This window comes from Patella vulgata, chromosome 1 (assembly GCF_932274485.2).
Source record: "Patella vulgata chromosome 1, xgPatVulg1.2, whole genome shotgun sequence".
NCBI lineage: Eukaryota > Metazoa > Mollusca > Gastropoda > Patellidae > Patella > Patella vulgata.
The window spans coordinates 34942707-35003654 of NC_065879.2; the positions used below are offsets into that span (position 1 = coordinate 34942707).

General features: G+C 35.2%; 2 protein-coding genes across 2 annotated transcripts; one reads left to right on the forward strand and one right to left on the reverse strand.

Annotated features, from left to right (window-relative positions):
• Window positions 1-29766: 29766 nt before the first annotated feature.
• Window positions 29767-41780, forward strand: LOC126810156 (amine oxidase [flavin-containing]; the record flags this gene model as incomplete). The annotated part of the gene is made up of 10 exons (XM_050535150.1): window positions 29767-29910; window positions 31795-31858; window positions 32185-32273; window positions 33061-33220; window positions 33662-33758; window positions 34282-34393; window positions 37214-37311; window positions 38495-38606; window positions 38820-38882; window positions 39214-41780. Coding segments are annotated over 10 exons (1083 nt in total), but the record flags the coding sequence as incomplete, so codon positions are not given.
• A 1925-nt stretch (window positions 41781-43705) lies between these two features.
• LOC126823946 (mannose-P-dolichol utilization defect 1 protein homolog) lies at window positions 43706-54288 on the reverse strand. Its single transcript, XM_050553037.1, has 5 exons — window positions 54216-54288; window positions 47050-47115; window positions 45344-45476; window positions 44394-44598; window positions 43706-43934 (listed from the first exon to the last, which is right to left on the reverse strand). The coding sequence occupies exons 1-5, from the start codon at window positions 54271-54273 to the stop codon at window positions 43710-43712; spliced, it is 687 nt and encodes a 228-aa protein (XP_050408994.1). The 5' UTR covers window positions 54274-54288; the 3' UTR covers window positions 43706-43709.
• Window positions 54289-60948: the final 6660 nt, after the last annotated feature.

Consider the following 60948-nt stretch of genomic DNA (forward strand, 5'->3'; position numbering starts at 1 on the left):
CAGAGTAAAAACAAAAATGTTCCTGGCTTGTTTTGAAGGGATATTGTTGTTAGTCTTATTTAACCAGGATAAATGTTGCTATTGATGTGTACTATCAGATGTTTTGTTAAAGCGTGTAAGACTCTGGCTCGTTAACCAGGGGGTTTCGGGTTCACTCCCAGCATTGGCCTAGAAAATTCATTGGTATTTTTTCGGCATGTTTTCCCCCCCCTCCTTGTCATTTGAGCAGGACGGAAGGCCTGACAAGGACAATGTCTAGTCGCTTGGATGGCATGAAAAACTCAGGACCTGTGTAAACATTGGTGTACACGTAAAAGAGCCTTTGGCAGTTGGAATTCAAAATAAGAGTAGGGTGTAGCACAGCTGTCTGGACAACATTTCTCTAATAGCGCACTGTTGCTCTATGTTGTCTTCATTAACCCGTTCTGTGCAGGGTGATCATATTAGTAGTCAGATTGTAAGGCATTTGATGGCAACTGAACTGTTTAAAGATAGGCGACCCTACTCCTTTTCACGTACAACCAGGGAGGCAAAAATAAAAAAAATGCTAAGAATGGGTTCTGAAGTTTTGGATCAAACTTATGCCATGACACCCCCTAGGGACCAGAAGTGACAAGCTGAAGTGGTTCCAGCTTGATGTCACTATATAAAGGACTGAACAGGAAAAATTCATTTTAAGGTTAAAATTTTGATTTTCATGTATGTCTTTTATCACACTTTTTCTAAAATTCTGGATTTGACACGTCTGATGAAGCTGGTGGTTGTCTTCTAGCCCAGCACTGATTTGAAAAAAAAAATAAATTGGTACATGTATGTACTATGATATTTGTTGCCGTAAGTAGAATTGCTTCGGATGGTTTTATAGTGTTAAGCAAATATATTCTTCAAAAAAATGTTGGGGATATTCAGAAACAATACAAAACTGCAGAAATGTTTATTAGAGGTAACCAATGTATGTTAATAACAGGCCAATTGCCTACATTTGAACATAAACAGTTCATATCGGCGGCTTATCTGATGGCCCCATTTCACGCGCAAAGAGATACACTGTCAAAAGTGAAAATGGGCGTTTTTGATTTTTTTCTTAATAATGAGTAATTGCTCCACCAATCCTCAGACATTCAGCAATTCGCCGTGGCATGCTCATAATCAACCGTCCAATCGCGATTTGGGACCCACTCCTCTTGCTGCACTAGGGTCAGTTCTTGTCGGTTGACATTGACGTCTCCTGATCAAATTAAATGTAACACACTAAAGCAAAGATACGTTAAACAAAAAATCTTATGCAAGAACCGATAGGAAAGCAAACATGGATAGGATAAACCAGCAAGTGGCAGTTTTCATCAAACCTTCCTTGAAGTGTCAAATTTGACAATGAACCCCTCCCACGTGTATGGCGCTATTGCGTGTCGCACATTCAGCTCAGTGGTTCTGTTGCTGCGATAAGTTCTTCATCTGAGAACATACTGTCAAAGCATGTCAAGTGTCCATGACTATTTATCATATCACAACCTGCATAGGTATTTGCATTTCAATATCCCTACTTTTTTTGAAGAGAATATATTTATTTAGTTGGTATATGGTATATGCAGACATTCTTTTCGGCAGGTTTTGGTCTATTTCTAATTAGAATAAGAATAATTTTACCATTGAAGTTATTGCTTGACTGGAATGCAACAAACTTAAAATATAAAGCTTATAGAAAAGTGCTCAAAATCGGCCTTTTTGGTACATTTTTGTCTTCTTGAATAATTAGAGAAATAAAACTTTCTGACAACCATTGTGGTAGTTTTATTCGTGTATACAGTGGACTCTGTCACATCCGACCTTTGAATACTCCGGCACTCTGTGAAATCCGACATCATTTTCATGTCCCGATTTATTTCCTTATTATGTCAGCCAAAAAATCTTTTAGTAATCCGTACTCTGAATATTCCGAATTTCCATTGAATCAACACTGTATAATCTGACCTTCAATCAGTGGGTGTGAAGCCACAAAAGATTAACAAGCAATCACCAATCAATTATCGGTGAGATTAAAACTCGCTCGCGTAGGTCTTTGTTGATTACTTTGATAATTTTATAATCTTTTGTAAGACAGTTGTGACAAATACTCAAGAATACCCACAAATTTTCCCACAAATTATTCACAGTCCTAAAAATATTCCTAGCACCTGTTGGAAACATTCTTTGTGCATGCTGATTGAACCTGAATACCTAAGTTTGTTCACCCTACGAATCTATCCGAACTGTGTGACGACGACTTGGACATAGAAAGACAGATTATCAATGAACACGTGACACCAAAGACGATGAAGAAGATAAATTAACGACAGACTTGACCTATTCAAAATTCCTACGCATGTTAAATGAAATAAAAATTAATGTAATAAAATTTTGAATGTACAGAAAGATTTATCATTTTTAAAGGGAATAACGTTCTGGGGATTCGAAGCTTCATTATAATAATACTTCCGGTTTTCAAAGTTACAATAATACTTCCGGTTTTGAGAAAACTGAGTATTCCGACACTCTGCATAATTCGACATATTGTAACGATCCCATACGATGTCGGATTTGACAGAGTCCACTGTATTTGTATTTATTGTATATTTGGTATTTGTCGTTTTGTCCCATTAATATATTTGTTGTATTGTCCCTTTAAGGTTTCATTTTTAAGCAGATCACCAAAAATACCTACAGAATGCTCCATTTCAGAGCATGTTTCCACTATTTATTTAGGGAATTATCTTTCTAATTTTGTGCTCCACTGTTTTCATGTACAGAACCACTCCAGTACCTCGAAATACTTTAAGGACTTTATCTTGAAGATATATCTATGATATCTCTGTGTGTATCCTTGTTGGGCAGAGGTCTGTGAGAGCAATATTTCATCCAATTCCACTTTGGTAACTAGACCAAGACATAGTTCTCAGATTTTTCTCTTGCAAATATGTTGTACAATTATCTGTAACCCACTTTATGCTCTAGTCAATTCTGTATAGTATCCATCTGTATAATATCTCCCATTCCCTGCCACTCTCTAGGGGTGATGATTTTCTGTTTCAGAAAATAGCAAATTCCGTTTTAAGTATTTTTAATTCCATTATTTTCCGTTTCAGAGCTTACCATATTCCGTTTTTTCGAGATAAAATGTTATTTTATGAATAAATGAATAAAACATCTTAAAATGCCTTTTATTACAAAACGGATCATTTTAAACCATGGAGGTGTATATATTGACTAGAGTGTATGGTGGTGACGTGATTTGCTGACTATGGAGGTTGGCAGCCATTTTACAACCGGGAAGATTTAGCCTACGTTGGCATATATCAACATGCCGGAGAGTTGTTGTTGTTTTGGTTAATTCAATGTCAGGCGAAAAGGGAGTGAATTATCATTCCATAAGTAGGTAAGATATATTATAAGTGAAATAGTGATCTAATAGATATAGTATAATCATGATAATTGTTTAAAATAATTTAATAAACACGGCGAGAAGACGTCGAACACTGGAGGTTTGAGGCCGGAAACCGGGTGGTTCTATATTATTAGTACTGATACTTTTATTATGTAATAATTACAAGGTCCGTGCGTTTAGTGAACTTCCAAATTAATGTATATTTAATTATTATGGAAATTGCGCATATTATATATATACACACATTTGGGATTGTACGAAAAATATCGCGGGGAGTAAGTCTGCTTATTGGAGTGGAGTGTTTAGTCATAGACATGCACACACTGGCCAGTAGTTGCTTTGCTATCGGTTAGTTTTACTCCCTCGGATTTTATTAATTAGGCCGACATTCATTGTGTACACAGATGTACAGAATAAAGTGAAAGTTTCTTACAATATTTATGTTTCTTTTTTTTTCTTCTTCTGAAAACCTGCTTAAAAACCCTGAACTAGTTAATGGTTAATAATAGGCCTAATAAAAGTAGTCTTGATAACTTCATTCCCAGAGTCCAGACCCAGTCACATTTTGTAAAAAAAAAAAAAAAATAGGCCTCATATTTTTTTTTAATCGCTGCTACTATGAAAATCTAATTAAGTATGATTAAGTTAGTCTTATTTTTTTGTAAAATTTAATATACCGCCGTATTTTTCAACAAAAAAAATCAGACACCAGATCATGGAAATTGAACGAAAACCATATAGACCTACTAAGGCCTTGCTAGGTGTGTTTATGTTTTCCTTTTGTTTAAAAAAAATATTTCCAATCGGCATCAGATATTATTCTACTGGTAAATGATAGAAGTCATACATAATTTTTAAAAATCGATTTTTATTTCTTTACATAGATAGTTTAGTTATCATCTGTCAATCAAGCAGTCCTTTCATTTCAAATCGTCCAACAAATTATTTAGATCTATCCAAAATAAAGTTTTATGTGAACTACCGAGGAGCAATGTTCAAAATTTTGCTGAACACTTTATAGATCTGGACATTCGAGGACGTTCACTTTGCTCAATTAATAAAATAAACATGATTTCGTCAGTTCTGCATTACAATTTACACCATGGATGGTGACCATGCCAACTGTATTCATCATGATGATGATTATGATAAGAGTTATTCTTAATAATAAAGCCCCAAAAATATGCCAGTTGACCAAAACGATTTTGTTTTTAGGACAGTAAGGTAAAACCTTTCAATCATCATTTTTTTGGTTGATATTGTTGAATTAGAACTGCTTTTTTAATGGGCTAGTCCGCCCTCCGTCAGTCTATTTCCCTTTGTTTACATAACGTTCATCCGGGCACTTCCGTGATTCTTTCCCGGTTGAAACATGGCGGCCAGTCTCCAGTGACGGCCCACGGCATTAACGTTACGTCAATGGGGATCACGTGACCACAATACACTCTAGTCAATATATACACCTCTATGTTTTAAACCAATGATAACAAATGTTGAATTGTGAATGACTTGTAATGTTCAATGACTAGTTATTCTTTAAACCTGTTTCCCGAATTAAATAACAGAAAATTACATCTTGTGAGCTCGTTTCATCTTTTTAGCAGACAAAGCCATTTTTCTCAGCTGCTAGTTGTATTCGCGATTTATCCAGACATCTTCGTAGTTACTACCGTTTCTTTGAGAATAAGGGCTGGATTCACAAGGCTACGGTATATTAGTGATGTCACGTGCTTAATGCGGATAAACACGAGTCATGAGCCCGGCAGTAAAATAAGAAGTAAATGAAACGATTTTTACTTTTATGAAGTGACAGAAGTTGCAATTTCATATTTTTAAGTTGTATTTTTAAAATTTATTAAAATAAAGCCTTAAAATAGATGGTATCTATAAACAGTCCTACCTTGTTAAAGAATAATCCTATTAATCCTATAATTCACTATTGCCAGTTGAGAAATTGGCAAAAATATCATTTTCCTCTTCAAATTCAAACGTTTGAAAAAAGCTACTCCATGGTGGAGAATAGAAAACAAGGTAGGTAATTGTGAGGTAATTGTGTTAGTATTTCGGGTGTAAATGAGTTTTAAGTGTGAGAATGACACCTATGATCGTATAATAGTGAGTTGACAACCTATTGAGCAAAAGACATAGAAATAATTATGTTTTGACTTTCTTAGAAAATATGAAATTGTAACTTTAAGACATATATATACATTACAATGTTTTAATTGAAGTTCAACTACAGAGTAATTGTATACAGGGATAATAGACGGGTTTTCGTTTCGATTAAAATTATGATTCCTACATGATGAAATGAAAGTAGCTAAATACTAAAATAGACAGTAACAAAACCACGCGATATCATTCAATATTTCCGATTTTTATGGATAAAAAGATGAAATACTTGGATAACTGCAAAATTGTTTTGAGTTTGTGTTTAGTATCAGCAAATATCGGCTTTTCCGTCTTTTTCCATGTGAGATTTCAAATTCTGTTTTGAGTGGACAATTCCGCGATTTCCGTGTTTTTTCCGCGATCACGGAAAATCATCACCCCTATCTAACCAAATGATATGAATAAACATGCTGCCTAAATTCAATGTCAAATGGGTCCCAAGCCAGTACATTGCTGTTGCCATATTGTTATATCTGCAACTTGACTATATTACTATAGATATTACTCATTGTTTTGGTTCTCTGGTGTAGAATTTATTATTAAATTATATATTACATTAATCTAAACAACTCGTTTGTTCAGAAGTTTTAGAAGATTTCTTTACAAATAACCAAAAGCATCGGACTTTCAACTGCAAAGTATAGCAATTTAACAGTTGATCATACGGTTGGTGGTTTGGATCTCACATTTAGGGGAATTTTTGTTTAGATTATTTTATTTAAGATAATGTCTATTTGAGAGTTTTTGATATCGTTTAAGATCATTTCGTTAAGCAAGGCGATAATCGAATGGAAGCTTGTGGATGCATGCGGAAGCCAATTCCTGTCTGCACCAGGTGAACCATGAACAATTACAGGCTGTATAAAGTATTTATTTAAAGACATTTTGATGAAACAGATACTAATGTATTTTAGAACAGGTAGTGAACAGATATGAAAAGATAAAAAAGATGATAGTTTTTTGTGATCTGCTACGGTTAATTATGCCCAAACTAGCTGAATTTCAGGTTGATTTCATGGGTTATTGTTTCCTTTACCCAGTTTTTGTCTAGTCAATTCCAGTCATTTTTATACGCCCACATTTTCATGTGGACATACATGTATATTGTCGTCGCCCCTGTCCGTCCGTGTGTGTGTCCATTCACATTTGTTTGTGGACACTCTACTGGTCACAATTTTTATCCAATTTTGACAAAACTTGAAATATAGGTCTATCTTCCAAAGCTCTCGGTTCCTTTCGAAATACATGTATCGGACCGTAACTTTATGGATTATGGCCCCTGATTGTACAAAAAATCATGTTTTTAGCTTGTGGACAGACTAGAGGTCTCAATTTTGATCCGATTTTGATGAAAATTGAAATGCATGTTTATAACCCAAAGATCTTGGCTCCTTTCAATATTCGCGTTTATAGGATTGTAACTTCCTGAATTATGGCCCCTGATTGTACGAAAAATCCTTATCTGATTTAAAAAAACAAAAAACATTCAATTATATCACCGTTACATCATAATGTCGGTTCATTTCGAATTTTGTGAAAATCATACCAAAACTGACAGACAAAATGACCGCCCCTCGCAAGCCAATAGTGCAAAAATATGGTATATCAAGGTTATTGCCCTCTAGAGGTCACAATTTTCAGCTGATTTTGATGAAACTTGAAATACATGTTTAAAACCCACAGGTCTTGGTTCCTTTCGATATTCGCACATAACGGATTGTAACTTCCTGAATTATGACCCCAGATCGTGGTCCTTAACTAGAAGTCACAATTTTTATCCAATTTAAAAAAAACATTCAAATATATCACTGTTATACCACAATGTTGGTTGAGTTCGAATTTCATGGGGGATCACGTGGCTAAGTGGGTAAGACGCTGGCTCACTAGCCTGGAGGTTGGGTGTTCGATCCCTGCATTTACCGAGAAAGTTCATCCAGATTTTCCGGCATGGTTTCCCCTTGTCAGTGATGCAGGACGGAGGGCCTGACAAGGACAGCTGTCTTGTCGTTCGGATGGTACGAAAAACCGAGGATACGTGTACAAATTGGCGTGCATGTAAAAGATCCCTTGGCAGTTGGAATTCGATATAAGAGTACCGGGCAAAATTTCCCTCATAGCACACTGTATGGCGTATGCCCGTCTTCATTAACCCAGTTTAGGAGCAAAACAGTAGGACGTTAAACCCCATTTCATTTCATTTCATTTTGAATTTCATGAAAATTGGATCAAAACTGGCAGACAAAATGGCCGCCCCTCGCATGCAAAGAGTGTAAAAGTATGTAATACCAAGGTTGTGTCCCCTCTATACTTTATACTTTTAATGCTTTATTTAAATCAACTTATATGTAAAAATTTTATGTTTATTTCCCCCATCAACCCTCCATTTGATCAAAAAACCCTATTTCTTGAAAAAATCTTAATTTAATTCTACCCTCTTTATTTGCTGAAATATGAACTGGTTTCCTCAGGTTTATGTTGAGAGTTACCACACAGTGATCTGGGTTACAAAACCCAGTGGCAACATCAACTCTTGAGTTGAGAAGATAATAATTATTTTATTTACTTAACCATTTTAGGATGTCAATATTACGATTTACAACCTTCAAGATAAACTGATTCATGGATCTTACAACTAATGTCTACAATACTGAGAAAAAAAGCTTCATTATAATAGATTTTGTGCCAAATGTTTTATAAAAATCTGTCTTGGCCATTGTGATGTTAAACTATGGACGATCACTAAATACCAGCATGTTATCAGGCTGTGACTCGCTCTGGCTAAAGGATCCGCATGTCACAAGGCATCGTATTTCAGTACAGAAGTGCTGTGGGACGAAAATTTTGAATTTGAGATTTCAGCAAAATACATCACTTAATTTCTCCAGGTTCATGCCCCAAAAGCTCAAAATAAATTTTCATCCCAGTGCACTTCTATACACTGTACTGAAATACGATGATGTGCAACATTCGGACCCTTCGTTGGTATTTAGTGGGGATTAAGCTATAAGAAATTTTGATATTTTATGGTAAATACAAATAGCTAATCGACCTTTAATTTGTTGTTTATAGTGGGGATTAAGCTATAAGAAATTTTGATATTTTATGGTAAATACAAATAGCTAATCGTACCTTTAATGACTGTTGTTATGGACAGTAATATAAATAGGTGAACAAGACAACTTTTCAAGTCACACAGATTCTCCAAAGGGCATAGTTTTTTAACACTGTTGTAGGCACATGTACATATATGACCAGCCTATTTACAGGCATAGTGTCCATTACACAGGGGCTGATCCAGGGATTTTTGCAGGAGAGGGTTTGCCAGGTTCCTGTTAAGAAAATTTGACAGTTGACAATGCATGATGCCATCATCGTCTCCAAATTACATAGGCATACATATACATTGAGTGTTTTAAAGAGAGAAATCCAACACCCCACCCCGTTTGACGTCAATTTTTATTATGAATTAATAAGATCACATTGTGATTTAATTTCATTGATGCAAATATGTCTATATCATTATCTCGTGCTAATGCCCAGCCCATCCCACCATCTGATGGTAAAATATAAAACACATGACCGTGACATAAAAGTGTTGTTTTACAAATTTTTTATGTAGCTGAACAGGGGGGATTTGGACTTGATTGACTTTAAATTTATACACAGTGTTTATGGTTATGAGACGAAGAAGCCGATTGATTTGCAGTGATTTCTAATAATTACTGCCAGAGTTATGGCCTTTCATCACTTTGAAAAATCTTGTGGACGCTTTAAAGGCTAAAGTTAATCTGATTACTTTAAATTGACTTTAAATTATACACAGTGTTTAAAGTCATGAGACAAAGAAGCCTATTGATTTTCAGCAATTTCTGATAATTACTACCAGAGTTAAAGCCCTTGAACACTTAGAAAAATCTTGTGGACGTTCTACAGACCAAAGTTGTCATCTGATTGACTTCAGATTGACACACAGAGTTTAAGGTCTTGAGACGAACAAGTTTTTTGATGTTCAATGATTTTTGATAATTTGAACAGCTAAATCCATGATATTAAATGTTTCGTATCATAAACATTAGCATGGGGCAGAACTAAAAGTCAAACAAATTCTAATGATTTTCTGATAATTACTTAATAAGTTGTTATTCTTAATCAGATTTACTGACAATAGAAAAAATATGCGAAACTGTTGTTGACTGCCAGGATGACATAGCTGATGTGGGCGTATGTTTTGTTGCCGGGCAATCTATCGTATATTTTTTGGGGGAGGGTCATTTACGGTATGCCAGGGTTCAAAGAGTTAAATGGTAACATGTCTAGTAACAGATATATCAAAAGTCTTTAATGGTTCTGCAGTGTTTAATACTGGAAACTTGTGATCATAATTCAAACAATTACAAGATTTTGGAAACCTATTGCTACTAAGTCTGGTAGTCTTAGAAGAATCCAGGGTGGTGGATGGCTGAATAGTTAGTGTGTGCGTGCTGTATCATAAGGCCTGTCAACTGACGTGGTTTCGATTCCCTGGTTGTATGTGACAAGGAGTAGGGTCGCCTGTCCAACCTCGTGGGTTTTCACCGTACCCTCAGTGGCGGCGCCAGCCATCGGTGATTGGAGGGGCAAAGCTGGGACAAAGTCCAGGGTTCTGGGGGCAAAGGCACAAGCTTTAAGTAGGGGTAGGGGGCCTCCCACAGAAAATTTTGAAAAACAGGTTGCCGGAAATGCAGCCTGGCAGTATTTCAGGCACTGATCGATGAGGTAAAGTGTCAAACGAACGGACTTGCGAATCACGACGAAGCCCACTCAAGAGCATCAAAGTAGGGAGTCCTCCCCCAGAAAATTTTGAAAAATAGACTGCCGGAAATGCTGGCTTACAGTATTCTGTCAGGCACCGATCGTCGAGATAAATAGATCTGGCCAGATACCGTCCGTCGCCTGATCATTTGTTTATACGACTAGAGAACAAAATGTCAAACGAACGGACTTGCAAATCTCAACAAATTCCCCTTGTGAGCGCCAAAGTAGCGAGTCCATTGGGGACCTCGCCAAGAAAATTTTGAAAAATAGACTGTCGGAAATGCTCTACAACATGCAAGTTTATGACTGAGTGGGGATGTGGGATTTATTCATCGTAGAGGGTATTGATTACCGAAACGTATCACAAATACTTTTTTTTATTTTCTAAAATTATTGGGGGGCAAACAGAGAGCAGACCAGATTAATGGGGGGGCAAATGCCTCCCCCCCTTGCCCCCCCCTCCTGACGCCGCCACTGCGGGCCCTCTGGTTTCCTACCTCTGCTAAAGACCCCTACCCACAAGCGAATTATTGAAATAAAATTGAACCATATGTTATTCCCTAAATGACCTAGTTTGTGTAAAGTGGACCTTTAACCCCCTCTCTCTCTCTCTCTCTCTCTCTCTCTCAGATGTTGACATCCATAGATATTGACTGGAATATAACTAGAAGGCTGTCAAATTCTAACTATTTCTGATAATTTTTTCCTGGGTTATACAAAAACATATTATGGAACACAATTACTATTTTAATTAAAGCGACGTTTCGTTGAGGGTTCTCTTTAAAACGTTGAAGGTCAAAACGTCACCCTAATTAAAAAAGTAATTGTGTTCCATAATATGGTTTTGTATTACGTATGTCAATTGCTAAATACCACTCAAAGAAGATGATATTTCCTGGTTTGTTGCCTTTGATCACTTTTTATTGTCTTGTAAATACACCCATTACCTATAAAGAGTAAAAAATATGACAGTCTTTATGGACTGCTCTTGCAATTTGATGTTGTGCCACATATTTGGTCCTGGCAATCTATTTTTGTTGGTTACACGTAAGTAAAATCAGAATAGAAACTGGTTAAGTGATTGATTTCCACTAACTCTATTAAACACATCACACTTATTTAGATTTACATCTAAAAAGGTTTTCTCCTTCTACAAATGTCTTTAGATATCTTCCCCTAGTGGACCCAAATAACGTTCATTTTGACATAATTTGACCATACAGTTATATTAGGCCATTGTAGTTACATTATATATAAAATTTTAGGCAACTGAGCCAAAGCAATTCATCACTGGTTTAATCTACTGCTTGTATACAGTTTTTATTGGACCACTAGAAGTTTTAAACGAAATAAGGAGACATTTACGTATTGAAAATCAATTATTTCTTTAATTACATGATTGTTGTAAACTCCTTCTTGCCCTGCCTTCTATGCCAATTAATAGATACTTGATAATCGAATCCATGGCCCTAACCCTGGAGTTTCATTGATTCAGTCTAACTAAAGAGAAATGGAGGGCAGGAAGGCTCGTGTTAAAGATTGAAAATTCTGGAAAGGCTTTATTGTTGAATATCCTAGCTATGCAGTCCTACACTGAACACCACTGAAGGATTAAGAGCAGTAAGATTCTTTTGACCTTGTGTAGCAAAATATCGAGATGGTCGACCATCATCAAGATTTTTATCAGAAATATTGTGACATGTTGGGTTCTATGTGGTCAAGATTAAGATCATCAGAATATCCACACAAAAAAATCTATAGGATGAGAAATGTCAAGGAATTAACATTTAAATCAATGGGGAGAGAGAAATTTTGCCTGCTCGACTGATGCTTATAATAGGTGGTTTGAAATGAACGTCGCCACTTACACCGCGGTCGTCAACGAAGTCCATGCCTACCTTACCGGTAATCAAAGTCGAGGGGCTTTCATATTCAACTTAATAATAATAGTCCCTGTTACTACATGATGTATGTATAGATGCGCGTGTTTTACATACATGTAAATATAGTTGGTGTTTTTGTTGTTTTATAGCCATTGATAATGCTGTAGCGTAGGTAGCCTAATGTTTTGTTTGTATGCTGTCTCTAATAGCCTAATGGGGTGTTAAGATACAATATAATTTTATCTCATCTTATATTAGCCTTAGAAGAAGCAATTGACGATTTTTATATCCCTTCCACATACCCAGTTGAGAGTTAAAATAATAGAACTTACCTTCGGCACGAACCAAAAAACCAATATGGCGTCCCAGAAGCATCTTTCGCGGCAACATTAGAGTCACGTTATCAGTATCCGGGGAAAAAAAACCTGGTAGTGTTACCAGATAATTTACTGAAGAATTAACCGGAATATTTGTCAGCTTCTAGTTGTTTTACAATAAGCCTTAATTAAAATGTATTATAGCTTGTATTGTGTTATTCAATCTCGATCTACGTCGTTAACCAATACAACTGTACCCAAGATCATACGTCAATTTATATAGATAAGCGCATTGCAATTCCTGTTTTAGGCCCGTATTATGCACTGAATTTGTGTAGCAAACGCTGCACACTACACAATATGCATTAATCACCATTTTCTGTGCTTTGTGTTATTATTTCAATTGCAAAACACCGAATGTAAAAACAGCGACATTTAGGTGCGGGAGAGGCATCTCGTTTACAGTTCAAATACATTTTGTATAATACTTGACGGACGCAAACGCCTTTTCTTGCTTTCCCAACCCGTGTGCTCAGCAACATGAAAGCAGGCCAGTATTGCCTATTTATTACACCAATAACTTTAATGCATTAAAGGAAATTATGATTTCCGAAAAATTATAAAGCAAATAAATGATCGATGTCGCACACCGCCGAGTGGGACCCGACGAAATGTTTTAATCCGCAATCAATGCAATACAAATTCGCCGTGTTCAATGACAAGAAAGTGAAAATGTTATATTATACTTAAAAGTCATCGAATTTGGGGCCCTTTATTTTACTGACAAGAAAGCAAAATATTTTCTTCCAAATAACATTCTGAAAGTTCCGCTTTCACTTTCTCTCGGGATTTTGAATGTGACTTTTTACCTAAATTGCTGCCGGGAACAGGGAATGTCAGGCAATGTCATGACCTTGACTCAGGTTACAACCCCAAAAATGACCTTGCGGGTGCGGGTCATGACTTTGACCTTGACATTTATTAGCGAAAGTCTGGGTGGTACATGAAGTTTTGGGACTTTTTCGATCCCAAGGTCAAGGGTCAGGTCAAAGGTCAAGGCCCCATTCGAAAGGTCAATGAGTTGCCTATCCATGGTCATGACCTTTGATTTGCCGCGCAGACCCGGGGCCTCACCATGTGCCCGGGAGCATCCGACTCAGTAGATATTTTGGTGACCTTGACCCTTTCAGATGACCTTGACCTACCATGGTCATGTGGACCAAGATGACATTTTGGAAGGTCAAGGTCCAGTGGTCCTGACTCTATTAGATGGGCCTCTAGGGTTCAAAAACCAAAATACTTCCGGGGCCCCTAGCGGGTCAAGGTCACGACTTTTGGTTGGCGATTTTAAAAAATGAAGAACAAATGTTGGGTCAGTCTATCGGGTCACCAAATCCCGGGGCGATTGGAAGACATTTTTTGGGCAAATTTCCCTAGAAAGTGAAATAGCTGAGTATTACAGCGGTGTGGTCTAAGGGCAGATAACTCGCCCATCCCAAATCGGATCCGACGACCTTGAGGTCGTGGCTATTTAAACTAAATTGACCCCTGGGAGTCTCGTGGTGACCTTGGTTTGACAATCAGAGGTCAAGGTTCGAACTTCTATATATGACGTTTCGATAACGTTATGACAACGTTGTGACAACGTTTTAACAACGTTGTCACAACAATCTGTATATGACGTTTTGATAACGTTGTGACAACGTTGTGACAACAACCTATGACGTTTTGATAACGTTTTGAAGACGTTGTGACAACGTTGTAACAACGCCGTGACAACAACCTGTATATGACGTTTTGATAACGTTGTGACAACGTTGTGAGAACAACCTGTATAATAATGACGTTTTGATAACATTTTGAAGACGTTGTGACAACGTTGTAAAAATGCCGTGACAACAACCTGTATATGACGTTTTGATAACGTTGTGACAACGTTGTGACAACAACCTGTATATGACGTTTGAATAACGTTTTGATGACGTTGTGACAACGTTGTGACAACAACCTGTATATGACGTTTTGATAACGTTTTGAAGACGTTGTTACAACGTTGTGACAACGTTGTAACAACGTTGTAATAACGCCGTGACAACAACCTGTATATGACGTTTTGATAACGTTGTGACAACAACCTGTATATGACGTTAGAATAACGTTTTAATGACGTTGTGGCAACGTTGTGACAACGATGTGACAACAACCTGTTTATGACGTTTTGATAACGTTTTGATGACGTTGTGACAACGTTGTGTCAACAACCTGTATATGACGTAAATACAACGTCGAATATTGGTCGAAAACACGTTGTACAACGTCACGACCAATATTGACGTTGTCACAATGTTGTAACAACGTTGCGTGCCCGCTGGGCTGATTATTAATCCTGAAAATTGTATTGGTTTGAGATGTGTTGTTGTAGATAATTCCCCAAGTTTTAGGGGTGGATCAGGATTGTAGTGACAATTTGCGAGCGCCAAAGGTGCGAAAAGCACACAAATAGTAACTCTATTGTAATACAGAGTTAGATGTGATGTGTGTGCTACCACAGTACTTGCGCAAGGTCTGCCTCACCTTTTGCGGCTACTGACAACCAAAAACGATGCAGGGGCGACACAATTATTTTTGAGTCATATATGATCCAACTTGTCACGTATTGTCAACAAACCAGTCTAAAGATCTGCATGTATATTTACTTATGATTGTATGTCAAAAAATATTGAAATTGGATACTTTGAAGGATTTCAGTTAAAGAGAGTAGGTGCTATGAATTTTAATGTGAAGATATCTTAATTTTCACTGTTATTTTATGTAGGGACAGGCGGGAGAGAAATGATTTCTCCTCCAATGGAACTGCTTTTCTGTGTTTAAGTGTGGGTGTGCATGGCAAGTAATACATAGGTTTAAAACAAAGATAAATAGTATTGAATGAAATGAAAATTGTTGTTTATCCCATCCAAACAACTAGACAGTGTTTCTTGCCAGGCCCTCTGTCCTGCACCACCTACAAGGGGAAACCAGACTGGAAAATGCTATGGAATTTTCTGAGCCAACACTGGGATAAAATACAAGCTTGAACCAAGAAAATACTTGGGATTTCAAGCCCAGTTCTCATTTATCATTATTAAGTCTGTCTGGCTCACAAGGAAGGTGTCTCTAGTTGTTTGGATAGGACATGAAACTTTTGTTTATTGACACTACATTCGGTTTAGAAATGAGATAATTCAGTGGAAGCAGGAAACATTTAGCAATCTGGTCTGGAAATTTTGTTGGTAAAGATTTCTTTTTCTCTTATTTTCAATGTAAACAGCATATCTGGATTGTTCATTGAGCAGCATTTAGCAATTGACACATGCAATAAACACAAAAACAAAATATGGAACATAATTACTATTTTAATTCAAGCGACTTGAGGGTTCTTTCAACATTATCATCCCTCAACAAAACCTCGCTTTAATTGTGATAATAATTGTGTCCCATATTTTGATATTTTGTTTATATTATCTGGATTGTATTGCACTTTTTCTTTGCATGCAGATTCTTTGCATGCAGATTGCATGCAGAGTGCATGATAGTTAGGCTTACTGGAGATGCCCTGTCTGACCTTGACCTAAATTTGAGTTTACAAGCAGCTATATACATGTATATTTATTCTATGCTTCTTATGTTACAGGTTTATCAGCTGCCAAATTATTACAAGAAAAAGGTTTAAATGTTTTGGTGCTAGAAGCTAGAGATAGAGTGGGAGGAAGAACATATACTGTCCAGGTATGCTGCATAAATAGACAAAGCAGGAAAACTGCATAAAATAACACAGACATAACAAACAATATAAGAATACAGCTATGGTGTTACAAATATTAAATAGTTAAACCATACCGTTAATGAAAACTTCATGTGAAAATATAGCATTCCACTCCATATTACTAATGATGTGGCTATTATTTACCCTTACAAATGTTTGTATTTGGATATTTTCATTTTATAACTCCTTCCACGATGATTGCCGTTTTCACTGTAACCCAGGTATCGTTTAATCTTGTGTATATAGCACTAATTTCTTTCACATTCGTTCAATATCAAATCTTTGTTTAAAAATTCGTAGAAATCTTTAAAAATTCGTAAAAATCATCTAATATTTGTACATGTGTCCAGTTTAAAGCTGACTAATTAATTTTGATAATGAGTGTCCAATTTAAAGCTGACTAATTAATTTTGATAATGAGTGTCCAATTTACAAGTATCTAATTTCCTGATCACTGTTCAAAAATTAATCATTATACATCATTAATCAATTGGGTTGTTTATTTTTTTAACAATGATTGAGAAATTAAACACATTGAATGGTCAGCTTTAAACTGGACAGAAGTACAAATTAAACGATTTATGGTGATTTTAAACAGTTTTTACAAATTTTTAAACAAAGATTGGATATTAAACGAATGTGAAAGAAATTAGTGCTAGATACACAAGATTAAACGATACCTGGGTTCTGGGTTACAGTGTTTTATCGTCAGTAGGCTACTGTGAGAATACACAACAGTGTGATTACTATTAGTCAACCAGCACACATCTTTAGTCAGAAAGACACATTTTAAGCAATCATTCGACATTTGATTATTTTGTATACTTTGAAACATCTATAGAAAGCTATTTTTATAAAAATCTTTTTTTTTAAAATATTCTTTTTCTGTTGGCTTATCTTGTATACAGCAGATTTACAAGAGAATCAACGAAGAAAAAATATTATCCAATACTACCCAATACTTAATTAAATACTGCTAAGTATCACTACATGCTACTTCATTATTGTGAAAAACTATCATTATACTTCAATTATATAAAAAAAAAAGAATTAATTTGAGGAATTGGCAAAATGTTTTAGGATAAACTGGAAAAGTCTATTTATAGTATCACTACCTTGTAGCTCAAGCATCTGAAAGTCAAGCCAAATATCCACATCTTACAGAATTTAGCAATTACTTCAATATCAAGAGTTAATTCCTGCAAACATTTGAAGGCTAAACATTGAATAAATAATTTATTTTTCACAAATAAACGTGTTGTTATTCAAATTATTGTACTTTAAATCTCATTTTTGCTTAATATGGGCCTATTAATTTATGGAAATACCTGGTAGATGGATTTCTGATATACTATTCAAAAAAAGTAGGGGATATTTGATTTTGGGGGCATAATACTAAAATATGCAAATGACTACGAAAAAAGTCACTATAGAACCTAACAGAAGAAACATTTCCAGTTACATGTGACGCCCAAACGCACCAATAGCTACCACATGGAATGCAGGTGATGCTTGGGATCATCATGGGGGTCCAACCCAAGATTTGCACGACTCTGACTTTGAATGTTACAGTCATTGTGGCATTGAATTCCAGGGTGGAAACATCAGTTTAATTGTTTTAGTGACCAGAAAACAAATTTTGATATGCGTCGGCTTACCCAAAATGAAAGGTTACGTGCCCTTGGCATGCTACAGATCGGCACAACACAGGCGGTTGTGGCGCGGACGATGAATGTTTCTCAGTCTGTCATAAGCAGGCTATGGTCCAGATACCGTGATACACAATCTGTACAGGACAGACCACGCTCAGGTCGACCAAGGGCGACAACTCAAGCCCAGGATCGATTTATCCGTACCTTGGCCTTGAGAAATCGTGTCATCACAGCAAATCAGATCAGCGCTCGTCTTCAAACAGACACTGGTGTGAGAGTGAGTGGCCAGACGATTCGGAATCGACTGCATAGGGGTCACCTTTGCGCCCGACGTCCTCGCGTGATCCCTTGTTTGAGAGATCATCACATTCAGGCAAGACGTCGTTGGTGTAGGGATCGTCAACACTGGGATAATCGACGTAGGAGGAAGTGGCGTCGTCGAAACGAGCGCTTCCAAGACGTTAACGTCATCAGACATGATCGATTTGGGGGTGGTTCTGTTATGGTGTGGGGAGGCATCACTGTTGCTGGAAGAACGGCTTTACATGTTGTTGCAGGGCGTGTTACAGGCCAGTACTACCGGGACAACATCTTGGCAGTCCATGTTGTGCCGTTTGCACGCACGCCGTTTCATCTTCCAGGATGACAACGCAAGATGTCACAGGGCCAGGATCGTTACAGGTTACCTCCAACAACAGAACATCACCACATTACCTTGGCCAGCACTGAGTCGAGCATGTCTGGGACATGCTTGGACAGAGGTTACGTCAACGTCAACAACATCCTGCCAATGTCCAAGAACTTGCTGCTGCGTTGCAACAGGAATGGGACAATCTGGACCAAAATGACCTTAGACGTCTCATTAGGAGTATGCCACGTCGGATCAATGCTTGTTTGGCAAACAGAGGAGGATTTACCTGTTACTGACTTGGTTGTGATGCTGTGGTAACTTTGCTGTTTGACCCCGGGTATCATTTTACCCTTATAATGGTCAGTCTGTGCCTTACTTAGTCTAACGATCATTTGGAATAAATCGATGAATGTGAACTTCATTTCATTTTGTCATTTGTTTCTTCGTCAGTTTCATTAGGTGACTTTAATAACACTTAAAAATCAAATATCCCCTACTTTTTTTGAATAGTATAGTATAGATTGATATTTGTTGGTATTGGGTGACCAAGGGAGGTAACTGGAACATCAAGACATTGGCCATCACTTTTGCCACACATTTATGCAAGTTTTCCAAGAATTAATTAAATTTATTTTTATATAATTGAAGTATTGTGTTAGTTTTTCACAATATTGAGGTAGTATGTGGTGGTATTTTGTGGTATTTAGTTGGTATTTTGTAGTATTTAGTTGGTATTTGGTGTATTGGGTAATTTGTCCCGCCCATAGTTACATCATAAAACTGTACTAGAAAGGAAGTTTGACTGGTCGTTTATGTTATACATCGCATGTGCGAAAGAGATGTACCACAACTTACTTCCGGTTTGATAAAATCCTGAAGAAATGAGTATGAGTCCTGTGATCATCGGAATAAAATAAGAACAAAATTTTGTCTACACAACTACCAAGATATATTCGAAATGAATGTTTAAACATGTGTAAGTTATTTTGTATCAATACGATTTATAATTAAATGTTTCATTCCTATCAAAGGATATTATCTGCACATTTTACCGTACAGCAGTAACACATGAATCATAACAATGAGAATGTGTCCAGGAACATGTATTATAAAACCTAATTTGTTTTTATTTGATATAATATTTGATATATTGGCCTAGTCATGTTTTATCTTTAGGCCTATTTTTTTTTTGTGTATCATTTATTACTTCAAGGTTCCTTCATAATCATAGCCCCTTAAAAGTATGTTAATGGCTAAAATGTATTTTTTAGATTGTAAGAAAAACTGTTTGCTTGTAACATTATTAGATATAGATGTATAATAATAAAAAAAAAAATGTTTTTATTAACTTTATTAATGTGTAGGAAAATTCAGTTAAGATTCTAAGGAAATTCTCTATAAAAATTTAGACCTTAATAAATGGTCTCAGCATTTTGCCAATTTCAAATGTGCTACAGGTGTTTTAAAAAGATTTGTATGCACACTGAAATTTCAAGGTAAACATTTTTTAAAATCATTTGAATGGGTGTCTGTTTCTACGCCCTGATTTAATGTTGAAAACATTATCATATTCATTCAAATCCAGTTGTATTGGTGTATTTCCAAGAGGTATTGTAAATACTCGAAAATAGCTGCAATAGCTAAAATGTGTATAATGCTTTATTATACTTTCAAGCCAGATATAGTGTGTTTAGACTTTTTATGTAAGTTAAATATTGGTCGTATTGACATTATAAAATTTGCATGAATGTGAGTCTAAATATCAGATAGCGACGCTGTTTCTTTTTCCTTCTAACAATATTTATTTAATCAGTATTACATAATCTAAAGCTACATAATCATTAGATCTGAAAACAAACCAGAGCTTTTATATAAGTTCATCTCCTGCTGTCCGTTAGGATTATGTTGAATATGTTAATACGAATATAAACTCTTCAGTTTTCTTTATGAATATGTTAATACCCTTTTAAACTCTGTACTTTTTCTTTTGTAGGCCTCTGAATATAAGATGAGCTCTTCCCTGCTACAACCCTCCATGAATAACAGAGTGTAAAAAAAGACTTTATTGCAGGTCAAAAGACTTTATTGTCAGTAATTTCGGACGGAGGGCATGGCAAGGACATTGTCTATTCGCGTCGTTGGAGTGCATGTAAAAGATTCCTTGAGAGAATTCGAAATAAGAGTAGGTAATTACGCTGCTGTCAGGAAAATTTACTTCATGACACATGTATGACAAACACCTGTCATCATTAGCTCAGCCATGCAGAAAAATAGGAGATAAACCCCATTTCATTTCATTTTCACATCAAATCTGAACAAAAGTCTGTTAAAAGATGTGGCCTCTATTGTGTTTGGAGAAGGAGGGAACTCTGGAACACCACATTTAATATAAATATGTTAAAAACTGTTGCCTCTATGGCTTTCAGAAGGTTTTCAGCAAAGGGGGTAACTCCGGAACAGAGTTTTGTGTAGCACTGATTATATCAACAATGGTAACAGCATAATACGTGACAATACGTCCACATAAAAATGTGGGCGAATAAAAAGTGCTTAAGTACCGGTATGAATAAAGAAGTTGTTTTTATGTATCGGATTATTTTTTGTTAATAATCTGTAATTGTTATAAATGAATAAAGGAGTTCTTTTTTTATGTACAGTATCTTATTGTTGTGTAATATTGTTCTAACAGGAAAAGAACCCTCTGCGTATGTACTTAAAAGAACACTTGCCAGTTCAAAATTGAAGAAGCATGGACAGATAAGACGCTGTCCGGGCAAAATTCTCCTTCCTTGCATTTTACAAACAGTCATAGAATTAAGATTACCACATGTTATCTGGTATAACATACTGGTATTGCATGTGTTAAACCCCATTCCATATATAGGTTTATGTTTTGCAAATATATACAATTTAATAGCGCCAAAACTGCATTTTTTATTTTAAATTATATTTTCATGATTACTTTTTCCCTATTTTTTTTATAATATGTCATATCAAATTTTTTACCAATTGAGTCAATGAAATGGGATTTAACGTCCTACTTTTCTGCCCCTATCGGGAAAGTGGAGATTGGCATGTATCGGACCATAACTTCATGGATTATGGCCCCTGATTGTACGAAAAATCACGTTTCTAGCTTGTGGACACTCTAGAGGTAACAATTTTTATACGATTTTGATGAAACTTAAAACATATGTTTATAACCTAAAGATCTTGGTTATCTGCCGATCTGTATGAAATTTACATGCGTCATTTAGATTGTTAAAAAGTAGAATCCTATTGAATTTCAGCAATTTCCGTTAATTACATCTAGAGTTATGACCCTTGTTTCACTCTATTGGACCTTGTGAACGCTCTAACGCCAAAAGTTATCATCCGATCATTGTGAATTTTATATGTCTTATTTGAATTAGTGAATCAGCAATATCTGATAATTACTTCTAGAGTTATTGCCCTTGTTTCACCTTGTAAACGCTTTAACATTAAAAGTTATCTGCCGATCTGTATGAAGTTTATATACGTCATTTAAATTAGTAAAAAGAAGAATCTTATTAAATTTCAGCAATTTCTGTTTATGGCCCTTGTTTCACTTTGTTGCACCTTGTGAATGCTCTAACATTGAAAGTTATCTGCCGATCTGTATGGAATTTATATGCATCATTTAAATTAGTAAAAAGAAGAATCCTATTGAATTTCAGCAATTTCCGTTTATTGCGTCTAAGTTATGGGCCTTGTTTCACTTTGTTGAGCCTTGTGAACATTCCAACACCAAAAGTTATCATCTGATCTTTGTGAAATTTATATGCATTATTAAAATTAGTGAAATGAAGAAGCCTATTGAATTTCAGCAATTTCCGTTTATTATGTCAAGAGTTATGGCCCTTGTTTAACTTTGTTAAACCTTGTTTGCACTCTAATGCCAAAAGTTATCATCCGATCTGTTTCAGTTTGGTAGACCCTTGGGAACCCTCAAATGACAAAAATTATAATCTGATCTGTAAGAAATTTTCTTGTAAATGCCACCAATTACCTACAAAAGAATAAATATGCGACAACCCTTAGCGACCGCTCGGACGAAATAGCTGCTGTGGGAGTATGTTTCATTGCCTTGTAACCTATCTTTAGCTTTTGGACCTTCGAGAGGTTCAAATATATCACTGTTACACCATAATTACAGATGAGTTCGAATTTTGTGAAAATCAGACAGAGACTGACAAAATGTCCTCTCACCTTTACGCAAGTAGTACAATAAGCATTTAAAACCAAGGTAGTGGTGTTCCTTCAAGGGGTCACATTTTTTTATCCGATTTTGATGACTTTTAAAATGTATGTTTATATCCCAAACATCTCATTTAATTTTGATGGTTACGCATGTTGGACCGTAACTTCCCGGATTATGGCCCCCCATTGCACAAAAAAATGCTTTTTAGCTTGTTCTCTGCCCATCTCTTGCAAAATGTGGGGTTATTTTGCATGGCAAACGCTTGTCTTTATATTGAAATATTACAGATGTTTTACTTTTAAGATGTTTGTGAATATTCTGGCTTGCTGTGCTTTTAGGTGTGTGTTACTAGTTTAAGTCATGTTCTGCAGTTGACAACAAATTTGACATAGACTTAATATGAAGTTTGACTGTTTAGAACATAACAATATTATAAGCTTAAACATAAATATCATTTTACAGAATGATAATGTCAAATATGTTGATTTGGGAGGAGCATATGTTGGTCCTACACAGAACAGATTACTTCGAATGGCTAATGAATTTGGAGTCAAGACTTTCCTGACTAATGAAGTTGAAGATTTGATATTTCATTCAAAGGTGATTTGCTCGAATAAATTTATCTCAGTAATATGTGAGGCTACGATTTGTTGCTCCGGGTTCATTGATGTTGAGCAATGTCCTCAGTCAATTAAACATTGTATGCAGACTATAGGTATTTTATTCCGAACTGACTCCCAACACCAACACCAAAACGACAACTAACTCTGATCCAAATCAATCAGATTTCAGATCTGATTAGGACCTAAGTGTCAAGTGTTTTCAGACTTGTTCTGAGGGACGATGATCGCAAACTCAGAACATATATATTCATTAAATGGGTATTCAAAGAAACCATACTTTGTTCAGCCATTGTGAAAATGTATGCAATACTCAAAAATTAAATCTTTAATACCATTTAACATCTAAATTCATGCAGTTTATGTTTCTAATATCCCAAAATTGGCCAGAATTCCACTTTCCAAAATATTTTATAGTTTTCTCCATTGATAATCCATTTTAGACGTAACTCACATGAAACTCTTAGAAAGCTGATTGTTACATGTATAATGTCATTGGTTGATAATTTTTTTTTTTTTCAATTCAGGGTAAGAGTAAAAGATTTAAATCAACGTATCCTCCGATGGGTGGTCTTTTAGCCTGGTTAGATTTGAACAATATATTTCGTTTAATGGATGAAATGGGTGAAGAGGTAGGTGGTTATCAGCAAATAGAAAATGTCTTTTTCTTCATGTATCAACATGGATGTAACTCCATCATAATTTTCCAACAATATCTTATCCCAAACATTCTTCTATAAAAGATGTTAATTTTAAAATAGTGATTTCAGCATGGTACAATATTTTTACAGAAAGTACAGAATGTGTTTATGCTTATCAGAGTAACCCCCCTTTGTTCATTTTCTAAACAGTTAAAATCACCATAATATTCTTTATCTAGTTTTGAATTAGGACTAGTTTGCACCACAGGTGCCTGTAACGTGGAAAATATTTAAAAAATAACATTAAGCTATGACTAAGTATATGTCAAAGTCTGTTACATTCATGTTCGTAAGCGAGATTATCAAATAACTGGTCTGATTCCAATTTCTAACTCAGGGGCAAATAACTCATCTGAAACCGATTTTCTTTCAGTAATACCAAGGGGAGAAACGGATTGGACAATGGAATTGAATAATTGGGATCAATGTCACTACTCTAGATTCCGCCAACCAGTGGCAATCATCACTAAATTTGGCTTGGTAGACAATCGAGTCTACGATGACTTTTAGTGGCAATCCTCACTAAATTTGGCTTGGTAGACAATCGAGTCTACAATGACTTTTTAAAAATTATTCACGTGACCCTCTTTAAGTCACGTGGACAATTTTTAAATGTCATCGTAGACTCGATTGTCTACCTAAGAGTTTACTTGAATAAGACCCAAAAATGCAATTTCCATCACAATTACATCTATTAAGAGTATATATGTGTATTGCTTCCTCCTGTAGAAAATTTTATAGATTACTGTGTCATAAATTATTTTTTCAGATTCCACTTGACGCACCTTGGAAAGCACCGCATGCAGAAGAATGGGATAAAATGAGTATGCAGCAGTTTTATGATAAACATATTTGGACAAGGTGAGTTTATGTTATGATTGATGAAAAATAATTTCTCTAATTTCTATGAAGGAATTGAATTAATTTGGATTGGCATAGCCCCTTGATGAACTGTGGACTCTGTCACTTCCGACATCTGAATACTACAGCATTCTGTGAAATCTGTCATCATTTTCATCTCCCGATTTATTTCCTTATTACTTCAACCAGAAAAGTTTTGAGTAGTCCGGATTCTGAATATTCCGAATTACGACATCAATCAGCGGTCCCGTCCAACAATTTGCATTCAATTAACATTGGATAATTCACTCTTCAATCAGTGGGTGTTAATTGACAAGCATTCACCAATCAATTATCTGTGAGCATAAAACACATGTCGAACTTTGTTGATTACTTTTCGATCCCTGCATTGGCCGAGAAAGTTCATCCAGATTTTCCATCATGGTTCCCCCTTGTCAGTAATGCAGGACGGAGGGCCTGACAAGGACAGCTGTCTAGTCCTTCAAATGAGATGAAAAAACTGAGGTCCCGTGTATATATTGGAATGCACGTAAAAGATCCCCTGGCAGTTGGAATTCGATATAAGAGTAGGCGTTAGTGCCGCTGCCCGGGAATAATTTCCATCATAGCACACTGTATGGTGTATGCCCGTCTTCATTAGCCCAGTATAGGAGCAGAACAGTAGGACGTTAAACCCCATTTCATTTCATTTCATTTCATTTCATTTCATTTGTTGATTACCTTGAACCATTAGACAAAATTCAAAGTCTCCCCCCCCAAAAAAAAACCCCCAACTGGTATTAGCGCTTGGTATTTGATTTGAGTTTCTCACGTCAAATACAACGACATTATATATAAATTGCCGAGATGAAGAATCACTATCATTATAAAATTGTGTTCATAATGTGTGATCATACAGAATGTACAGAAAGCGTTATCATATTTTAAGTTCTTATTACTCGAGGGTGCATTATAATAATACTTACGGTATTCAAAGGTACAATAATACTTCTGGTATAATACTTCTGGTATTGCGGCAATTGAGTATTCCAACATTGTATCGATCCCGTACAATGTCGGAATTGACAGTCCACTGTATATATATATATATGGGAGTTCTGCAGTCCACCTTGATCTTGTTTAGACAATCAATGTCTGTATAAGCAAGCCTTTCAAAGGATTTTGCAGAATTTTCTGTATCACAGGTTTTGATTGGTAGGTTGATCTGGAGTTAACCAATCTCAACCTGCACATTGATGAAAGTGCCTTATAAATAAATTTCTTCAGGCCAACATGAGAATTGTAATTAGAATGGTAAATAATTTTGATACTATACATGTTTTTTTCCCCAGAAAAGCTAGTAATTTTGTCAAAGATTTTATTCGACTAAATGTTACATCTGAAGCTTATGAATCTTCCTTATTGTGGTTCCTGTGGTATGTGGCTCAGTGTGGTGGAATAGATCGTATTTTCTCCACATCAAACGGAGGACAGGTTACCACTAGTTCTATTTTATTTGTGAATTGACAGTGTATTTGTTAGATTGGAATTTGTTGCACAACAGTATTGCTTGCTTGGATGCTCATTAGTTTTAACCCAACTCCTACTTACACTGAACTAGCATTAACCAATCTTAAAACCTTAATCCCTAGAAAAAGAAGAGCCCTTTACCAAATAATCACTGTTGAAACATCCTCATTTTGAAACCCATTTTTATTTGCCTTAATAGCACTCATCTTACTAAAGGAAGATATTGTCATCATATTCAATGTAATGATTTGATCAGAATACTGTATGTTTTATGACACTGAAATGAAGCAAAACGAAATCTATTGGTGCTCTTTGAAGTTTTTATGGCATTTCTTATTTTGTGACATAAAAACAGTGCAGTCTTTGAAATAACATAACATTATCCTCACCTCTCCGTTTGACTTCAGAGTTATGTACAGTGTATAATGAGATGAAAAATCCTATTGATTTTCAAGGATTTCTGATACTGTTGGAGTTATGGGCCTTGATTACATAGAAAAAATCTTGTGGCTAAAGATATATTTCAATTGACTTGAAATTCATGACTTTGAAGAAACTTCATTGCCTGGCAACCCATCTTAAAATTTTCAAATACTCTTTTGTTTTTCCTCAAACATTCTATTGGAAAGGTGCTCTTCAAATTATACTCTTCAAAAAAAGCATGGGGATATTCAGAAACAACGCAAAACTGCGGAAATGCACGGCTGTTTTTATTAGAGGTAACCAGTGTAAGTTAATAACAGGCCAATTGCCTACACATGAACATAAACAGTTCATATGGGCGGCTTATCCGATGGCCCCATTTCACTCGCAAAGAGATACACCGTCAAAAGTGAAATTGGACGTTTTTGATTTTTGTCTTAATAATGAGTAATTGCTCCACCAATCCTCAGACATTCAGCAATTCGTCATGGCATGCTCCTAATCAACCGTTCAATCACGATTTGGGGCAATCTGACTCACTCCCCTTGGAGTGCCACGGCCAATTCTTGCAGTGTTGTTGGTTGACTTTGACGTCGACGAGCACGTCTCCCGATCAAATTAGACGTAACACACCAAAGCAAAGATGCGCTAAACAGTAATCTTATGCAAGAACTGATAGGAATGCTAACATGGATGTATAAACCAGCACGTGGCAGTTTTCATCAACCCTTCCTTGAAGTGTCAGATTTGACAATGAACCCCTCCAACGTGTATGGCGCTATTGCATGTCGCATGTGCAGCTCAGTGGTTCTGTTGGGGCGATAAGTTCTTCATCTGTGAACATACTCTCAAAGCATGTCGAGTGTTCATGACTATTAATCATATCACAACCTGCATAGGTATTTGCATTTCAATATTCCCTACTTTTTTTGAAGAGTATATATTTATTTAGTTGGTATATGGTATATGCAGACATTCTTTTCAGCAGGTTTTGGTCTATTTCTAATTAGAAAAAGAATAATTTTACCGTTGAAGTTATTGCTTTTCTTGGATACATGGCTGTTATTTTTATGTCTGTAGTTTAATTGTTTGCAAAATATATTTGATCTCTGTTTTTAAAGCACAACATTGGTGTCAGTCATTATTACATATGTGATAGAACTGGTTAAATACATTCCAAATATAATTTTAACACAGAGATCATTGCTACGGGAGACCGCAACAAGTACGTGAAGAAACGGGAAGTGACGCCAAACATGACAAACACGAGTTGTCCTTCTATATAACAGACTGAAGTAACGAGCGGTAAGACTGATAATTCCGTTGAAGTTGAAAAGTTATTATATGGGACGGTGAGAGGGTATCTGACAATTCAAAAATAGAATTGGCTGTCACTAGATAAGGGACATGAGAAAAAGTAGAAAAATCCCGTGCATTTCCCTGTTTTTATTCATTCTGTTCTTAATAAAAACATGGTAATGCACGGACTTTTTCTAATTTGTTTGTTATCTTTTATCTACTGACAGCTAATTCTTTTTTTGAATTGTCAGATATCCTCTCATCGTCTCATATAACAATTTTTCATCTTCAACGGAATTATCAGTGAAATGAAATTTGATCGTTTGTCTGTTACCGCTCGTTACTTCAGTCAGTTATATAGAAGGACAACTCATGTTTGTCATGTTTGACGTCACTTCCCGTTACACAACTCCCGTAGCAATGATCTCTGTGTTAAATTATATTTGGGATGTATTTAACGAGCTCTATCACATATTTTATAATGACTGACACCAATATTGTCCTTTAAGTATAGATTTATAGTGTGCATGACATTTTGTGAAAGGCCCAATATAAGCGGCAAATATAGAATACTCTCCATTGTTTATTATAATTAGTATCTGACATGTATGTACATCTATTGTTTTACTTATCACCTACAACAATTATATTGTATTGGAGAAGACTCCTTTATAAGTTTTAGTAACTTTTATCCGATCCATTTACTTTAAAGTAATAAAATATGGTTAAATCAGATGAAATGCTATAAAATTTAGAATCATGGGATCCAGCAAAGTTTATTGAAAGTGTGATTCACACACCAATCTTAAATAAAGTACATGGTTGATTAGAGTAACTCTTGTTACACTAGTGTTCTGATGAATACACATGCTTTCCATGTTTCCCTCAAAGTTCAATATTTGTAATTTCAATAATTCCAAATGTATTATTTAAGAATTTATCATATCGAGAAACACTTCTGCACTCTATAAATCATCAGACATGTAACATCAATTTAATTTTCGGTAATGGGATTTCAGGTATAACAATTTAGATTGTATGATACCTGCTAAAGTTTGTTTTTGCATTTCTATTCTTATATAGATGGTGATGCACTTGATTGTGATTGCTTTGGGCTGCCGATAGACTTGGTCGCTTGCCTGTAACTTTACAAACATAAATAAATAGCAGTACCTTAAATGAAAGATATACCAAATGAATTGATAGTTTTTTGTGTCTTATTTTCCCAAACCACTAACAATTTTACATAATTTTTTGGTCTGAAATATTATTTGTTTTATTTATAATGACCTGTTAAAAAGTTAATTTGTTGTTTTAAGAAAGATAAACGTTACATTCAGTGGAGGTGCCTGAATATCAAATTCTTTCATTTGCATTGCATACTCTGAAACTCAACACTTCTTATGAAATATTCTTTGGTACAAATCCCTGATAGCTATATTATTATATTGGTTACAGTGGTGGTGATTTTTGGGCGTTAGATCATGTGCGAATAAATCTATGTTGTGAACCATGTGAAATATCATTATTGTGGTGTTTGTGGTATACTAAAAGTGCTGCCGGCACAAGGCGAATAAATGCTACAGAAAATGGTGCACAGGTATATACATGTAGGCAGTGTAATATAAATCCTTTTCCTTTAGATATATAAACCTGTTTCCATTAGCTTAAACGTTATATTGTGTATAAACATAATGATGAATGGGAGGTGTACTGTTAAAAGTAAAATCGGGCCATGCCACGTGCAAACATTATTGAATTAAGTATTGACCATATGTTATAACTTTGAAGCATAGTTTCATATTCTAGTTGTCAAGTGGTTTAATCCCCATAAGCATCTTAACATCGCATATATTTTTCAAATTTTACGTAGAAATATCATTCCTCTGCATTTCATTCAATAACATTAACAGAAAACATTGAGGAAAATCGGATTGAGTGGGTGAAAATATTAAATAGACAAATCAAACCTGTCAAGATGTTATTGTCCTTTAGAATGTTTAGATAGAATAATTTGGCAGGGTAGAACTTGAACTTTTATTAAAGGCGAAGCAAAAAGTTTGCTATGGCCAAAAACATATATACGTATAGAAATAGTATGCATTGTAATTTAGTAATCTTTTCCCAGTATTAAAAGTACACTGTCTTGGGAGAATGCTTTAATACTTGGTCATGAGAATAATGTACAGTAACCCCACATGTGGCATGTTCATAAAATTTTTTCTGTAAATGCTTAAAGAATTATTTTCTCTCTGCTTTAGCTTCAATGCATGCTTTATTGTGCTCTCTTCTTTTAGATAATTTTCTTCCATTAATGTTACACATCAGTACATGTATTTTTAAAACAGTAAACTGAGTGTGTTTTTAAATTATTTCCTGTAAAATTTACATACTTGTATGATAATCTTATTAACAGAGACGTAGTGTCATTTAAACAGACTTGTAATCTTATTTAAACAGGCATTATGTAAGCGCTAAATCTGCCTATTGCAGGTCTTTCTTTGGACCTTAAATGTTATATAAATTAATTAGACATTTACAAACATGACAAGGCCATAATCAACTCTAGATGCCATTGGATGGCTCTGATTTTAAGTAAATTAGAACGGATTTGCCATTTAATGATTTAATTTAAAAACCGAGAAGTGAGTCTTAAGACTAGAATGACCAGTATGGTATTTTTGTTCAATGTACACATCTTGTTAAAACTACAACCATTGATAACTTCTCTCAAAATAAAGTAATTTGAATGGAATTTTCAATATATTCGCCAGCTCTTTATCTAAATCTTACATAATTCTCCTTTAACAGACTTGTATTCTTATTTAACAGACCTGTTATCTTATTTAACAGACCTGTAATGTTATTTAACATACTTTTAATCTTATTTAACATACTTGTAATCTTATTTAACAGACTTGTAATCTTATTTAAAGACTTGTAATCTTATTTAATAATCTTATTTTTAGAGAGTAGTACAGTACAGCACTCCTCATACATTTTCTTATATTTCTACAAAATAATGTTGAACTTAAACATACATTATGCAAGAGCTAAATCTGCCTATTGCAGGTCTTTCTTTAGACCTGAAGTGTTATCTAAATTATTAATTAGACATTAATTAACTTATCCAGCCAATAATAACTCTCGATGTCATCGCTAGCCTGCGATATTTACTGGATTAGGATCTGAGTTGCTGCTCGTCTTTCATCCATGATTAGATCACGAAATTGATAATCGAGACTATGTTTTTTTATTGTACCAACTTTAGTAATGATGATCGAGGCAAGGCCAAAAACTCAATCGCTAAATTCTCGGTTCAGAGTGGATCAATTTGACTGAAATTTTCAGCAAATAACCTTTACATTATCTAGTTTTTAACTATTATAGTGATCAATCAATTAAATAAGACATGTGACTTTTATTTTTGTGTCTAAGACTATTTTTATTTGAGCAAAATGGGATCTTTTTTTTCTATTTTAAGGAAAGAAAGTTTGTTGGTGGATCACAACAGATCAGCATTAAAATGGCTCAAAAGATTGGTAAAGGTGAGTTGTCTCTAGGAATTTAAATATTGTTCTCAACAATAAGTCCAGCTCAGAATTCTGTTCACCACGTTTATAACTGCACATCTCCTTTGGCCCAATATTGCTAAAGATCTCCGTCTCATTTGGCCCAATATTGACAAAGATCACTGGTACTGGTAGCTTGTTTATAAATGACGTGTTGAATGCCTTAAGAGTTCAGAATACTAACAGTAATTACCCTGTCAAATTAGTTGGAGCAGAACGGTAGGACGTCAAACCCCATTTCATTTCATTTCCATGTACTTATAATAACTGTACATGTATATATATGTATATATATATTTTAGATCATGTATTATTAGAAAGACCTGTTAGTAAAATAGAACAAAAAGAAAAAGATGTTATAGTATATGATCTTAATGGTAATACTTATACAGTAAGTACAAACTAGTTGTTGACAGTCTAGGTGGTGAGGGATTGAATGGTCCATCACATTGGTGTAAGTGTTGGGAGATTGACACCCATGTTTGTACATATTAAAGTATACCTTTTGTCAGTCCCAAATATTTGTTAAAGTAGGTAAGTTTCTAACTCAATATCACCTAAAGTTTTCGACATTGAAAACACAAATTATTTGTCAATTTAAATCAACATTGATGTTGTGATCTTACCGTGCGAATATGGGCTTCTAATATTCAATATTTACGACAAAATATATCATTGGTACACGAACGAAGCTAGACATATTTCACAAGTCATGTCAAACTGTGATGTCATATTCTTATCTGGAGAGCATGCGCAATAGATACTATTGCCATTCGATTGAGACTTCTGGCGTATTTCGCTGTCAAATATAACTCATTTGAAATGAGTAAAAACGGAAACGATTGATAGTAAATCAGTTTATATATATTCATATTACATTATTATATGCGTTGCGACCCATTTTTGTCAATTTCTAGGTCTCAAATACCGGTATTAGCGATTTACCTCCATTAAGTGGATGTTTACAATGAGTTAATTGTTTCTTGATGCCTCACCAGTCCTGAATATCCACATTCATATAGTCACTAGCCAGTCATAAAAAGGAAGTCGATCAATATTTCTCAGATTTACTGCCTGTCATTAAATCTCATGACCTAGTAAGCACTAACAGTAGTTCATATTTTTGTAGTATTATTTACAAACATTAATATTGTATTGCAATATTTAATATATTTCAGGGAAAATATGTAATTATAGCAGCTCCATTACCTTTACAAAATAAAATAGTTTATGAACCACCTTTACCAGGGTTACGTAATCAGTTAATACAGAGATTACCCATGGGTTCAGTTATAAAAACATTTATGTATTATAAAACACCCTTTTGGAGGGAAAAAGGTAAACTGCCTTCTTACGTTTAACAGTAATAATGTACTGTGATGTAATTTTATGTATTTTGACCGGTAGAAAGGTTATTCTGTAACTTACATTTCATTATCTCAATATTCTCATTAGCTGCAGAATTATTTTTGTGCTAGTACATTAAAATTTACATTTCACTTTCCTTGTTTTAACAAAATGAAGTGGGGAGGTATAAAAGGCAAAAAAACTTCGGTGGAAGCGGACATAAAATCAACTATTTAACAACCACAATAGGTTATAACGATTCGACACTTGGCCAAACTAAGGATCAAGCATTTAGCTGATCGGGTGATGGATGATTAGATTTCTAGGTTTATGTGAATCAATAACTGACATATTGTTTGTTTTTGTTTATTTCTAGGTTTATGTGGTTTAACCACTATAGTTGATGTATTGTCTGTTTTTGTTTATTTTTAGGCTTATGTGGTTCAGCAGCTATAGATGATGATGGTGCACCTATTGGTTTTACGTTAGATCATGTTCATCATGATGGTTCTCATCCAGCTCTCATGGGGTTTGTACCTTTTCTCATTACACAAGTAATTTAAAGCCATCAGTAGAAAAAAGATGTAACATTTGCTGTCACTTTAATCTATAAGGTACTTTAAAAGTCCTGATGGGCCATTTTAAGCAATAGGAATAACTTGCAAACTACAATATTCTGGAAGATGAATCTCTTATATGAATTATCAGTCCAATTCTGATCTAATCTGATTAAAATGCAAATCTATACAAATGGTCTACACTAAATGAAGATCTGACCAGTTGTAGTGGAAGGTCGCATCAGACATCGATTAATCAATCAGCTTTGACATTTCTAGTGGTTTACCCACAGTTCTGCGTATCACACACCAAGAACTCGGCGTAACAGACCGTTGCATTGGCTAATCGCTTACTTCAAACAAAACGTGGCTTATATAACAACTTTTCCAGATCCTAGTGTTGTGAAGACAAGTAAAACAAAATTTTGAACTATAAAAAACAAAACTAAATAGGATCTGTGTTTTAATAAATTGGGAAAATTTATATATTTCCAGGTTCATATTAGCTGATAAAGCTAGAAAATATATAGATATGACTAAAGAACAAAGAAAAATTAAAATTGCTCAGCTCTATGCTAAAGTCTTTGAATGTGAAGAAGGTTTACATGTAAGTCTTAATTCTTTAAAGTAAAGTGATGCAGGACGGAGGGGCTGACAAAGAAAGCTGTCTAGTCGTTTGGATCTGACGAAAAACTGAGGTCCCGTGTACACATTGGCGTGCATGTAAAAGATCCCTTGACAGTTGGAATTCGATATAAGAGTAGGCCATAGTGCCGCTGTCCGGGCAAAATTTCCCTCATAGCACACTGCATGGCGTATGCCCGTCTTCATTAGCCCAGTTCGGAGCAAAAAAGTAGGACGTTAAACCCCATTTCATTTCATTTCTAGATATACCAGTAAATATTTCTAGTTTATGAGAGAATTGATTTAAAATAGTCTACTTATATTGAGCTCTATCCTATCTTTAATAGAAGGCTTGATCACGCTTTAACTCAATATTTTAAATTGTCAGCCTTCAGGGGACTATTGATCATTTGTGCAGTCATTGTTCTAAGGGTTTTTCGTATATCAGTGTAATCACTCGCATCAACATCCACATATCAATTATTTTGGTCATAACACAAATCAAATCTCATCTTCGTGGGATGTTGTCATTATCAAAACCTCATCAAATCGTTGTAAATACTCCACAACAATCTATCCTTTTACCATTTGTATTTATTTCAGTGAAAGGGGTCGTTGATAACATTTCATCAATTTGCATTTTCTTGCAACGTTTGTATTATTAAAACCCACTAATCATTGTGTATACTCCACAACAACTTATCCATTAATCAATTAGTCAATTTTTTTAGGTTAATTGGTATTATTACTTATTAGCGTACAATTAAATCAGATTACCATTAGGTACACGTAATTAAGTTACATCCCTGGTTTGTCATCATTAACTTAGCATTGTGGTGTACATGTATATATTGTCCTGTCATATTTTCATTTTTTATCATAGCTTGATAATGACTAGAGAAGCCTAGTCGAAACGTCGCTCAGTAAAAAGCAGTAATTGTATTCCATAGAATTGTGACCTGTATATTGCAAGTGCAGATCTGGAGGCGAGGTGATTCTTTGCATCAATGAAATTGAATCACAATGTAATCCTATTAATTCATAATAAAAATTGACCTCAAATGGGGTGTTGGATTTCTCTCTTTAAAAAGCTCAGTGTGTATGTATGCCAACGTAATTTGGAGAGGATGAATGAAGGCATTATACATTGTCAACTGTTAAATTTCCTTAACAGGAACCTGGCAAATCTGCAAAAATTCCTGGATCACCGCTAGTCTGTAGGCTAAAAAATAACTTATTTCATAGCCTACAGACTATCGCGGTGAAAACGTTAGCATGAAAATGTATTTTTATTTTGCCATCTTTAATTGGCTATAAAACTTAACCTTCCATTAATTTACATAGTCTATGTGTATTTAAAACATAGATATGACGTCACCCTTTGATGTTTTTAACCAGTATATAGGAGAATGTACGCTTTTCTTAAACAATCGTCTATTATTTATAAAACTGTCCATTATTTATTAAGAATAATTGGCAGGTTTACCAATAATAGACACTTATCTGAAAAATGAACATGTATTTTGGGATAATTTATTCTCTGAACAAATTAAATTACAGTACATGAAATTACTATAAAACAGCATAGTTACCGAAATGTCACATGACCGAATGTTGATTTCACGTGTTTGTCTACATAAAGAATCCCACTTAAATCCGTCGGTTATATGTCACGTGTCCGTTTAATAGTACGTTCGGCAATAGATTGATGATATGTTTTTATACGCCCACATTTTCACACCTTCTTTGTGGACACTCTACAGGTCATAACTTGAAATATTGGTATATATCCCAAAGATCTCGGTTCCTTTCGATATTGGCTTGTATGGGACCATAACTTCATGGATTATGGCCCCTGATTGTACACACTATAGGTCACAATTTTTAGTCCATTTTGATGAAACTGAACGTGTGTTTATAACCCAAAGATCTCGATTCCTTGCGATATTGGCGCATATCGGACATAACTTCCTGGATTATGGCCCCTGATTGAACAAAAAAATGTGTTTTGAGCCTGTGAAACCTATACAGGTCACAATTTTTATCCGATTTTAAAAACCACTTATATCAGAGTATATATTAAATTTAAAATCAAAATTTGGACGGCTAGTACCCTCCATATTAACCACAATAATAAGAATGTTATCAATGTTTAAATCATTTTCGTGAGCAGCCTTCCATCACAACTTTGACGGCTATTATCCCCCATATGAAGAACATCACAATTTTTATGGCTATTATCTTCCATATCGAGTTCATTACCAAATGTAATCAGTATCCAAATTCTTATCACATATATTCTCATTAGTAATATTTGTTTTCGACTGTGTTATAAACATGTCGTCTCCATGTCGAATATTTTGGACTGTCTGTGTATGCTTGCATTGTATGACTGGAGTGTTTTGTCACATGCATTCATGTGCAGATGCATGTTGTTTTAAGAATATATCCATTATTTTGTTGCTTGTTCTTTTAGAAAACTACCCATTATTTGTATCTCTATGGTGCTATGTTTTAGGTTTGATAATAGCCTCAGACTGGCCATTATGTGAATACAAAGAAAAACTTCGGGGCTAACGCCCCTCAGTTGTTCTTTCTATTTACATAATGGACAGTCTGAGGCCATTATCCATCACGTAATCTCTTCATTATAAATGACGGACAATTTTTACTTTTTTCCCCAATCAGATTGAATCAATTTTTCACATGAAACATGATTATTTTATGCATGTTTTAAATCAAATAGTTCCAAACATTTTCTCTTTGGCAAGTTGTTGTTATGATTATGTATGTTTTGTTTCAGCCAGTACATTATGAAGAAAAGAATTGGATGGAAGAACAATGGTCAGGCGGTTGCTACACAGCCATGATGCCACCAGGTTTTATCACTAATTTTGGAAAGTATGTTGATTCTGACCCAACTATAATCTGGTTAAGTGTTGGCGTATAAATTTATTATAATTAACTTTCTGGTCAAGTCAAGTTTTACTCAGTTGGTCCTTGGGAGATAAAGAATCAAAATTTTTTCTGACTTGCATGGAGATAAACCGTGTTTGTTTATTTGACTAGATGATAAACTCTTGTAAAGTTTGCCATGGAGATAAACCCTTTTAGTTTGTCTGACTGTCCAATTTCTCTGCTGATTTCAATAAACCTGGATAGTCTACAGGGGCAGATCCAGAGGAGGATTTGAGGGGTACATAAAAAAACCCTTGTAAAACAACACTCGAATTTGAGTATGACCGAGTGAAATTTTTCCGGTTAATGTATGATATTCGATTGTTCTTTATCTTGGGCGCCTTAATTTGGATATGACAGCCACCGATAGCTCTGATTGTTCCGGGAGATTTACAATATTCAGCAAAACGACAGAAACTTCTCGCCGTCCATCGGGTAATGGCCATTGAATAGTTGTTTTCATTTGAAACTCTGTGGCATATACAGTGCGTTGTTCATTTAGATATTCCAAATCTATCAGATGGTGAGTGAAATGCCACAGAAACACCATTGCTTGTTTTGGAATTGTAACTGGTTTGTGTTCATAGCTTTGCCCTCCTGACTGCAATTCTGGTAAGCCATGGAGCTCGTTAACAAAGTTATCAAACGTTACATTGGTTAAACGAAAGTGTGATTTAAAGTCTTCTACTGATTGTAGAGTCGGACTATGTTCTGCATAATATTCTTTTGCTTCTCCGGATTTAATAGTTCCAAAAAGATGCCAATGAAAAAGTCAGTATCAATTGTTTGACGGCGTTTATCTTCCATTTTGATACCCAAAGAAAGCGCTGCCCCGTTCGATTACCCATCCCCACTGCGCATGTTGAAACGTACTTAAGGATACTGGTGGAGTAATCCCGGACCAAGGGCTTGAACACATGGTTTGTGTTAAAGGGAGATAAGCCTGCCAAGTCTCTTTTTCTCCCAAATTGGCATTAAACCCAGTTATTATGACTGGTTGATAAACCCATTTGGTTTGTCTCTGACTTTAAGAAAGATCCAGGTAATTTATCTGACTGGAAACCAACTAGTTGAGTCAATTGTTTGGTATTAAATGTAGACTATATTTTAAATTGTTTATGAACAGGGAAATACGACGTCCAATAGGTAAATTATATTTTGCCGGAACAGAAACAGCTACTCAATGGTCAGGTTATATGGAAGGTGCTATACAAGCTGGAGAGAGAGCAGCAAGAGAGGTTTGTATAATGGTTTGGTTTTAGGTCTCCTGTTTTGTCATATTTACCCGATAAGCCATTGTGAGTAAATGTGCAATAAAACATTTTGAGAATCATTTAATAGTAAACTGCATACAGCAAAACTAAAATGACATTATTCCAAAGGAATGTATATTGTTATCTACTACTCTAGCTATAATTGTATTCAATATTTTGTTTTTTCTCTACCTTTAGATACTACATACATTAGGAAGGTTACCGTATGATCAGATAAATCAAGATGAACCTCAAGATGTGGTAATTTCATACTTTACTTGTTTATTGAATATTGATTTTGCTGTTGGGCATTTTCATTTAGATGGTCATGTTTATTTTAAAATGGTGTTTGTTATGTAAAACTGCATACCATTTGCTTCATGTAAATCACAATTTGTATGAAATCTTTTCTTATACTTCTAAAGGAAATAACTAATATAGTGCAATAATTGCTGTCATTAGAGAGGCAATAATAATCAATATGATTAATCATGGTTTCATGTATTATGAAACTTCCACACAGGTATTTTATTTTCATTACTGAAAACCTGGATTTATGAAATCAAAGAGAATGTCTTTTTCTTATTTACAGGAAGTGAAACCCAGACCATTCAATCGTTCATTTTGGGAAAAGAATGCACCATCAGTCCCTGGCTTCCTGCGTCTGATGACGTTTGGGACTGTGTTGTCCATAGCAGGAGCTGGTGCTGTTTATTATCATAAATATATCAAATAATTATTTTTAATAATAATTAAAAATAATCAATTAATTAATTATTTTTAATCATTAAAATGAATTAAACAGATGTGACCTGTGGTATTCTTACCATGGTTAATATTTAGACCATCTAAAAGAATTGTATGTTTCTTAAACAGTAGGACGTTAAACCCCATTTGATTGATTCTTGGACCCCACCTATTAATGCCATTGTGTGTTCCATTTTATCAACAATTTTAATGTTTAATTGGGCCTTATACATACCTAAAGTGCGTACTGAGGACATTTATTGAATTTTATTGTTTAAATTCAAAGCTAACCAAAAATGTACCAGTAATAAAAAAGAAAATCAGGCTTGGACAATTTAAAAACAGAAAAAAGGTTCTTACCTGCCTTGCCTATTTTTCAAAATTGTCTGAGAAACATGTCACTTTTTTTTAGATGGCCTTACATATCCCTGTTTTTCTTAATTCATACTGGCATTATTAATTATGTACTTATGTTCAAAGATCGAAGTGTTTGTATTTACTTCCCCTAAAAATCTAAAAAATGGGGATGTATGATTATTAAAGTATAATAATAAAAATGTAATAATGGTATCTAGTGTAATAGAACGAGTAAGATATCAGGTGTTCTGCATTGATCTAAGTTGTTAAATTTTCTTTTAATGTAATGATTATGAGAGTTGAAAGTATTATTATTTTTTTATGAATAGTTGTTATAACTGATCTCTTGAATGTTTCTCTGTTGTAAGTTTCTTTTACAGTATATGATTATGCGATTATTATGATTAACATAGTAAAATATGATTATGAGATTATTAACTGTATACAAACGGTTACAGGTTTGAAACATGACGTTTTACCCCACCTCCAAGTCTTATTGACTGGAATTTAATTATCAGTGCTCTAATGACCATTTTCTGACTGGCCACCAAATGAGGTACAAAATGCAAATATATGATAACTAGCTAGACCTTGTTATGGAAATAAATTTGTGTTAAGAAATATAGGATCATTAGTATTTTGTTTAATAATAAATGTACACACCAATCTGTATAATATTTCATCAGATCATAATAATAATTGTATTATAATAAGTGTAGTCTTTGTAACAAACATCTATATTTCTAATATTTTATATGAATTCTTATTTTTGATGGTGTTGTTTAAAATAGTGAGATGTACTGTGTATGAAGGGGTGGTGTGCTAAGGTTTTTTTTTAATTATTATTGCAACTTTTTTTTATACGCCTACATTTAATGTGGACGTATATTGTCATTTCCGTCTGTCCATCCACAATTTGTTTGTGGACACGTACTCTACAGGTAACAATTCTTATCCGATTTTGACGAAACTTGAAATATAGGTTTATCTCCAAAAGATCTTGGTTCCTTTCGATATTGGCATATATCGGATAGAAACTTCATGGATTATGGCCCCTGATTGTACAAAAAATCACGTTTTTAGCTTGTGGACTCTAGAGGTCATAATGTTCATCTGATTTTGATGAAAATTGAAATGCATGTTTATAACCCATAGATCTTGGTTGCTTTCGATATTCGTGCATATCGGAACATAACTTCCTGAATTATGGCCCCTGATTGTACGAAAAATCGTTTTATTAGCTTGTGGTCCCTCTAGAGATCACAATTATTATCCGATTTAAAAAACGTAGGAATATATCACCTTAACACTGTAAAGTTGGTTGAGTTTGAATTTCGTGAAAGTGGGACCAAAACTGCTGGACAAAATGGCCACTCCTCGTACGCAAACAGTGTAAAAATATGGTATGTCAAGGTTGTGGACACTCTAGAGGTCACAATTGTGATCCGATTTTGATGAAACTTGAAATGCATGTTTATAACCCAAAGATCTCGGTTCATTTCGATATTCGTGCATATCGGACCATATCTTCCTGAATTATGGCCCCTGATTGTACAAAAAATCACATTAATTTTTTAAGCTTTTTCTCTGTCCATCTCTTGCAAAATGTGGGCTTATCTTGCATGGCAACCGCTTGTTTTCTTTTAAAATTTTGCACCTGCTAAGAATTTTTGGCTCGCCTGGTAGGCACCCACCCCAACACACTACAACACTGACTATGGTTAATAGTATGATTTAAATAACGTTGTCACCATTTGATTTTATACTGGAGCAGGTTTTTTTTATTATTGTACAATCTAAGGATATTGTTTTCTAAGATATGTTTATTATTGTGGATTTACATCATTTGTCATGTAGATAATCTATGATTAGATTTGTTAGATTTAATATAATTGTTATAATAATATTGTTTGATCAGAATACTTTGTCTTTTTTTTCAAGCATGTTTCCTTCCTGTACTTTGGTCCTTTCCATACCATCGCCACAACTTCATTCCGTGATGACCATTATTTATGAGTAGTATTCCATAATTATTGATTAAAAAATAGAAAATAACCATGCTTTCATAATGTATCTGGAACTAGGGACCTGCGGTGGTTCAGTGAGTAAGACGTTGACTCGCTAACCAGGAGATCCCGTGTTCAATTTCAGTGTTGGCCAAGAATGTTCATCAGGATTTTCTGCCGTGGTTCCCCCGTGTGAGAGGGCCTGGCAAGGGACACTGCATAGTTGGTTGGAAGGGAAAAAAACCAAGGTCCCGTGTACACATTGGCGTGAACGTAAAAGAACCCTTAACAGTTAGAATTCGAAATAACAGTAGGCTATAACCTGATGTCCGGGCAAAATATCCCCTATAGCACGAGTGCATGGCGTATATACCTGTCTTCATTAGCTCAGTCGGTGCAGAAAAGTATGACATAAAACTTCATTTCATTTCTATGGTACTGCAAGGTTGACAGATTTAGGGGTCAACCGGTTAGTTGGACACCTTTCAGGAATACTTTACTGAAACCACATGTACAATAATGATTGACCGATATTTCTCAGTTTAAAAAGATTATGTTAAGCAAATAATTTAAGTCTATATTAACCCCACCCCATATGCACTGAATTAAACTGGTCTGTAGCACCGAATATACCACCTTGATTATTATTCCCATTGATTACAGAAGTCCATTGCCTCCTACCTTGAAAAATTAACCTTTGGTTACATAAATATTTTCTGAATAATTATAATGAATGAGCACTTGATAAGTGCATTAATAAACCGGATCACACCTGCACCGTCGGCGCAGTGAACGTCGGATCATTGAGCAGACCCCAAATGTGGTGTAACTTGAAGGGACAGTCCCGAATTTCCCTGTAGACCGTAAATGAAAGTGGGGTTACGTATACAAATAAAACGCCAGATTGCCAAAGTTTCTGATTGAGCCTTTCAAATTTGATTGCTAAATTCAAAAGCCATTTAAGGTATTCATTCTGTTCTGTCTGGACAATCGGTAAGATTATAGAAATGCTTATCCAGATACATACATAGCGTGGAATTAGGGACTTTTGGCCACTCTCTCTTGGAAATTGAGTTTTGATTTCATTGAAACATTATCACAAGTTTCTGATAGCTGTACAAAATCAGGATAAATGTTTCTTATTCTTCCTCAATTGGATTCGGAAATAATGGATGCGGCATTGATTGATATCCATTTGTGGGAACAGGCCACTACATGGATATCAAATTATTTTTTTCGTTGACCGATGTAGGGGTCTTCGCCCTAGTTTTCATCTCCTTTATCGTTTTCTGACTATCTTCGGTCTTTTTTTAATCGTCGCGTCTATATATATAATTTGTTGATTCCCGAATACGACCTTGGTTTTTTGGGGGATCAAAGTATATATTACTGAGATATCGATTCATCATTTAACATTTGTGGAGTCGTTATCTCACAATGATTAATTGTGTTTCAATGTCCTTTATCGAGAATGGGAATGGGTAAAAAATTATAACGCATAAATGAAATCGTACTAATTTTTGCATTCCCCACTCTTGATGGATAAATGATGTCGTCGGAAGCGTCCGTTCACATTTCTAAAGATCTCAGATAGGTTCGATTGTGGCACACATTTTTTATTCGATTTTTATAAAACTTAAAATATATGTTTGTTATACCCCCTAGGTATAACTTCTTGGATTATTTCCCCTGCCTTTGACGCATCACCAGATCTCGGATGGGTTGGATTTTGGTGCGCTTCTGTCCGTAACTTCATGGGTTATGACCCCTGCCTTTTACTCAGAATGTGTAACAAAGTTTGGGGCCCCCTTGAGACAAAGCATACCAAGGTTGTGGAACCTCTAGATAAATATATCGGTATATTAAGGATTAATTGGATTTCCGTTAAAACTGGCCCTCGCCTTTACGCATGATGGCAACCGTTTTTGAAGTGTATCAAACATTTTGCCTGCAAACTAAAAAAAAGTATAAAACTATATTATTTATTTTTTAATTTTCTTCTACGTTTGTAATACACAGTTTGGCATGATAATATTGTGTTCCAAAAACAGTTCTGGCTGTAATTTAACACAAGTAACAAATCCTTGGTTTCAATAGCAGTAGTTGTGAGTCGCCCAAACGCTCTCAAATTGACTAATAATGTAGTTGTTATGGAAACTTCACCGGCACCCTTGTGTTTGTAATTGGTGTATATTTGAACAATCTGAAACAAGACGTCAACGTTTAAAAGCAGTCTTTAAAAAAACTGAAACAGATCATAATTATAAGGGGGGCAATTGTAGACCAAGCTATTGCAATCTAGGTCCGGACTATTAAGGATTCCTCTCAATAATGGAATTGCTTTTGTTAATAGTCCTCCCACCCTTTCACCCCCGTTTGATGACGAAATGTTTGAGTTCACATTCATTGCCAGGATAGGGTGAATATTTACTAGTGTGCTATTTGTATGTTGTGTATCTCAATGCGGAATCCCATTTGGGTTGCTTCAATCCAACGACAGTTTTGAACACGCTAGAGCCGGTCAAAGAGAGGTGTATTAACATAAAAGGACTATGTCTATCATTTCTGTCTCCAAATCTGCGGCGCAAAATATTGGCCAGTAAAGATTTTCTTTAATAAAAAGTGTCTTTGTATACCAGAACAAAACAATATATATTCTTACCTTACTGACAGTAACTATTGGTAGATTTAAGGCTTTCATAAAGATAATACCTTGTGGTGGTACCAATGGTAGTAATAAAATCAACATAAAAGGAACATATAAAAACAGAAAACCCAGCATAAATGTTGGTCGTTTATTATACAACAATAACAAACAACTTAATATCAAATACTGGGCCATTAACAATATACTTTCACCCCATGTACTGAAATTAAAAAAAAAGACATGAAAAGATCTTTCGGGAAAAGTATGGGCTATTGAAAGGGTGTTTCCGTTTGTCTGTTACAAATTTTGGTGAATGTCTTGACTGAGGTCGATGATGATCATTTTCTCCTGAGGTCAAGTAGAGATATGCACTTTGTTTTGTGTAGAATGATATTTCTATTGATGAGCTATCACAATTCACACTATTTTTTAAAAATATTATTAGTCTACCTCAATCAAATCAATGGACATGTTCATAATAATCCGGCTCAGAATATACAATCAGCCTCACTTAAAGACAATTACAACGGCTTGTTTAAACCAAATTTATTTGCATGCCCGGATGTCTGAAAACTTAATCAAACCTAACCAGATTTTTGGTCGATATTTTACTTTGTGAATATTACATAAACTCTGACGAAAAAGTATGACAAAATGACAGCATCTGTTATACCGACGTTGCATTTGTGATAAAGAGATTTAGTCCAAAGATATGTTACGGAAGATTACGAGCGTATTAGCGAATTATAATTTTAGAATACACCCCAGTTGAGATCTGGCGTAATTGATATGCCAGCATCAATAATACATGTAGTTTATTTTGCAGAATTCTGTTTCGTTTCTTTTTATGGTTTTATAATAGTTCAGATATATTTTAACATAACTATCTGGCAATCCATTGTTTTACAATATTTCAAATATAGTGTGTTTAACATAAATATCTGGTAATTCATTGTATCACTTACCTGAGTGGAAAATGTTTTTGTAGATTATAGGCTACACTGGTAGATGATGCTTGTAACATCAATATAACACTTAATGTACTAATACCCTCCCCACTCCTCTTACTTAAAACACGTAATATTTGGGGCCATTGTACTGAAAAATGAAGAAATACCATAAATATAATAAAACTAATTTATTGAATTCATTTCATATTTGAAATTCAAATGTTAAAGTCATATTAATGTCCAACAACGCAAGATGTCAAGCATCTTTTTTTTGGCATTTCTTGTATTCCATTTCGCACAAGCTTTACTGGATCGAACTATGTTAGATTACCATTTCTGTCTAACAAAGCATTCTTCTTTCCTATAATGCAGGGCCTTCTTAAAGGGTGTATGGCTCGACAAAAATGGCTCTAAAAACACATATTAATGTAATATGAATGAATGAAAAGTGATTTATATTCAATTTTTGAAAAAAATATTGTAATTTCTAACCAATCATGTTCGGTGAAATAATAATATGTGAACAGTTCAAATTGTACGGCAGTCGTTTACGTCTGGTTATATAGTGCATTCTGCACGTTTTTTAAAATTATTATTTTGTCGTTTGTTAATAAGCCTTTACTAATTACTTCCACAATGTGTTGTAGAATATGTTTTTATTTGTTCATTACAAAATGGCATCCGAAACCATATGGTACACGACTCGTGTATTGATTATTACATGGCAATGGTGTCTTAAATATTGACTATTAGGATCCCATATTTTCATGGCAAGATAACAACATCAATATTGATTGAAATTGATCAATATTGAATTCTAATTCGTGTTTTTAATTGTCCCATGAGCATAATACGTTATATTGTTCCAAGATTTGTGTAGATTACTCTTTGCTCTACATACGTTTTTTTGTAATATTTAATTATATCAACCATTTATATTTTTTCCCCTGTGAGTGTTTGCTTTGCCCGGGGGCTCTAATGCTGTTAAGACGACCCTGTCATAAAGGGGTGAATAACGGGGACCCAGAGAAAACTCACGAGGTTGGGCAGGCGATCCTACTCCTTGTCGCGTACAACCGTGGAATCGAAACCATGCCAGTTGACTCAATGACCTTATGATACAGCGCGCACGTGCTAACCATGGTGTGTATAAAAAACAATAGGCGATAAAGGGGTCTTTTCCAGAAGCCGTATATATTTCAAACTATGAATAATCTATTTGTCAGGCCAAAAGAGTTGTAACCAATATCTTATGTGCACTGAATTATTTATGAATATAAAATGGAAGAATTTCCTATTCACGCTAAACTACAATATAATATTATTTCAATTCAAGGAACATTGACCCTTCGAAGAACCTCGCATGTTGTTGGTAAAAGAGAAAGAAAATGATTTGACATGGAATTTTACAATATAGTTTCACTGTTCAGATTAGATAATTTCTATGCAAATTTGAAATAAGTCTGTCAATCTATCACAGAGATACATACTCTTTAACTTTCAACTTACTAACGTGTGAATCTTTCAGTAGTTTTCAAGAAATTGAATCAACGGCCGTTGGCCTGTTTTTAGATTTGAATGGGATATTACTAAAAAAAAAATGATAATGGTGATAACATTTCTTTAAAAACAATCTGACTGGAGTAGTAGAATAGTTACCAATGCCGTACTCGAGAAAATTCATATTTTTCAAAATTGATAATAAATATATATTTACTTACTTGTCGCCACTAGCACAATCAAAGCATAGCCCAGTATTTTACTAAATAGTTTTAACAAACACTCGTCTGTAAGCAGAAAAATACCATACGTTGATAGCAGGCTACAGGAATGGTACATAATAACCATAGGAATAATTCCTGGTATAAGACCAATAACATGCAACAACATTATCTGTAATAATATTATGTAAACACATCATTCCCAGCTCGCTAGTTCAAATCAAATCAGAAGGAATTGAGACGGTTCTCTTCGCTCTAAAGAAATAAAACTGCCCATACTATGTTATCCACGCGCTTTAAAAAGATAAATAAATAGCATCTCAATTTCTATTGTTATTACAAAACCGTTCAATCCTGTACATTTTGTTGGTATTTTAAAACTATAAACACAAACAAAAATAATTTCCTTAAAATTAATGTAAGGTACATGAACTTTTACAATCTTTGCAAGAATTTAAGCATTTTGTTTTCGCATTTGTGAGGTAAATAAAATGAGCGAAAGATTTAATATCGGGCAAAAGTTTGGAGTAAGAAGAGCGTCCGGAACTCACTTTTGCTTTCACACACCTCTACTGTATGTAACACAATACTTACAGACCTCTTTATCGTTCTGTATCAAACATTAAATTACTTATTTATCAACTATGAATGGATATTGGCCATAATATAAGATAATGTAATACTTGACATTGTCTGTAGATATACTCAATATCGTCTAGTTCAGTACATATCACTGAATCCTAAACAAATATTGTGATTGCTCTATATGATCAACTATCTTGTTTTGAAAGATATGATTTTTAGTTTGCTGGCATACCAATGATAAGATAATTCAAGATCACGTCCTCCAATCACCGTACAATGTGTATACGTAATAATAACTATAAAAGGTTTCGAGTTAAACGTCCCCTAAGATACAAGAACACAAGAAGTAAACATTTTTTTGCAAGATTTCTAATCTAATACTTCTGGTGAGAGGATAACATTAGGAAAACTTTGCAAGATTTGTGGGAAGGTCAAATACAAAGGATAGGGTCAAATATAATACAGTATTGCACAAAAGGGAGATAATTTCAACTAATTACGTGGATAAAATTACAACTATCGACGATTCAAATAAGAAATTTGAATATGGCTTCCACTACTATTCACAAGCTTTTCCGTGCACATAATATAGCCCTGGAACAGAAAGTCCCCTTAATGCTGAAAATGAGTATGGCTCTTTCTTCGGATGAAAATCTATAGTCTTCATCCTCACAGTCATAGGCGTACTAGCAGCTGCTCCCCACAACCCCACTCCAAACATAGCAGAAAATGCTAATTATCGAGCTTAGTCAGGGTATTGATGTAATGAAACTATACCAAATTTCATCACTCTCATTTAATTAGAACTAAAGTTATCGTGTCCCAAAGCATTAACCAATCAAATTTTCTTATCTCAGCTTACCGTAAGCAGAAAATGTTCATCTTCGAACCCCATGAAGGCATTAACCCAATAAACACTTTGATCACGTTTGAGCATTCCAGCTCAATTCGAAGAAGAGTTACTGTGTCCCAAAACAAAAAGTGTGACGGACAGACAGACAGACGTACAAACCAATTTTAATAGTCCCCTTCTTTTTTCGAAATGCGGGGGACAATAAGTACATGATGACGTGTATCATACATATTTACTTATTGTCTGCTCGATTTAGATAAACTTATCTCTTTGATGTGATGTTACAGCATGTAGACATCACGCCATATTTGACAACTGAATTAAAGTGTCTTAATCGGTAGAAACCAGTGTTAACCAATCATCTGCATATCTAACTACGAGAACCTAGCTAAAAACGTCGGGACATCCTGATGTGTTTGTTTGGGTGACTTTAGACTTAATTTTTTTATTAATGCATATATCATCTTAAAAATAAGATAATTATATACTATCTGACCCAGTGTAGTAACACAACTTTGGCTTATCTACAAATATTATTCAAGTTAATCAAGCTGTGTTTTTGACCGACTTGGTACCGCCACACTCGGCAAACCTCAGCAGATTCCAGTACCTTACAAGTAGAGTAACGGAATCTGCTGAGATTTGCCGAGTGGGTACCGCCATTCACAATAATTATGGTGCATTACTCATGTGCAACCCCAACAAGTTCTTTACTTGCGCATTTTAGGCCTAATTGGCTGCTGTGCATGACAAATACTTAGTCCCGCCTACATGTCGTTAAGACGTCAAACTTTTAATAAAGAGTTGAAAATTTAAGTCAAATTACTCTATTCTGATCGGAATTGTCACTGTTGGAAGTTTGGACTAGAAATAGGCAGTCTACAAGAATTGCCGATTGTTTGAACCACCTACATATTCTCGATTATCAAGTACACATTCTCAATGGCTATGATACCCTCGTTTAGTAGGCCTTTCATCGACTGTCTCTGGTAGTGGTCGGTCATTTAAATCCAAGCTGTATACTGTATCCAAGCCATATGAGGGTCACGGGGTTGATTTTGAGCTTGTAGTGTAAATAAAGGTCTAATAATTTCTATAATATCTGAAGCCTAAATAAAGACATGCAATAGGCAGATTTAGTTCTTGCATAATGAAATTTGAATATGGCTTCCACTACTATTCACAAGCTTTTCCGTGCACATAATATAGCCCTGGAACAGAAAGTCCCCTTAATGCTGAAAATGAGTATGGCTCTTTCTTCGAATGAAAATCTATAGTCTTCATCCTCACAGTCATAGGCGTACTAGCAGCTGCTCCCCACAACCCCACTCCAAACATACGGACAGTCAGATTTTCGGGCAGAATTTTTTATTATTATTATTAAAATAATAATCAATGTAAAGTAGTCACTCTGCTTTAACCGCGATATTTTTTCTGGCATCAAGTTGCTGTATTTACGGACTGAAATAGCAGGAAAAGCGGTCGTCTAATTTTCATAAATTATTTTTCAAAACATAATGATCCCAATTTATCCACAAATATCAGGTAATATATCACCTGTGATTGATCATTTGTATATTAAAAAGCCAACAGTGCGGCTGATGTCCCCCGCCGAAATCCCAAAACAAATAGATGACACATTTATCTTTTTCAAAAAACTGAGTATCTATACTTAGATTAAGCATAAAATGTTCACGACCAAACTAAGTCAGGGTTTTGAAGTACCCGGCAGTGAAACTATACACTAAGTTTCATCACCCTCCATCAATTAGAATCAAAGTTATCTTGTTCCAAAGAATCGACCAATGAAATCGCTTAGCTCAGCTTAGCAGGAAATTTCAAGACATTCACCTAATGAACATATACATCAAGTTTAAACATTGTTGTTATGTTCCAATCAATCGAATTGCTTATCACTACTTAGCCTAATAAAATCTTTTTCATCGTCATCGTCAAGGTATTGATATAAAGAATCTATACTCGAAATTTCATCGCTCTCACCCAAAGTTATCTTGTTCTAATCAAGTCATTCACCTAATAGACACCAACACTTAGTTTGAACATTCTACCTCAATTAGAAGGAGAGTTATTGTGTTCCAAAGTCTCGACCTATCAGACCGATGTCTCTACTTTGTCTAAGCAGAAAATGCTCGGCATCGAACATTTTTAAGGTACTGATGTAATGAAACTATACATGAAGTTTTACCAATCAAATTGCTTTTTGCTCTGCATACCAGAGCAGAAAATGCTCAATATCGAACTTAGTCAACGTATCGATGTGATACTCGCATTTAATTAGCACCAAAGATACTATGCCCCAAAGCATCAACCATTCAAATTGCTTATCCCGGCTTACCCCAAGCAGAAAATGCTCATCTTCGAACTTCATCAATGCATTCACCTAATAAACACCTACACCAAGTTTGAGCGTTTTACCCCAACTGAAAGAAGAGTTATTGTGTTCCAAAGCCTAGGCCATTCAAATTGCTTATCGCTCTGCTTACCCTGAGCAGAAAATGCTAATTATCGAGCTTAGTCAGGGTATTGATGTAATGAAACTATACCAAATTTCATCACTCTCATTTAATTAGAACTAAAGTTATCGTGTCCCAAAGCATTAACCAATCAAATTTTCTTATCTCAGCTTACCGAAAGCAGAAAATGTTCATCTTCGAACCCCATGAAGGCATTAACCCAATAAACACTTTGATCACGTTTGAGCATTCCAGCTCAATTCGAAGAAGAGTTACTGTGTCCCAAAACAAAAAAGTGTGACGGACAGACAGACAGACGTACAAACCAATTTTAATAGTCCCCTTCTTTTTTCGAAATGCGGGGGACAATAAGTACATGATGACGTGTATCATACATATTTACTTATTGTCTGCTCGATTTAGATAAACTTATCTCTTTGATGTGATGTTACAGCATGTAGACATCACGCCATATTTGACAACTGAATTAAAGTGTCTTAATCGGTAGAAACCAGTGTTAACCAATCATATGCATATCTAACTACGAGAACCTAGCTAAAAACGTCGGGACATCCTGATGTGTTTGTTTGGGTGACTTTAGACTTAATTTTTTTATTAATGCATATATCATCTTAAAAATAAGATAATTATATACTATCTGACCCAGTGTAGTAACACAACTTTGGCTTATCTACAAATATTATTAAAGTTAATCAAGCTGTGTTTTTGACCGAGTTGGTACCGCCACACTCGGCAAACCTCAGCAGATTCCAGTACCTTACAAGTAGAGTAACGGAATCTGCTGAGATTTGCCGAGTGGGTACCGCCATTCACAATAATTATGGTGCATTACTCATGTGCAACCCCAACAAGTTCTTTACTTGCGCATTTTAGGCCTAATTGGCTGCTGTGCATGACAAATACTTAGTCCCGCCTACATGTCGTTAAGACGTCAAACTTTTAATAAAGAGTTGAAAATTTAAGTCAAATTACTCTATTCTGATCGGAATTGTCACTGTTGGAAGTTTGGACTAGAAATAGGCAGTCTACAAGAATTGCCGATTGTTTGAACCACCTACATATTCTCGATTATCAAGTACACATTCTCAATGGCTATGATACCCTCGTTTAGTAGGCCTTTCATCGACTGTCTCTGGTAGTGGTCGGTCATTTAAATCCAAGCTGTATACTGTATCCAAGCCATATGAGGGTCACGGGGTTGATTTTGAGCTTGTAGTGTAAATAAAGGTCTAATAATTTCTATAATATTTGAAGCCTAAATAAAGACATGCAATAGGCAGATTTAGTTCTTGCATAATGTAGCCTATGTTTAACCTGGTTGAAACGCTTCGATTTAAAAGGGATGATTTGTAGGCCATACTTGTATGAGGTATGATAATATGTTTAATATGTTGGGTGTGGCAGAAATGTAATAAATAACAATAATCAATTGTCTTTTGAAGAAAAAGGGGACCATATTGCTTACTGAATTGAGACGTGATTCGCATCGGCATCTTCCAGAAAGAACTATATAGTACCATCTCTTATTTCGAAACAGACGTCCAAGGGTCGCGAGATGACATTTCTTATCTAATGCGTATCCGCCACTGCATGATTGATTTCGTGTAATCCGGAGGAACCATCAACTACCACGGCAGGTTTGCGCCCTTATACTCTATAGCTATTTTCGTTGTACCATTGAAATCTATACAACGCATATCAGGGGCGGATCCAAAAGGGCTGGTGTCAAATTGAAAACAACACCCGCATCAATGAAATTGAATCACAATTTGATCGTATTAGTTTATAATAAAAATTAACGTCAAACGGGGTGTTGGATTTCTCTCTTTAAAAGGCTCGGTGTGTATGCATGCCACAGGAATTTGGAGACGATGATGACATCATGCATTGTCAACTGTCAAATTTCCTTAACAGGAACCTGGCAAACCCCCTCCTGCAAAATGGGCACAAAACCAAACCCAACTTTTCTATAGTAAAATTGTGCGTAGAATACGTTGCCGTTTGAGGCGTTTGCGAGATATTCGGGGTCAAAGGTCAAGTGAGGTCATTTGCACTGAAAGTGAATGCGCAGCCATTCTTGTATTATGAAAACATGCTGAAAATGATCGAAAGTAATCACCCTTTCAATACAAATGTAAACTTGCTAAATTCACATTTGTTCCTTGTGACCCCGGAGGTCAAAAGGTCAAATTTTCAGTTTTTGTACTAGGAAGATTAAAGGCAATAAATGTCAGCGTAAAATATAAAAATGAAAGCGAAACCTGTTCTAATTAATAAATTTATCTTTATGTGGTCTTAGAACCGAACTTTTACTTTGGAACGTCGAAAAAGATCTTGTATATATAACAGAAACCAAACACTTCGAAACCCGTTTCAAAAATACGTAAAAACTGTCAAATAAAAGATCTTGTATATATAACAGAAACCAAACACTTCGAAACCCGTTTCAAAAATACGTAAAAACTGTCAAATAAAAATCTCTCCGATTTAGATTCACAACGATTGCTATGCATAAAGTTTCACGGGATCTCCCAGCGAGATTTCCAATTGTTAGTGGATGCAATGCAGAGGGCGTGGCAAGGACAGTCTCTTGTTGTTCGGATGGGACGGAAAACCCGAGATCCCGTGTACACGTTGGCGTGTTCCCCCCTTAGCAGGGACCTGGCTATGAACATCATACGGTTGTCGGGGTGGGGGGGGCAGTCACTTGTACGCATTGGCGTGCACGTAAAAGAACCCTTAGCAGTTGGTATTTTCTTAAAGGAGCCGAACATCTTTGTTTAAGGTCAAAATAAAATAAATAATTGGGTTGATTTGGTGTGTTATTTTGATTAGTCATAGGATACCAATCGGTTGTATCTAAACACTGGCTCTATGACAGATTGTCATTCCACAAAACAAATCAACACAAAAGATAAATTCTGGTGACAATTTAATTTTTGACCCAAAACAAAGTCTAGTCATTTAGGGACATGGATTATGGTTCCCTTTATTAATAAATATTTAACAGGTGTTGACCACTCATTTTGTAAGTAAAAAAAATGAGGTGTATCGTCCTACTTTTCTCCACCGACCGCGCTAATGAAAACGGGAATACGACATGCGATGTGCCATTTTTCCCGAACAACGACAATACGGTTTATACTCTTATTTCAAATTCCAATTTTTTTTTACGTACATGCCAATGTGAACTACCCGAACCACACGACACTGCCATTGCCAGTCCACCCTACCTGCAAAATAGACAAAGGCAAACCGCGCCGGAAGATCCCAATGAGCCTTCTTGACCATGGCCAAGAGCGAATCTGAGACCCCCTGGTTAGTGAGCCAATGTCTTACTCACTGAGTCACCACCGCGTAAATCTTCTAGTTCCACATCAACAGTTAGAGTCACAGGCGCCTGTAACGTGGAAAATTTTAAAAGATAACACCAAACTACGATGACGATTAAAAATTGTCCACGTGACTTGATGTTGATCCCAATTTAAAGTTCTAAAAACAATACTTACCATAGTGGATATTTAAATTTAAAAATAGTTCCTCTGCACATTCAGTAGATAATAAGTCAAAAAACATTTTAAAAACAGCTCAATAACAAACCAAACCTCGTTTGTTATCGTTTAACTATGTGCTACATACATGGGTTATTAATAAATCTTAATTGTTATATCCGTTGTTAACGGAAAAGAATCACTTGTAGTAAAAATGTTGAACTTCGTTCTCTAAAAATACTGAATCACAGATAACAAATTTGATTTGCAAAACTTCGATCTGGATATAATATGTCGGTGTTTCCCAGTTTGATTACACTTTAAGAAAATCCAATATTATTAATAACAAGCCCCAGTAAAATATAGAAATCAATTATAATTTGTACGGTAACTACTCTCATTGACTAAACTTGTCACCGCAATACATCCGGTTCATCAGCAGGTCTGTTTGACTATAATACTAATTGTGTACATTACAGTCGTGTGATAATTTCTACCTCCGTATCATATCTATAGAATATATCTAATCTATCATCCACGTATACTAGATGTAAATATGAGATAATCGATAAGCAGTGATTCGCTACACTAAACAAAATCAACTGTTAATTTTTTGTTGTCCGTTTTCATTGTCAGTACAGCAGGGGTGTAAATATATAAATATAAAAAAGAGAAAAAAAGGAGATGTGCGTGTATTCCATGCCAGAGGTATCGGGTTCGAAACTCACTCTAAACGCACAGAGTAGAGATTATACATCTGTTGTAACTTTTAGATAAAAGTGAGACGTGTGTATTCCATACCACAGGTATCGGGTTCGAAACTCCTTCTTAACACACAGAGTAGAGATTTTACATCTGATAGAAAAAAAGTGACAATGATCTCTGTGTTAGAATAAAATCCGGAACGTGATAATGGCTGACAGTGACACCAACATTGTCGTTTAATCAACTCAATACAATACAAAATATAAATGAACAACCATACAAAACTACGATCAAATAAGTCCAATATTAAATTAAACATACATTATGCAAGAGCTAAATCTGTCTATTGCAGGTCTTTCTTTAGGCCGGAAATGTTATCTAAATTATTAATTAGACATTAATTAACCTATCCAGACCATAATCAACTCTAGATGGCATCGCTAGCCTGCGATCTTCAGTGGATTATGAGCCGATTTACTGCATAACCTTCCTTCACGATTTAACGATTAAATGGATAATCGAGACTATGCTGTTTATCGTACTGACTTTAGTAATGATGATCGAGGCTAGGCGGAAATTTCAAACGCTTAGTTCTCGGTTCATAGTGGATCAATTTGAATGAAATTTTCTGCAAACTTAACTATTATAGTGAGAACTGCCAACTCGTTATTGAATCTCTCATAATGTATCTTTAATTGATATTTATTATATTAACAAATATTGCTAGAAAATACATTAAAAAAATAGGTCTTTATGGGGTTATGAAATTAATAAATATATCTTGACAGATGGATATTAGTGACGCCAGTAAACGTTAAACCATTGAAAATGTGGCATGACATCTGTGTAAACGTATTCGTTTCTCGAATCTGCAAAAGAAAAAAAAACACATTCATGCAGCAATCGAGATCTATACTCATAGATCAAAGATTCGCGTTAGGAATTCCAACAGGGATTTTCCTTATAAATATGCTCTGTGCAGACAATGCCAACGTCGTACATGGTCCAGCCGGACGTTGTATATTGTTGACAAATCTTTAATATCCCATGTTTGGTTTTAAAATGCGAGGAAATAAAGCATTACAGTAAATAATAGCGTTAATTGGGTGACCCGAGGTTCCGTGAAAGAATTCAAGACGATATCAAAGAATTTCACTATGGATTGGCCCCTCTTAAACATACATGTATACGCAAGAGCTAAATCTGCCTATTGCAGGTCTCCCTTTAGGCCTGAAATGTTATATAAATTATTAATTAGACATTTATTTACATGAAAGGCCATAATCAACTCTCGATGACATCTTATGTGTTCGATTTTCATTGGATTTGAATCCAATCTGCTGTTCAACGCGCATTGATGATTAAACGCAAAAGTTGATAATCGAGACTTTGTTTTTTATCGTACCAACTTTAGTAATGGTGATCGCGGCTAGGCCTAAAATTCAATCGCTAATATCTCGGTTCAGAGTGGGGCAGTTTGACTGAAATCTTCAGCATATTCCCTTTACATTATCTAGTTTTTAACTATTATAGTGAGAACTGACGGCTCTTTATCTAATCTTCTATAATGCCCCGTTAAGCGGAAAAAAAATCCGATTAATATCGATATCGAACCACCAGCTAATACTACTACAACTTCTTGACCAAACTAATCGACCATTAAATCATAAGGTGTGTAATTGTAAGTCAAGTGCTATGGTTTCGATTCTCCGCTTGTACCTGACAAGGAGTAGGGTCACCTGTCCAACTTCTTGGGTTGTCTTCGTGTCCCCAGGTTTTCTCCCAGTGCTTATATTCCTGAAGCAATGGCCCGAGAAATCCCTCCAATCAAACAAAACACTGCGAGGTGTATATCCAGTGCTAAGCGAATCACTGAAATACAATTGACTTAGTTTGTGTCGAGTGGACGTTAAACCCCCTCTACGACCATGAGTAAGTATATAAGTAATTTAGATGCTTACCTAATTGTATACACTCATTAATATTATTGCTAAAACAAAAAAGAATGTCGGGAAACCAATGAGAAACATAAATCTATATTGATCAGAGCGGGTCAATTCTGATACATCTTCAGTCTCTAAATCTATAGGTGGAATAGGCTCCAAAGGCTTTCCATTAATATCATCAAATCCAGAATTCTCCATGACTGATTCTAAATAAATAAATCAATAAATAAATCCAGGACTGATTCTAGATATATATCTTAAAAATGCAACAGTGTGCTTTATTTTAGACTAAATATTATAACCTACATTAAAATGACTATACCTGTTTGATTTGGATCAAAAATAAAATGGTCGATTTTATTGGATTTTATGTGTTGAGGAGAGAGAAAGAGAGAGAGAGGGGGGTGGGGGGAGAGAGCTCTGTACGAAGAATCAGGTTTTTAGCTTATGGACACTCTAGAGGTAACTTCCAGAATTATGGCCTCTGATTGTACGAAAAATCGCGTTTTTAAATTCTGGCCCCTCTAGATTTCACAATTTTTATCCGATTTAAAAAGCGTTCGAATATATATCACCGTTACACCATAATTACGGTTTATTTCACATTTCATGAAACTCGGACCGAACCTGTCCGACAAAATAGCAGCTCCCATTAAAAGAGTGTAATATCCAGCTTAGATCTAAATATTAAGGCCACCTGCAGATATCGCCAAACCCTAAACCAAGATCTAGCCCTTAGCCTAGCCCACCTTGGCAACAACCACGTACCTAACCCTGTTTACATCTCGTGACCTGGACGAAATCTACAGGTGATTTAATATTTAGATCTGACCGTAATACCCAGGTTGTGGACCATCCAGCGGTTCGAATTTTTTTTATCCAATTTTGATGAAAGTTAAAATATATATTTATATCCCAAAGATCTGGGTTCCTGTCGATTTGGCGCGTATTGGACCATAACTTTCTGGATTATGACCCCTGGGCCCTTATTCACGAAAACTTAAACTAAGATACAATCGAAATTATAAGAAATACTGCAATTCGATTGGCTGACCAGTAAAATCAATTTGCATATATCCAATTTGCATATTGGTCAGCCAATCGAATTGCAGTATTTCTTAAAATTTCGATTGTATCTTAGTTTAAGTTTTCGTGAATAAGGGCCCAGATTGTACAAAATATTACGTTTGTTTTTTTAGTTTATGGGCCCTCTAGAAGTCACAATTTCTATTATATTTTCAAAATTTTCAAATAGCCACTCCCCTTTACGAAAATAGTATAATAAAAGCATGCAATACCCAACTGTGGACCATTTGAGGTCACAGTTTTATCCGATTTAGATGACACTTAAAGTAGCCAAGTCTCTAACTCAATATCATCAAAAACACGAATTATTGTCAATTCAAATCAACATCGGTCTTGTGATCTTACAGGGAAAATATGGGTTTCTGATATCCAATATTCAAGACAAAATAAACATTTTACCATTGGACTCAAAGAACGCGGCTAGACATATCCACAAGTCATGTCAAATGGTGACGCTATATTCTTATCTGGGGAGCATGCGAAATAAATATCATCGGTGTAGACTGGAATAACCAGACGCTAAAGATTGTCATACAATTGAGACTTCTGGCGTATTTCGCCGAACATAACAGATTAGAAATTACAGTAAAAACGGAAAAGGTTGAATGTAAATCAGTTTATATACATTCACATTACATTATTATATGCGTTGCGATCCATTTGTGTCAATTACCAGGCCCCAAACATTAGCGATTTAGCTCCTTTAAAAGGAGTATCACTAGTTCTTGGGTGAGATCAATTTTCGTGCGCATTTGCCCTTCTACACAAAATGTGAAATATGAATGAAGTTTGTGGACATTTTCACGATGAAACTTAGCCTGTGTGTTAAGGATCAAAAGTTCTTGGATGAGTTCGACTTTGGTACTCATCAGATCTTTCATTCTAGAGCTATAGCCCCTGCTTTTCACGCAAAATTTGAAATACGTATGGATTTTGTTGCTTTAACCTCTTCCCATCCATTCCGTGCAAAATGTGGGCGTATCTTGCATGGCAACCGCTCTTTTTAACTGGTCATCAGGCCCTTGAGGGGGAAAAATGTGCTTTTCCAACACTAGTCATATCTAGATGATTCAGTTGCACTATATATGTTCTGAGGCATCAAAAATATTTTTAAAAGGTCTGTGGATCATTTTGTCATACTGTAATAACGGAATGGGCCCCATCAGTATAGAACATAGCATGCTTTTCTTCTTCTAAGTCCCCACATCGATCCGTAGTGAGTATTCGCGAGGCCGCGACAATCACTGATAGGGATGAACCCCAAATATTAACTTTTTTCCTCCGACAAACTAAATTCTAAAACATTTTTTTTATGTATTAGAAAAATAAATAATGACGTTTGAAGTATTTGTAGGTAAAAATATTTCCTGTTTCAGTGTAAATGGGTATTAAAATGAATAAAAGGCGCCTTTCTGCTCGAATCAGTAACGTCTTATGTAAACAATACAGGTGCCATTGAGCCAATGGTTGGCGCCACGTGATATGACGTCATGTGTTGAAGGCAGTCATCTTTTACAGAGATATTAGAAGACTTTCATAATACTCTGTGAAACAGATTGCTAAGTCTCATGTCTACTCACTTCTATCTTAAAATCAAGCTTTTTTTTGTTTTTATTAGAGTAGGTTCTTCTGTGCAATAACCTGAAGAAAGGAGTATTTGCCGCCAAATTATTGGGGGGGGGGGGGTATGGCAATCTATCTTGAATTTGTGACAGTGAGCCAAACTGTTAGCAAAAATAAAATTAGTAAACATGAGAACTTGATCCGCTTTATCTTTGTAAACAAAAATTTAGTCATTCAGAGCTTGCCCTACCACTAAACGGACTAACACATAAAATCATCTCAATTCGAAAATGTTTAGTTTCTTTTAGATGAGGTTTAAGTTCCATCTCAATAAACTAAAGTTAGTAAAGAAACCGTGGTCATCCCTATTCTGTAAATTATTTTGATATAATAATATGTAGGCCCGAGAAGGCGCGCGTGTGTGTGTGTGTGTGTGTGTGTGTGGGGAGGGGGGGGGTCTCAGTGAGTAAGAGTTGGCTTGCTAACATTTAGTCTCTTTGCATGGCGTGTGCTCGTCTTCATTAGCTCAGTCGGCGCAGAAAGGTAGTTGAACCACATTTCAGGTCACCCTATCATATCATTATTGTCACGTTAATTAAGAAAATAAAATGTCATCCATTCTAAACGATACGTATTTGGAAATATCGCAGATTTACATGAATATAGAAATGTAATTACCGAGACACCCAACATAGGTGACAAAATAACAGGTATATACTTTGTGGGACGGTCCGTTATATAAGCTAGTTGCAAACCACTTCAAATATGTACCACGTATACATTGAAAGTTAAATTATCTGTTTTTAGCGATGTATTGGCACCGAGTCGTGGCCGATTGATGTCGAGTACAATCCAGCTAATTAACATCCACGATGTAAAGTTCTATTGGGTCAAATAACACCCAATCTATATTACAAAGGTTTATTTAGTGAGAGGTCAAGATGCCCATTTTAAATCACGCTGATGCCCATTTTAAATCACGCTGATGCCCATTTTAAATCACAAATTAAATATTGTCTATTGTATTTAAACATGTAAACAAAATCGGGTGCTGTACTTACCGTTAATGCAATTGATAACCCAAATGTCCCAGGCGTTGTTATTGGCCTACGCGTTTGACACTAATATATGTCTATAAAAATTATTTTTCAGTCAAGCATATCATGACTGACTTG

Bases quoted from the DNA above. Each gene is read 5' to 3' on its own strand.
- LOC126823946 (XM_050553037.1), bottom strand. From the start codon at position 54,273: ATGGTCAAGAAGGCTCATTGGGATCTTCCGGCGCGGTTTGCCTTTGTC. The intron at 47,116-54,215 runs GTAGGGTGGACT...TTCTGCTTACAG, and splicing joins TGCCTTTGTCTATTTTGCAG to ACGAGTGTTTGTTAAAACTA. The intron at 44,599-45,343 runs GTAAGTGATACA...TTTTAATTTCAG, and splicing joins CAAAAACATTTTCCACTCAG to TACATGGGGTGAAAGTATAT.